The 72,089-nt window shown below is 38.3% G+C and overlaps 1 pseudogene; it reads left to right on the forward strand.

Moving 5' to 3' along the window:
- The first annotated feature begins 19,811 nt into the window (after positions 1–19,811).
- On the forward strand, positions 19,812–59,052 carry LOC128589711 (ribose-phosphate pyrophosphokinase 1-like; annotated as a pseudogene).
- Positions 59,053–72,089: the final 13,037 nt, after the last annotated feature.

The following is a 72,089-nucleotide window of genomic DNA, read 5'->3' on the forward strand; positions in this document are numbered from 1 at the left end:
AGACTTTTATTAAACGGCTTTTGAGAAAATTGTCAATTAATGGGGAAATGTTGTATAATTCCATGGCACTGTAAATTCCTCAGTTTGCCACGCTGACCCCATGAAGGAGGTCACACAGCCCTGGAGTAAATAGTCTTAGTCAGAGAAAGTCATACAAAAAGTAGAACTTAATTTTAAGAACACCTCCATCCCATAATTGTATAGCATTTTCCAATTTGAAGAGGACTTTTTTCAAGATGACCTTTCCCAGGCTTGCTCTTTGTCTTGCACGTGGCTCTTCTGTATATACGTATGTCCACACAACATGGTCCATTCTCTGGGACAAGTTCTCCTAATTCTATATTATTGACATGGAAACTGACGCTTAGTGACTCTAAGGGATTAATCCAAGATCTCATAGGCAGTAAGTAACAAAGTCAAGATTCAAACCAGCTTTTCTAAATAAGACCAGGGAATTCACTCACTGTTCTTCTTCACTCCATGTAAATAGAAAGAAAAGGCTCAGAGGAGGATCAGCCTATGGACAGGGAAAGCTTCCTAGATAAAGTGATGCCTGTGCACATGCATGTCATTGCATCTCCAGGTATGTGTCTTCCTACTAGTCAGTGATTATCTTTATAGTTTCAGCATGGTGCTTATTGTTTGTTGAGTGAATGGCCAAATGTATTGCATGAGTAAAGATATTATTTTTAGATATGCAGTCATCCTTCAGTATCCATGAGGGATTCCAGGACCACCCCTTCATACCAAAATTGGTGATACTCATTGTTAAAATTTCCATACTACCTTTGGAATCTACAGATTTAATGCAATCCCTATTAAAGCACCAATGTCATACTTAAAAGATCTTGAAAAAATATTACTTCATTTTATATGGAATCAGACAAAAAACCTTGAATAGCCAATACTTTTCTCAAAAATAGAAACAAATCAGGAGGTATCACATTACCAGACTTCAGGCTATACTATAAATCTATAGTGACCAAAACAGCATGATACTGGCACGAAAATAGAGAGGTAGATATATGGAACAGAATAGGGAATCAAGAGATGAATCCAGCCACTTATTGTCATTTGATCTTTCATAAGCCTATCAAAAACATTCATTGAGGGAAATATTCCATATTTAACAAATGGTGCTCAATGAACTGGCTAGCAACTATAGAAGACTGAAACTTGACCCTCACCTTTCACCACTAACAAAAATTGATTCTCACTGGATAAAAGATTTAAACTTAAGACATGAAACTATAAAAGTACTAGAAAAGATGGGCGGTGTCTGTGGCTCAAGGAGTAGGGTGCCGGTCCCATATGCCAGAGGTGGTGGGTTCAAACACAGCCCTGGCTAAAAAAAAAACCAAAAAAAAAAAAAAAAAAAAGTACTAGAAAAGAATGCAGAGAAAACACTTGAAGAAATTGGCCTGGGAAAATATTTTATGAGGAGGATATACCTCCCCCACTCCCCCCAGGCAATTGAAGCAACACCAAAAATATATTACTGGGATCTGATCAAACTAAAAAGCTTCTGCACAGCCAAGAGCACTGTAAGTAAAGCAAACAGCCTTCCTTCAGAATGGGAGAAAATTTTTGCAGGCTATGTTTCCAACAAAGGTCTGATAACTAGAATACATAGATAACTCACACTAATTAATAAGGAAAGAACAAATAACCCCATTTCTTTGTGGGCAAGAGACTTGAACAGAAACTTCTCTGAAGATAACAGATGAATGGCCAACAAACACATGAAAAAATGCTCATCATTTTTAATCATCAAAGAAATGCAAATCAAAACCAGTTTGAGATATCATCTAACTCCAGTGAGATTAGCCCTCATCACAAAATCCCAAAACCACAGATGTTGGTGTGGATGTAGAGAGAAGGGAACACTTCTATACTAATATCGCCTTTTTGGAAAGAAGTTTGGAGTATTCTGAAGGAACTAAAAGTAGACCTACCATTCGATCCCACAATTCCTCTACTAGGTGTCAGACATTTGCACCAGAATGCTTATTGCAGCCCAATTCATAATTGCCAAGTCATGGAAGCAGCCCAAATGCCCATCAACCCATGAATTGATTGACAAATTGTGGATATATTTATCATGCAATACTATGCAGCCATAAAAAAGGATGGAGACTTTACATCTTTTATGTTTACCTGGATGGAACTAAAGCATATTCTTTTTAGTAAAGTATCTCAAGAATTGAAAAAAAGTATCCAATGTACTCAATACTATTGTGAAACCAATATATAATCACCTGCACATCATACAAATGATAAAACACAACTATAGTCCAGAAAGAAGGAGGGAAGGAGTGGTAGAGGGGATGGGAGGGGGGAGGGATGGTATTTGGTGGGACCTCACCTATTATACACAATGCTATGGTACATTTCAAATTTATTAAGAGTAGAGTATAAATGTCTAACGACAACAAATAAGTAAATGAGATAATGGTTGCTAATCGGTTTGATGCAAACATTCCACATTGTATATCAAATCACCACACAGCACCCCACAAATGTACACAGTTATTTAATAAGAATAAATAAATAACATTAAAAAAAAAATTGGGGATGCTCAAGTCCCGTTTATAAAATGGCGTGGTATTTGCACATAATCCACGTACATCCTCCCTTATTCTTGAAATCATCCCTAGATTACTTGGAATGCCGAATACAATGTAAATGCTACATAAATAGTTGTTATACTATATTGTTTTTATGTATATTATTTTTATTGCTGTATTTTTATTTTTAATTAGTTTTTGTATATGTGTGTGTTTTTGATCTGTGGTTGGTTGAATCTGCAGATGTAGAACCCACATAAACAGAAAACCAACAGTATATTGACCTTTCCTTTGCAAGAGAATGCACTTTTAATTCCCAAACTCAAAATTCCAGACATTGACGCCAGGCTCGCCATTTGCAGGACACAGGACAATAGTAAAAATAGGAACTCACATATGACATGTTCAGTTGTTTTAAAAGTGGAGAATCAGCTAACAAGAGGTTAGATAAAATATGTTCTATCCTCCTACCTTGACAAATGTGTCTTCATAATGATAAAAAAATAAGCATATGAAAAGTTATAATTTTCATATATAGTAATTGAGGTCTCTCACCTTCTCTCCTTCATGAGTGGGATCTACTTCCAACTCTCTATGGAAGTGCTCTAAACTTTCTCTTTGTGAAAGAAAAAATATACATATAGCAATTGAAAGTAGACAAAATATCAAAAAGAATGAATTTAATATTTATCATGCATGTCTGTTGATAGGTCACTGACGTTTGGATGATAAAATAAAAGTATATATAATTCATCAATTATCACATATTTATTCTATAAAATTTTCCTTTCTGGCTTTAATTTCAGTAGAATTACGAATAATGTCTTTGTAATACAGATTTTCATATTATTTGCAATTTTTTGATAGTAACACCAAACCAGACAAACTTTCTTGAGTCATTGTTTTTAAGTAGATTTTTATTAATTTCAGTTTGAAGAAACTTCACTCTCCAGAAACAATAGGGATAGGAATTGTCAAATTAGTGATGCATGGTAAGATTTAGAAATAAACAAGATATACATATCTTGTTCAAACATTATAATGGCAATGTATGATAAATTGTTACTACAGAAAATATTACCAAATATTTTTAGTTTCACTGGGTGCATAGCTATCACAACTTTTTATCAGCTCTGAAAGCAATAATGTAGATCCGTTCAGTAATGAAAAGAATCAATATTCATTACATGCTTCATAAATTTTAAGCCTTGACCTATATGTATACGAATTTAAATAATATAAATTATTTAACATACAAAATTTCTACAGCTTTTTGCAAGAGTTTCAAATATTGTACTAGTTTATAAGTATCTCCAGAACTATGAATTGGAGCAAGAAGTGAAACAAGAAAACAGACACTCAATACTACTGGGATATTTCATAACTAGAATCTATTCCATTCGTGATAATTAAGAGGGAGAATTCAACAAGTCAAACATTTATATTTTTGCTTCCCTGTTTCCACTGCTTAAATTACACCCCAGATTCTAAGCAGAGTGAATCTCCAACATCAGCAGTAATTCAACCCGTACATTTTCATGCTATCTGAACAGCTGGCTTTTGTTTTGAGGCCATTGAACAGATTTGGAGGGTTTTGGATTTCTCTGAGGGCAGAATGATGTTAGTTATGTGAATAAATATTTATGGTTAACAAATGACAGAGGCACCCATGGGTTCTTTAGTAAATTTATTTTACATGTGATACACAGGGCCCTCTAAATCTGGGATGTGAACAGAGATTCCCCTTGCCTGAGCTAAGCGCTATACTCCTTGCAGAGAAATAACCCAAAAGAGATTAAATTCTTCAGGAAAGATTCTGCCAGCGCCCTTTTCCCTTAAGTTGTTTATCATCAATTATCCATGGTTGAGGAAAGGTAAGTAACGCAAAATAGTCCTGCTATTATTCAGCACATACACCCTTAAGCATTCATATAAGCATTTTATGTGCATTATCATATTTTATCCTTAAGCATTCATATAAGCATTTTATATACATTATCATATTTTATCCTGACTATAACCAATGACATAAACAATCTTATTATTCCCCTCTTATAAATGAGGAAACTGAGACACACTAAAGTTAAGTAACTTGCCTCCAGCCACAGAGTTGGAAATCAATGGAACCGGTAGGGCTAAAACTAGTCATGATCCTTTTATTTCACAACTTCTTCCTTCTTCGAGTCTGTCCTTTGATTTGCTTTTTGACTACTTGAAGATTTTCCAAAATAGTACACAAAGAGGAGCAGTAGAACAATGTGTTTAAACTGCTTGGGTTCTAATCCTGGCTGTACCACTTACCAACGGGGTGACCTTGGAAGAGACACTTCGCAAAGCAGAGAAAGTCACAGTACCAATCTCATAAGGTTGATGTGAGGAATAAATGAGTTCATAATGTAGAAAATTGTTAATACTAAGTGCTACCTCAATGTTTGCTTTTGCTATTATTGTTGTTGCTGCATGTGGATTATTTTCTGAGCTGCCTAATAAAGATGAAAATAGTGTCTTCCTCAGAGCTTTGATGAATAGCAGAGTTAAAATATGGAAGATACTTCCACATGCCTGACTCTGAGTAAATGTTGTGTTCACGAATTACATCATCATCATTATGCTGATCATTATTTTTTGTTGTTGGGGATTCATTGAGGGTACAAGAAACCAGGTTACACTGATCACATTTGTTAGGTATAAAGTCCCTCTTACAATTGTATCTTGCCCCCAAAAGGTGTGGCACATACCAGGACCCCACCCTCTCTCCCTCCTTCTCTCTCTCTGCTCTTCCTTTCCCCTACCCTTCCTTCCTTCTTTCTCTCTCTGCTCTCCCCTTCCCCCCCACCCCGTGTCGATTGTCATTAATTCTCCTCATATCAAAATTGAGTACGTAGGATTCATGCTTCTCCATTCTTGCGATGCTTTACTAAGAATAATGTCTTCCACTTCCATCCAGGTTAATACAAAGGTTGTAAATTCTCCATCTTTTTTAATGGATGAATAGTATTCCATGGTGTACATATACCACAGCTTGTTAATCCATTCCTGGGTTGGTGGGCATTTAGGCTGTTTCTACCTTTTGGCGATTGTAAATTGAGCAGCAATACAGTCTAGTACAAGTGTCCTTATGATAAAAGGATTTTTTTCCTTCTGGGTAGATGCCCAGTAATGGCATTGCAGGATCAAGTGGAAGGTGTAGCTTGAGTTCTTTGAGGTTTCTCCATACTTCCTTCCAAAAAAGGTGGTATTAGTTTGCAGTCCCACCAGCAGTGTAAAAATGTTCCTTTCTCTCCACATCCATGCCAGCATCTGCAGTTTTGAGATTTAGTAATGCAGGCCATTCTCACTGGTGTTAGATGGTATCTCAGGGTGGTTTTGATTTGCATTTCTCTAATAAATATGCACGATGAGCATTTTTTCATGTTTGTTAGCCTTTTGTCTGTCTTCTTTAGAGAAGGTTCTATTCATGTCTCTTGCCCATTGATATATGGGATTATGGTTTTTTTCATGTGGATTAATTTGAGTTCTCTATAGATCCTAGTTATCGAGCTTTTGTCTGATTCAAAATATGAAAATATCCTTTCCCATTTATAGGCTGTCTATTTGCTTTGTTTTTTGTCTACTTAGTTATACAAAAGCTTTTCAGTTTAATTAAGTCCTGTTTGTTTATTTTTGTTGTTGTTGCCATTGCCACGGCAGTCTTCTTCATGAAGTCTTTCCCTGGGCTGATATCTTCCATTGTTTTTCCTATGCTTTCTTTGAGAATTTTTTATTGTTTCATGCCTTAAATTTAAGTCCTTTATCCATCTTGAATCATTTTTTGTGAGTGGAGAAAGGTGTGGGTCCAGTTTCAGTCTTTTATATGTGGATATCCAGTTCTCCCAGCACCATTTATTGAATAGGGAGTCTTTCCCCAAAGATATGTTCTTGTTTGGTTTATTGAAGATTAGGTGCTTGTAAGATGTTAATTTCATTTCCTAGTTTTCTATTCGATTCCAAGTGTCTATGTCTCTATTTTTGTGCCAGTGCCATGTGGTCTTGACTTTACGGTACTATGGCTTTGTAGTACAGCCTAAAATCTGGTATGCTGATGCCCTGGGCTTTGTTTTTATTACTAAGAACTGCCTTAGCTATACAGGATTTTTTCTGGTTCCATAAAAAATGCAGAATCATTTTTTCCAAGTCTTGAAAGTACGGTGTTGGTATTTTAATAGGGATGGCATTGAATCAGTAGATGGCTTTGGGAAGTATAGACATTTTAACAATGTTGATTCTTCCCATCCATGAGTATGGTATGTTCTTCCATTTGTTAATATCCTCTGCTATTTTCTTTCTTAGGATTTCATAATTTTCTTTACAGAGGTCCTTCACCTCTTTTGTTAGGTATATTCCTGGGTATTTCATTTTCTTTGAAGTTATGGTGAAGGGAGTTTTGTCCTTAATTAGCCTCTCACCTTGGGTGTTATTGGCGTATACAAAGGCTACTGACTTGTGGACATTGATTTTATATCCTTTACTGTATTTTTTAATGACTTTCAAGAGTCTTGTGGTTGAGTCTTTAGGGTTCTCTAAGTATAAGATCATATCATCAGCAAAGAGGGAGAGTTTGACCTCCTCTGTTCCCATTTGGATGCCCTTTATTTTCTTGTCTTGTGTAACTGTATTGGCTAGAACCTCCAGCACTATGTTGAATAGTAATGGTGACAGAGGACAACCTTCTCTGATTCCAGTTCTAAGAGGAAAAGCTTTCAGTTTTACTCCATTCAGTAAAATATTAGCTGTGGGTTTGTCATAGATAACTTCAACTAGTTTAAGAAATGTGCCACCTATGCCTATACTCCTCAGTGTTCTAATTAGAAAAGGATGCTGGATTTCATTGAATGCTTTTTCTGCATCTATTGAGAGGATCATATGATCTTTGGGGTTTTTGTTTTTGTTTTGGCCAGGGCTGGGTTTGAACCTGCCACCTCTGGCATATGAGGTCAGCACCCTACTCCTTTGAGCCACAGGTGCTGCCCCATATGATATTTGTTTTTGCTTCTGTTGATACAGTGAATAATGTTTATGGACTTGCGTATGTTAAACCAGCCTTGTATCCCTGGGATGAAACCTACTTGATTGTGATGTATAGCTTTTTCAATGATAAGCTATAATCTATTGGTTAGGATTTTGTTGAGAATTTTTGCATCTATATTCATTAGTGAGATTGGTCTGAAATTCTCCTTTTTAGTTAGGTCTTTTCCCGGTTTTGGTATCAGGGTGATGTTTCCTTCATAGAAAGTGTTAGGGAAGATTCCTTCCTCCTCAATTTTTTAGAATAATTTCTGCAGTACGGGAATAACCTCTTCTTTGAAGGTTGATAGAATTCTGTTGTGAAGCAATCTGGACCCATCTGGACCAGGGCATTTTTTTGTTGGAAGCTTTTTTATTGTTTCTTTATTCTCAGTGCTTGAAATTTGGTCTGTTCAGGAGCTCTATTTCTTCCTGGCTAAGTCTAGGGAAAGCGTGTGATTCCAAATAATGATCCATTTCCTTCACATTGACAAATTTCTGGGCATAGAGTTTCTGGTAGTATTCAGAGATGATCCCTTATATTTCTGTGGAATCAGTTGTTATTTCCCCTTTATCACTTCCGATTGAGGTTACTAGAGATTTTACTTTTCTATTTCTAGTTAGTCTGGCCAAAGGTTCATCTATTTTATTTATTTTTTCAAAAAACCAACTCCTTGTTTCATTAATTTTTTGAATGATTCTTTTGTTTTTAATTTCATTTATCTCTGAGATAATTTTGGATATTTCTTTTCTTCTGCTGGGTTTAGGCTTAGATTGTTCTTCTTTTTCCAATTCCATAAGATGTTTTGTGAGGATGTGCTCTCTTTCTGTTTTTTGAATGTAGGCATCTAAAGCAATAAATTTTCCTCTCAGAACTGCTTTTGCAGTATCCCAGAGGTTTTGGTAGCTTGTGTCTTCATGGTTGTTATGCTCAAGGAAGTTAATGATTTCCTCTTTTATTTCTTCCTGAACCCAATTGTCATTCAACAGAAGGTTGTTTAATTTGCATGCCTTTGTGTGGGGTTGAATGTTTCCACATTTAGCTGTCTAAGAAGAGGTCTGAGAAGACACAAGGTAAAATTTCAATTCTTTTGATTCTGTTGAGGTTTGTTTTGTGTCCTAGGATATGATCAATTTTGGAGAATGTTCCATGGGGTGATGAGAAGAATGTATATTCTTTATCTTTGGGATGAAGTGTTCTATATACATCTATCAAGCACAGTTGTTCTAGGGTCTCATTTAAGTCCTTTATATATTTGTTTAATTTCTGTTCAGAGGATTTGTCCAGCTCTGTAAGCAGAGTGTTAAAGTCCCCTGTTATTATGGTGTTATAGGATATGTTGCTCAGATGGAGTAGGGTCTGTTTCAAGAATCTGGGAGCATTTAATTTGGGTACATAAATATTTAGAATTGAAACATCTTCTTGTTGTATTTTTCTCTTGACCAATATAAAGGGACCATCTTTGTCTTTTTTGAATTTAGTTGCTTTAAATCTACATGTGTCTGAAAATAAGATTGCAACCATTCTTTTCTTCTGAATCATTTGCCTGAAAAATTGTGTTCCAACCCTTAACTCAGAGTTTTGATTTGTCTTTTGAAGCTAGGTGGGTTTCCTGCAGACAGCAAATGGATGGCTTGTGTTTTTTAATCCAGTAAGCCAATCTATGCCTCTTCAGTGGGGAATTCATGCCATTAACATTTATTGAGATAATTGATAAGTGTGGTAGTGTTTTATTCTTTTTTTTTTTTTTTGTGAGAGTCTGTTGCTTAGTTTTATCTTTTGCATCATCATGGAAGTTAGGGTCTGTCCTTTAATTTCTGAGTTCCTTCTTTGCTGTTGATCCATTATGATGGTCAGTGTGTAGAACAGGTTGAAGTGTTTCCTGTAGAGCTGGATATCAGTAAATGATTTGATTTCTCTGTCAATTTTAAAGCTTAGCTTAGCAGGATATAGAATTCTGGGCTGGAAATTGTTCTGTTTAAGTAGATTAAAGGTAGATGACCATTGTCTTCTTGCTTAGAAAGTTTCATTAGAGAAGTCTGCAGTCACTCTGATGGATTTGCCCCTGTAGGTCAACTGGTGCTTACTCCTGGCAGCTTGAAGAATCTTTTCTTTTGTCTTGACTTTAGACAGGTTCATCACAATGTGTCTTGGAGAAACTCAGTTAGAGTTGAGGTGACCTGGGGTACAATATCCCTCTCCTTTCAGTATCTTTGGTGATATTTGGAAAATTTTCATTTATAATATTCTCTCATTTATAATATTCTCTAATATGGCTTCCATTCCTCTGGGGCATTCTTCTTCCCCTTTTGTGATACCTATAAATCATATGTTTGAACATTTTATAAAGTCCCATAATTCTGTTAGTGAACATCCTGCTTTCTCTCTCTTCTTTCTGCCTCTTTAACTATCTGAGTTATCTCAAGAGCTTTGTCCTCTACCTCTGAGATTCTTTCTTCTGCATGGTCTAATCTGTTGTTGATACTTTCTATTGCATCTTTAAGTTCCCTAATTGCCTGCTTCAGTTCCTTCAGCTCTGCTATATCCTTTCTATATTCTTCATATCGTTCATCTCTTATTTGATTCTGTTTTTTTATTTCCTTTTTGTTATTTTCCACTTTATCAACAGTTTCCTTCATTGTTTCCATCATTTCCTTCATTGTTTTCATCATCTGTATTCTAAATTCTCTTTCTGTCATTTCTAACATGTCTTTAGAGGTGGAATCTTTTGCAGTAGCTACCTCACTGTCCCTTGGGGCAGTTGCTCTGGACTGGTTTTTCATATTGCCAATATTTTTCTGCTGATTCTTCCTCATGAATGTTTTCTTTTATCTGTTTCCTTGCCCTAATTTTCCTTTCACTTCCTCTTGCTCTTTAAGTTACCGTGCCTCTGGACTAGGGTTTCAATGAGTCCTTAAAAACCCCCAATCTGGAGTTGCCAGGTTGGGTTGTTCCCTTGAGGTCAGCAGCTCTTTTCTACCTATTCAGACACAGTACCCCACCCAGTGTGCCAAAACTGGTCTCACTCTGTGCCCCTGAGGACCAAAGCTGTAAGGTGTCTCAGTGCCTGCCTTTAGGCTGCTCAGTCACTAGATTACTTGCCCAAGATCTCCTGCCAGATCCTTGCTCTGCAACCCTGAGGGTGGAGCTTGCTGGGACAGTTCTCCCACAATGGCTTCGCGTGGCCCACAGCCAAACACTATTAGCTATGTTCAGCTCAGCGGCTCGGTCTAGGACCCTAGACAATGCTTAAAGTCCTCCACACTCTTGCATAAGTTCTCCCAAGATAGTTCAACTGAGTGCCGAGTCCAAAAAAAAAAACTAAATAGCTCACAGGTAAGGCCTTTCTAATTTGCAATCTCACTACTGCTGTACTTACAGCTGCCAGCGGGATTAAACTGAACAAACACCACAACCACTTGCCAGTTCTTCACTGCTTTTGTCTTCCTCATGGGGTCCAGAAGTCTCTCACTGACAGCCTGTGTCCCCAAAGGGATGTTTGTGGGCAGATCCCACCAGCCAGGGATGCCTGGAGTCTTCTCTCCCCAGTCTCATCATGCCCAGTTGCAAGGAAGCTGTTACTCGGCCACCATCTTGCTCCTCCCCCATCATTATTTTTATTACTATTGAGAGTGGCATATTTTCTGAGCATCTGAAGACATTAAATATTTGTTTTCATTTATTTCACTCATGAATGAAAATTAGTGCTCTCTCTCTCTCTCTCTCTCTATATATATATATATATATGTCATGTCACCACTTTTTGTTCCTGGAAACTATGCACATCAGTGAGGCTCATCCTAGTTGTCTTTTCTTTGCCCTAGCATGCTGAGGCAAGAGGCACACTCCTAGAAATAGCAGGAGCTCTTGGATATTTTAAAACTATTTAAATCATGAGCAGAAGGAACAAATAAGGGGAGAGAAAGCAGAGAAAAGTTAAACATGAGAGAGAAAGAACTATGAAAAGCATTAGACCTTGGAAGAACTGTGAGGAACAGGATTTTAAGAGGTCATTAAGGAATTAATGGTGTCATTAAAGGGGTCAGGAAGGAAAAGGAGCATATCTTCGTTTGCAATATGAGCTAACAAACGAAGAGTTGTGAGAATACAGATAGTTTACAGATTTGTTGACAGGATTTGGGGTAATTTCTCTCTGGTAACCTCAATTTTCCCTTTAAAGCAGGAAGTAAAGCAATCATTCGTAGTGAGGGTGGACATGGTGAGATTGCATTTTGAAGAACAGAATAGAGGAAGTTTGAAAAGTTATAGTGAAGGGGAGAGGGCCTGTGACTTCACTGTGATTCAGCACACATGATGTGACCATGTGGTTTCCCTCAGCAGTGATCAGAAATGCTGTATGAGTGCAGGGAAGACAGGCAGCTGGGGTGGGGTTTTGCAAGGCTTTTGTGATGGGAGGAAATAGAACTTGGAAAATATTGACAAGACAGGATGAAGTGATAAACAGTAGGACTCAGTTGAGGAGGAAGAAGTCTGGGGAATTGGAAGGAAGGAAGTGGGGTGTGTCTAGAGCTATTGATGATATTAAAGAAGAGATAGGTGGGAGTAGCCTAACATGAAAGTCACGAGGCAGAGTAACTATGATCAGAAATTAGTCAACAGTACGGATTTGAATGGAAAACTTCTGAAGTTAGCAGTTCTCGGCTATGACAGCATCAGGGTGCTGCCCCTGGAGGAGAGACTGAAGAGGAACAGAAGCAAAGGTCCCTAGAGATGAGGAAATGAAGAAATTGAGAAGCCAGGCGAACTGGGTGGTGTATTAGTTTGCTGGGGCTCCCACAGTGCCACAGACATGGTGGCTTACACAGCAGAAATTTATTTCCTCATATTTCTGGAAGCTAGAACTTCAGAGGTGACAGTGTTAGCAGGGTTGATGTCCTCTGCAGCCTCTCCCCTCAGTTTGTATGTAGATGGCTGTATTCTTTCCATGCCTTTCACATGGTCTTTCTTCTGTGTGTGTCTGTGAACTAATCTCCCCTTATAATGTACTCACCAGTCACATTGTATTAGGGACAAACTCTAATAAACTCATTTAACCCAGTAATCTTTTTCTGAAGTGAGGATTCATACAGAAGGATTCAACTTGTGAATCTAAGGGAGAGGGAGGGGACACAATTCAGCACACAACAGATTGGTCATTTGTGAAGAGATGAAGGGCACCCAGAATGATGATAGAATGCTGGGCAGAGATGAAGAGGGTGACTGAGGTACCAAACTCTTCGTTGATTAAGGCAATTGACCCACTTCCTGTTGATTCATAGAGGCCATGTCTTCTTACATATTATTTAGGATTTTAATCCATTTTTCAATCCATTCATTTCATTGAATTTAAACGAACAGTTCTGGCAGTGTGTATGTGTGTGTCATGGACTATAACTTTATCTCATGCCCTCTTTATGTGCAGTGTGTCGGAGAACATAGCCATGGAGGGAGAGTGGGCTCTCCCTCAGTGCTGCAGCGTCATACATTTTTCAATCCTTTTCAATTCATTTTTTCAATCCATTTTCTTTTTGCAGTATTTTTTTCATAGACCCATAACCCATGTTAGTCTTTTGTTGTAGTATTAGTTTTTGTCTTTTCCTGACCCCATCCCTTTGGGTATTGGTGCAAGGCCCTCACGGACCATGCAGCTGGAGATCTGGCTGATGTGGTAAGTTGCTGGCTATGCCTCAGTATTTGACAGACATTCACCTGTGTGACCCTACAACACTGAGGGAGAGCCCACTCTCCCTCCCTGGCTACATTCTCTGACACACTGCACATAAAGAGGGCATGAGATAAAGTTATAGTCCATGACACACACATACACACTGCCAGAACTGTTGAGACTTTCCCATTTTTTTGTCCTCCTTTGCCATATAAGAATAATGTCAACCATTTACAGCACAAAGTATTGTACCAGGCATGTGCTTTATGCTCTATATTCATTATCTCACTCTTTACTAACAGCAGCCCCAGAGGAGGATATTATTATTATTGTTATTATTATTATTTTGGGGAACAGAGTCTCACTTTGTCACCTTCAGTAGAGTGTCATGGCATCATAGATCACAGCAACCTCCAGCTCTTGGGCTTAAGCGATTCTCTTGCCTCGGCTCCCAAGTAGCTGGGACTACAGGTGCCCACCACAACACCTGGCTATTTTTTGTTGCAGTTTGGCTGGGGTTGTGTTTGAACCTACCACCCTCAGTATATGGGGCCAGCACCCTACTCACTTAGCCAGGCACCATCCCCCAGAGGAGGTTATTGAGTAAAGAGAGGTTAATTAAACTCAGAGTCATCCTGCTGGCAATGGCAAGTCTGTTTAACTCTTATGTGCTATACTCAATTACAGTGCAATCTCCCCAAATGCAAGGACCTACCACCAATTCCATTCCCTGCCAGGGTGCTTATAAATTGATATAAAAGATGGGAGTGAAGGAAAATAGTATACCTCAAAAAGTACACCTTATTCTCTCCACTTTCCCCCCAGTTGTTCTAAATCCTGGATCAATTCCGCAATGATCAGTAGAGAAATATATGACCTTAGCTGGCCTGTTGTATTTCAGGGAGCAAAGTTCAGTTAAGCTAAGAATTGTTTTTTCTCAATCTACTTTTGATTTGTGGAAATGAGTAAAATCTTTTTAGGTCTTAGCAATAGATATTTTGTCAGTTTTAGTTTCTAACATGATGAATGTGAGATTTTGGCTTTTGTTAGTTTCGTAGTCATTTTATTGGGAGGTTGGGAGAAGGTGAATCAGTGTCTGCTAATTGCAGGCCATTTTATCATAGGATTTTCTCCTCTTGTGGTTTTTATACATACCTCTATTATACTTTCTACCATCTTAGAAAATCATTGGAATCATTGACAACTTGGTGTTTAAGTTGCTGAGCTAATGCTGGGAGAAACATTAATGCTAAGTCATAGTGAGAATCCACCAACCCATTTATTAAGTGTTTTTTTATTTTTATTTTTGTAGACACTTTGGGCTTTGGAGGTTGGAAGTAGAGGATTAAGGCAGAATACAATGGATAATTTCTTGCTACGAAAATTTGCCTTTGTAGCACATATTCTACTCTACTTGGGTTCAGATTCATAATTAAATTCACAAAAAACAAAACTCCAAAGTCATGAGACTTTACACAACTCCAAATTTACTCTGCTTTAAGAAGGAATCATGACATCATGACACGTAATGGACAGTCCATAAAATAAAAGTAGAGGTTTCACTTTCACAACTCCTAGGCATAGCTCCCAAAAGAAAATGGTCTTGGCAATAAATGGTTGTGGCAATAGGCGAAGCTGTCTGAGACACAGACCCTCTCAGTTCAAGGAAGCCAGATACCTCAGTTCATCTTCTGCTGCTATAACAGAAAACCACAGACTGGGCAAGTTACGAAGAATAGAAGTTTATTTGGTTCACAGTTCTAGAGAGTAGGAAGCCAAAGATTAAGGGGCTACATCTAGGGAGGGCCTTCTTGCTGCATTAGAACATGACAGAAGGCATGACATGGGGAGACAAGACAAGAGCTCAAAAAACAGAGAGAAATGGAGGACCAAACGCCCTAAATACTAACCCACTTCTGCAATAACGATATTCATCTATTCATGGAGGCAGAGCTCTTACAAACTAATCACCTCTTGAAGGTCTCACCCCTTAATACCATCACAACGCCAATTAATTTTCAATATTAGTTTAAAAGGGACATTCAAACCATAGCACCATTAGTCCTGGGGCACGTTAAGCTAACTAGCCATACAGCACCCTCAGGGGTTCAGGACTCACTCCATTCTCGGGTGTAGCTGCATGCCATCTATACTATCCTGTTTCCCCGAAAATAAGATGGTGTCTTATTTTAAGGTGTGCTCCCAAAGATGCGCTAGGTCTTATTTTCAGGGGACATCTTATCTTTCCTGTAAGTAGGTCTTATTTTCAGAGGATGTCTTATTTTCAGGAAAACAGGGTAGTTACTCATTACTTAATAAACAACCCAAACAGGTACCAGGCTTGGCATGCAATGGGAGTTGCATTTGTTTTAGCTCTGGTATAGAGAAACTCATACCGTTTGCTTAAGTTGTGTTGTAAGAAAGATAAGGCTAAGCCTCAGTGATTCTGAGGCAAAAAGTGCCAGAACCGAATGTAAACCCTTTCTTTTGAAGCCAACTACAAAAACAAGCTTCAGATACCCAAAAGTTCACTCAATTTTCCAAAAACACTAACATATCGTTTAAAAAAACAGGAATTTCAATTCCTAAAATTCTGTTTTCCTTTTCTGCAAAAATTAAATAAATATATAAATATTGCTGTCCAACCCAAAACACTGTTTTGTTTTACCTAGTATTCTATCAAATGCACTTCTAAAAATGTAGTAATCAGAGTAATGTTTGAGGAAATCTAAGACACATTGCTCACTTCTGCTGTTTTGATGATATGATACAAAGAAAGATATTGCCCATGAAGTGGATACTTTTATTTCCATAAGCATGTACTATACCACATATGTGAGTATGTATAATATACATTATACTGTTTACTCTATAAAGTATATAATGACTTTCTTTTTTATTGTCTTATCCCCAACCATCTGTCATGGTTATTTATCCTGAAAAAAATAATTAAAACTGTATGTGCATATATAAATAAATAAGTCTGTAATCTACATTTCTTTTAATTCTTCAGGAAAACTTTATCCTGCCTTTAAAATCCTTAGTATTTTGACACATTTCACTACTAAAATAAAACTGTTTTAATTTAAGCTAAGAAAACTAATTGGTATCAGATACTAAAAGTTCTTGTAAGCTGTTGAAAGTGTTAGTTCTGGGAATAGCATTTTTATATTTTTCGTATTGATTTGCCTTTGAGACAAACTGCAACAAGAAAGCAGGTGATAAGCCTTTGTTAATGCCTCTGAGAGAAAATGCTATAGCTACAGACTATTGTTGATAAACAGATTTTGAATTAATTAGTTCTACATAATTATGTGAGCCATCAAGTCTCTAAAACCATATGCAATCGGTCTTATATTGCTGTATATATAAAGAAGAAAAGGAAAAATTTGTTCTAAAATTTACCTCTCTTAGAGTATAGGTTTAATTTTTTAAAAGCAAAACCTGAAATTTTTAAATGGCACATGTTCAAGACATATTAAATATTTATTTTTAGATTTATAAAATACGATAAGAGATTTGCTTTTTATAATTGTTACCATTAGTGACAGAACTGTGACTCACAGTGTGCTGCTATTCCTGCCTCATACTTCATGGAAATTGTATTTTGTTACCCAAAAATGCTAAAGTGAGCATCTTCAGAAAAATAGCATAACACTAAAACAGCAGAGTTTTCAATAAGATGTATTTAGGAATTTGCCCACATGTTTATAATAACAAAAAAAAAAATTAAAGGAAAGCAGAAAAATGCTTTAAAAGACAGTTAAAAACTGTAAATATTTCTGAGAGACTTAGAAGAAGCCTTAATGAATAAAGAACTACACAGGGATACCCCATAAGAAGACTGAATATTGCAAAGATGTTAATTGTTTTCCAGTCAACATATATGTTTAATATAACTTAATCAAAAGTTCAATTAGATTTTTTTGAATTTTGGCCAATTTAAAAAAAATATCTAGAAGAAAAAGCAGGAGGATAAGAAAATTATTCAAAAGAAAGTTCATGGGTAGCAACTTGCCCTATTAGAAACTGGCATATATGATAAAACTACAGTAATTTTCAAAAAGTGATACTAACTAATGTACAAATAGGCACAAAGATCAATGAAATGGAACAGATGGCTCAAAGACAGACCAGTATAAATCAAAATTTACCCTAAGGACATAATCTAAGCTTGACACTCAGAAATATTTGTTTTAATACTTCCTGATAATAAAAATCTTAAGAAACCCATGAAATAGTCAACCAAAGAGAGTGAGCGGGTAAACAATGTTGGTACATCTATTATTAAAATGTAAAAAAACAACAGATATTGGTGCAGTTGTGGTAAAAAAAAAAAAAAGGGGGGAGTGGGGGAACTGTTATACACTAGGGAGTGTAAACTTTTACAACTGCTGTGAAAAGCAGTATGGAGTTTCTTCAAAGAACTAAAAGTAGACCTGCCAACAATTGCAACTACTAGATATCTACCCACAGGCAAATAAATCATTTTAAGAAGTCAAAAGACACCTGCACCAGAAGGTTTATCGCAGCACAATTCATAACTGCAAATATATGGAATCAACCTAAGTGCCCATCAACCAATGAATGGGTAAAGAAAATGTGACACATATTTGCCACGGACATCTCCTCAGCCATAAAAAGGAATGAAATAATGTCTTTTGCAGCCACTTGGATGAGACCAGAGAACATTATCCTAAGTGAAATATCTCAGGAATAAAAAAACAGCTACACATGTTCTCACTTAGAAGAGGAGCTAAACAAATAAAGAGCTGTAATGGACATTGGAAACTAAGAGAGGGGAAGAGAGGGAGGAGAGTGAGGGATAAAAATTTACCTACAGAATACAATGTACACTCTTCTGGGGATGAGTACACTGAAAGCCCTGACTTTAGCATGATACGCTTTATCTATGTAACAGAAACACCTATACCCCCTAAATATTTTTTAAATAAATAAATTAAAACTCCCTGAAAAAAAAAAAACAATGGTACATCTATCTAGGTGATGGGGTATGATACTCATATAACCATTTAAAAGCAGAATTTTAAAAACTATTAATAATTACATGGAAAATGTTCATGAAAAATATATGATTCAAAACTACATATTTTTATATCTTTATATTTTTATGTACTTTTTTAAAGATTTAGAGGAACTACATCAAAGTATTGTTATTAGTATAAATATTTATTTTTTACTTTTGTATGACATTTTACTTTTTTTACATTTGTATGTTACATTTCACTTTATATTTTACATTTGTTTATACTTTTCAATTTTCCTAGAATTGTTGGCATCAAAGAAACTTTACATCTACCTATATATCAATAATGGAAAAATACACATAAAAAATTTTAAAGCTGATTTATTTTATTTTTATAGTTAAGTTGTTGGCCATTCAACTCTGTTGATACTCATCTCAGCAACTTAAAATGCAAAGTCAGATTTCTCTGTTGCCTCAACTTTTAAAAATCAAATGTCATATTTTCTTTTGGGCATGGTATGAGCCAACAAACAATCCAACAAGATCATATAAGTAAGATGTATATAATGTAAGGTAATAACAATTTGCTGTTCCAGATGTAACTGTTGTACAATTATATCAAGCCTGGTATTGTACTTCTCAGTAGAACAGAGCCTACTTTTACAAGGATAATAATTCTCAGTAGAATAAGGCCTATTTATATCACATCTTTGAATCATTTCATAGATATTTGGCTGCAATTAACAGCAATCCCCAACTCAAATATATTTGAATAATAAGGAATTAATTATCCCACATAAGAAGTCTGAAGCTTGGGTGGGCTCCAAGCCGTAAGATCAATGGCTCAATTATGCCAAAAGGGGCCTGAGTCCTTTCCACTTCTCCACTCAGGCATTGTTAATTTGTCAGCTTTATTCCCAGGCTGGTTCCCTTCAAGGGAACAGGAAGGCTACAGTGGTTTTAGTCATAAAAATGTCAAAAGAAATAAAATGAATCATCTCTTCCTGTGTCTCTTTTTAGAAGCAAGGAAACCTTTCACAGTAGCTCCCATCAGACAGCTCCTCAAACCTCTCTAGCCAGAACTGGGTCATGTGGCTATTTTTAAACCAATTGCTGAGGAGGGGAAGGGAATTAACACAATTGTCACAGACAAATTGAACTTGGCGGGTGCCTTCCCCTGAAACACTTGGGTAGATATGTGCACACAATCTGATTCTGTCAACAGGAACGGGCAGGGGCGGGAGTGGAGTGAAACATGTGAAGCAAATGTTGGGTAGCTGGTCCTTTCTGTCTCAATCCTCCATGTTGTTAATGACCTGAGAAGAAGGATTCTTTTTAAAAACAGTAACAGATAGTGTGATACATGCTCACGACATAACACAGTAGTGGACAGGACTAAAATTCTTTCCTCCAGAAGCTGACAGTTTTAAAAGAGAAGGCCCGTAAGTGAACATTCCCAAGATGGGAGCATTTCACCCTCCTGCCAGGGAAGCTCCTTGAATGAGGCATTTAACCCACCTTGATTCCCAAAGGAGAAAACATTAACAAATGGAATCTAGGAGTCAGTCCTGTGGCAACTGGGAAGATGGCGTATCTGGGGAATTGGCAAGCCTGGAGCCTGAAGATGCAAGCAGGACAGAGATCATAATGGGCATTGAAACCCATTCTGAGGAGCTTATGTTGGCAATGGCGTTCCAAGAAAGGATTATAAATGAGGAGTAACATAACCTGCTTTCCTTTTCAGAGCATCCACTCTACCTGCAGAACCAAGAATGGATTGGAGTGAGTCAAGCCTAAATTTAGAGAGAACACTTAATGTACGTACATGCTTTTACAAATACCACAAATTAGAGTGAGAGTCAGATCTGTGACTTAGAACTGAGTTGTATGTGGGTACCATAGACAGAGCTGAATTTGGGACATCTAAGTGGATAAGTGTAGTAAATAGAACTGTTTGATAAGGCTTCTTCTGGTTGTTACCAACATTATTAAATCACTATTAAATATCCTCATGAAAATTTCAGTAAATTGTATGAGCAATTGCCAGATTATCCAAGCATATTTTTTTCTTTCTAGCTCTGACATGATTTGAGTGATACGATGAGAAAAAGTCATAGCAAATGTTTTACATGCTGACAATTTAAACTAATAGATATTTTTAGATGTTGTGTAAGAAAAGAGCTCTGGGCTAAAAATGATGCTGACATTTAAAGGCTCTCTGTAAACTTCAGAAATGTGTAGTCTTAGGCACCGAGGCTAGTAGTTTGGCAATAATGCTTAGCATCTAAACTTAATGCTTTTCTAACCTTGCTTTCTGTCATGACCTCAGACATCCCCACCCCTAGACACTTTTAAGATACTTACATTTCTGTAGTAGGCCCCAGGCGCCCCACTCACATCGGGCTCAGGCCCGACCATCTATCCTTCAAACAAGGCTCTTTGTCCCTCTACTGTCTCTCCCACGGAGCAGAAAGTTTAGCTCATGAGTTCCATTTGAGACAAATGTTTGCTATCAGAAGAACATGGATATAAATCCTTTTGACAATCCTTCCAAAATTGATTTTCAATAATATGTTTGTTTTGCATGTTTATGTAGTGTTATATTAAGCTTCATGGTAAAAACTTGGAAAGTAAAGTATAAAGTTGAAAATGATGCTACCACTCAGACGTTAACGATAGTTAACATTTTCCTATCTTTAAAGTCTTCTGACTGTATACAATATAAATATGTTGTTTTCTTACATATTCAGAATTAAATCCTACATACTATTTTATAAACCTGATATTTTGACTGCTATTTATCATGACCTTCTTTCAAGATCCTTAAATAGCCTTCAAGAACGTGATTCTTAATGGCTGAACTATATTCCATCATATTATACATATATGATAGAAATGGCATTTTACCAAGCAATCCCACTTCCTGTGACCCTTTAGGCAATTCCTAGTTTTGTATAATATAAAAAAAAAAATCCTGGATGAACATCCTTGAGCCTTCATGACTATCTCTTACCATTCCCTTAGAAAAACTTTCGAAAGTTGAATTATGGGAGCAAAGGGTATGAACATTTTTAAAGCTTTTGATGCATGTTATTGAATGCATATTGCTGACAAGTCTATACTTCTATATACTCCCACCATTAAATAATTTATAATATGATCAAATTCAGTATAAATGACTTGAAATACTCTCTCAGAAATACTATTAATGTAAGTCTTCTTTAATAGTTTCAGAGCTCGCAGTCAGCTTTCCTAAACTGTGAGATTGACCAGTTGAGGTCCTTCCTTTTATTTTGAAACTTCAACTACCTCAAAGGAGGAAAAAGCCTTGGATTTGTTAGTAGAGAACCAGAGTCGAGTCTTAGTTCTTTTCCAAACTCACAGTATTGGCGATTGGCAACTGAACTTAAACCTGCCCTTGGTTTTCTCTATCCGAATAACAAGACTTTTCTAAAGATCTCTATAGTCCCTTTGGCTAAACAGAACAATAACAACAAAAATTTTACAAAAAGTCTAATGGTCTCAGTAAATAATGTTGTAAAATCTGATTGAGGAATATGTTGTGGTGTTCTTTTCAAAGTGTTTCTTTTTTTATAAGCTAACATACTTCTCAGGCAAACAGATTCTGAGGCTTAGACAGGGCTGGCACTGGAGGCAGTAGAATGGTCTGCCATCTATGTGATCAGATATGGATAGACCCCAAACCTCCACCCTGCCTGGTTTATTCCATCATTACAGCTTTAATTGTCACATCTTGGATGCTAATAATTCTTAGAGAAAAGTCAATCACAACCTTCCAGAGATCAGTCCTCTACTGGGCGTAGGAATACTGGGTTCATATAAACTAGTCTGGAGTGAGGACCAACAATATAAAAATACAAGAATCCCTTGGGAATCATCCCAAAACAAGTCCATCAATATTCAAAGAGATTTGACAGTATAACCATTAGTCATGGTTGATTCTATTTCTTTCCTTGATTCTATTTCTTTCCTTTTTTCTTCACCATCACCTGGGACAACCAAAAGTACTTGTTAGCTGTTTTTCTTCCTGCCAGATTTTCAAAGCCTTTAGTTGTCCCCACTTAAATCATAAGAGGCAAAGTATCTGTTAAGCAGAATATCTCAGCTATGTTTGGTTGACAAATCTTGTACAAAACATATTTTTCTTCTGAGGAAAGAAAGTCTTAACAACACACACACAAGATTCAACAAAAGCCCAAATTATCTTACATATAATAGGGCAACATAGATACCTTTGGTTCCCAAAAACCTCTGCTTTGTCCACTATTTACTAAGGATAAGCAAGCAGGTATGCAATCCCCAAGTGTCTCATGACTTCCATGCCAAAACATAGTACAACAGCAAGGGTGTGAGGTGAATTGCAACATTTTTACCTAAATACTCAATGTACCTTACAGGCAGTGTTTCTCAGACATAGCTGTTCATTGGAATCACCTGGAGAGCTTTTAAAACTCCCAAAGCCTACACTGCTTATCTAAACAATTCAATCAGTATTTCTAAGAGTAGGAATCAGACATCAGTATTTCTTAAGGCTGTCTAGGAGATTCCAATATGCAGCCAAAGTTGAGACTCACTAATATAAGATTTAACGCAGATAATTATATTTGGGCTTATTGTACTTATTTGACTAACAGAGCCAGAAACTATAAGAACAATTAATGAAATGATTGCTCCAGGGAGACCCAGCTCTTTTGGCTCTTACCTTCTTCATAGGCTATCAGCTATACTGTTCATCACAACCTAACCTGAATCCTCAATATGCTGCTGGAGAGTCCTGAGGTTCTCCCAGGACTCCACCTACTGCCAAACCACTTAGCTCCAAATTCCAAGAGGGCTTCTTTCTGAGATGCAGAAGTCAGCCAAAATGGATGGATGTAAATTGATGTGAATCTTCTGAGTCCTTTTGGTTCTATAAAGCCTTTAAGCAAAGTCTAGATAGGGCGTGGCAGCATCAAGGGACAACTGGGGAATTGGAGAGGAATAAGGGATAATCTCCAGACTTCCTCAATCTTCATCTCCTCTCTGCCCTCCCCCCATTCCTTGAGATATCTAATCAACATTTTTCTTAATCTTACGTATCTTAGGTAATTAATATTTTTCTAATTTTACATATCTTAGGTAAGGTGCCATAAAAACTCTGCTTCTAACACAGTGCTAAAACATTCTCTTGGCATAAAAGCAAGTACCCAATCTAACCTCCCCCACTTGGTCACCTACACTTTCTCCTTAGGTGTACAAAGGTGCCACAATATGAAAAACAAAGTATTTGAATTATCCTGTTAGGATATTTTTGTGACTAATTTATAAAAATTCACTATGATTTCTGCACAATTGGCCTCTAAATTCAAGCCAGAATTTTTTTAAATGGCGTTAAGTTGTTTTTTAACTTTGAATGATTGCAGTTACACCAACATATTTAGGAAGTAGTTCGATGCTGTTTGTGTGCTTCAGTTGTGATGAACATATTGACTACAATGATAGTCAAGTAAACTTTCCATATGTAATTTCAGACAACGAACTCCAAAATGTAACCATATATAACCCCCCTTTTTACTGAGTTAGAACAAAGCAGGTAGCTAACAATCTTGTTTTAGTCCTGTCTATCTCAGACGAGAAGAATCTTAGCAAAAATCTGTTCTGCTTAAAGAACAACTTCAGTTTTCCCAGAGTCACTAAACCCAGATTTGTAATATGGACTTGACAGCTTTGTATTTCTGTCAGGCTTTGATGTGCCCCAGCTTTGTTTACAGGCTGAAGTTGCTGCAATTGGGCCTCCTTACATCATCCCTTGATTCTGTACATGGTGCATAGGCTGAATCACCCAGCAGTCTAAGGCCTGGTTAGTCCTATTCCTGACAATTTACCTACTAAACTTGTATGTTAAATTTCATTATCTCAGGACTGCATGTGCTTCCACGATTATGACTTCATAAAATTACAACTCAGTTCAGATCTCAACATCATGGAAAGAGGTTTGCAGGGTTTGTTTACAAGTAAGGATGCCATATGCTCCTCTAAGAAAAATATGCTAATTACCAAGGAAGGACTAGGATAAGAAAACAAGAAATTGCTGCAGACCTACTAAGCAAGCAGGCAAAGTCCTTTCCATGAACTGGGAATAAACGTGGTAAATCTATCCCCTGGTGTTCTTATGTTCAGCTGAATTTACAGAAAAGACTAAAGAGCAAGAAAAGGCCATTTTCTCAAAATTGTGCATTATTTATGTAGATTAACATATATTTTAGGTTCAAACTACCTCAAACCTTGTTTTGGCCTTTATAAGTTTCTAAAACATGATATTAAATTTTAATAGCTGAGTACAGTAACAACCTGAACTGAGTAATTACAACTGGCCAAAAAAAGTGAGTTTTTCTGCTTTACTTTATGCTCCTTGAACTAATTGCTAAACTTTCCAAGGTTTCAGCTTCACACCAGCACTTGTTGCTGAAAGGAAATTTAAATTCAGTCAATCATTTGTCTTCAAAACAACTGCTAATGTTTGAATTCAATTCTTCAGGATTTTTTCTTTCTTCCAGCTGGTTTGTGATTATGCCTGAAGCTTTGTTCAAGAAAAGAAAAAACTGAAAATAAACCATATAGCTTTTTCCCCTTTACCATGTTGGCAGGAAATGCTAGCACAGTAAGTGACGTTTCAAAGCAGACTTTGTATACCAAGACAACTTCCTCCATGCTGCACACACTACCCAAGGCTCTCCGCTCTTCACACACAGGAATCCACATGGAATCTCCTCAAAAAGAAAACTCAGGCAGTATGTTTAGTTACCCACTGATAACTTGGTATCCCCACAAAAGGATATATACTAGCAGTCTGTAACAAGGGACATCCCTCAACAATGTTGTAAAGTATTCAAATAGACAAGCAGATTTTGTCTCCCTGCTACCCATTAGCAAATGTCCCCTTACTGAGGCAAAAAACTCTGGGTATGCTCTATTTCTAGTCACTTTAGCATAATATTATAAGAACTCCAAAGGCACAAACACTTAACACTTAGCCATAGGGTTCCCCAGGAGACATAGAGTTCTCTCAATCTCCTGAGGTCTCAATAATTTATCTACCAAGGAGTCAGGAAGGTACACAACTTGGAACCACATCAACCCAAATTCAAAACGTAGCAGCTATGTAGCACAGATAAGTTTAGCCTCAGTTTCTCTATCTCCAAAATAGAGATGATCTCTTGCAGCAGCATGATTATTTGGGGGATATTTTCTCACCACTTATTTTCTTTTGCCCAAAAGGAGGCTAGAACACCCACCAAGCTCTCTCTCTCTCCAACAAGATGGCTAGTGTTGGAAGGAACGAATAATGTCTTCATATTCGCAAATTCAACATGAACACATGGGTTCTACTGCACTGAAGTTTTTGGTAGGCTCAGTGACACAGAAAGAAATAAAACATAGAATTAGGTAACTGTGACTTGGTTTTATATGGGAATAGAATAGAGATTTAAGGTCTATCATAAGGCCATCCCTCAATGCTCTCTCAAATAAGGGTGGGGAATGACAGCTCTGGACTATTTTGACTTGTGGAATGTTTACTCTGCCCAGACTACAAGATCACCAAACTGTAGACACACATCTGTTTTCTGGCTACATAATAAAACAAAACAAAAGTGACCTTAAGCAAGTTCAATTTACCATTCTCCAAAATCCCCAAATCTGACTGGATTTTGTGGTGAGGGGCCACTGTCCGTGAAACTCTGTCCCAGTAGACAAAAGAGCAGCTCTATAATTGTTCCTTTTATTGATACAAAATGCCATAGAAATGGGTCCAAAAGAGGTTGGATACCCACTGGACTGCACATTGTACTTACATGTGCTATTTACCACTGTATTCTCTATGCATACTGCAGTGTCTGGCACATAGTAGATATTCAATATTTTTTAATGAACTCTATAATTAAATGAACAGACTGTCATATCTTAGTCTGTTCAGGATGCTACAACAAAATACCATGAACTGCATGCCTTATAAACAAAAAATATTTATTTATCACAGTTCTAAAGGCTGAGAAGTCCACCTTTTATCAGGGCACTGATCCCATTGTGAGGGCTCCACTCTCATGCCCTAATTACCTTCTAAAGGTCTCACCTCTTAATACTATCATTTGGGGATTAGGTTCCAACATATGAATATTATAGGAACAAAAACATTCAGATCACAGCACATGAGTTTCTCTCTCTAGTCTCGAGTAGTGTGGGTAATGATAGCATTGAAAGAAGAGTATAAGGAGAGGATAACGGACATCCTTGGTTCCACATTGCTTTTTCCAGTTTGAATATCTAATGCCTCAAATGTGATGTCCAGTTTCTTGTAAAATAAAATATACGCCTATGCTATGGCCCAACAATTCCACTCCTAGGGATTTATCCAAGAGAAATGAAAATACAGGTCACAGAAAAGCTTGTGCAAGAAAGTTCATAGCTGTTTTGTGCAAAATTTTTTCATAGTATTTTTTTAAATAGCTGAAAAATAGAAAAAAGTCAAATGTTCATCAATAGATGAATGGATAAATATGTGAAGGAATACTACACAGCCAATAAAAAGGAACATACATACCTCTGTTATGTGCAACACATTGTCTTAAACTTCATATAAACCAAATCAGACAATGTATATTCTGGCTTCTTTTGCTCGACATAATAATTTTAAAGTCTATTTTCAATGGTTCACAACAGCTTATTGCACACATCTCTTCCCAATTCATGTTCAGTGGTATCACATTAGTAGTTTGAAATTGTCCATGGTGAAAATTGGCAAATGCTACACAAACCTGAGCTTTACTTTTTTAGAGAACCTGAAATACTCATATTTTATTTTAATTTTTTGTAAGTTAAAAAGGAAAAGATACAGAAGTCCTGAAATCTTTCTGCCAGTTAATCTCCTAATGTTTGTGTAACCAAGTAATTTCTACAGAGCCTAGTCTAGAACCCAGTAGCACTCCTTCAGTGCTTTTTGCATAATGGACTTCTTAGTCTCTGAAAACTCTTAACTCACTGAGCTGCCCATTCAGGACAAGTACCTGGTTTGACACCACTATTCTGCTAACGATCTAAAGGTATAGATGCCTCAGGCTCTGGCTCTTAAACTTGTGGGAGCAGAGTTTGTGTTTTACCACTAGAAGTGGAAATTTCTTAGTGATAAAATAAATCACCAACCCCACTGCTTTACCTTATCTGCTTTTACTTTGATCTCTTCTCACTTTGGTCTACAAACCCCTGATTCCATAAACTCAACCTGGACCCAAACTCTAGACCCCCAGACTTAATGTTTACCCTGGCTGTGTGTTCTTGAACTTGACCCACACCAGGCAACCACCTGTGGAAAGAGCTTTCTTTTTCCTTGAATAATTCATCTAAGTCAAATAATAAGCCACAGTACAACTTCTTACACTATTGCTCTGAAACAAAAAAAAACTTCCACCCGTATGATTCCTCTGGCATTAATGTTGTTAATAGTTAAATATTAATTAGCAGCTTACAGAATACTTTCATACATTATCTCCTTTAGCCCTCATAGTAACCCTGAGAAATAAGCATTATTATTATTCTCCCTTAACAGATGAGGAAACTAAGACTGAAAAAGGTTAGGTCCTGGAATCAATCAACTAGTGGAAGGTGCACCTACCAGAGAGGCACTCAACCACGTTCCTTCCACTTACCACGTAGCTGATCCTGAAGAATGCAGAATCACCCCAGCTTTGTGAATAACATACAATGGTTTTAATCTTACAAACGATGCACAGTAACCTTCAATCGTGACCCTGAAGCATCTCCAAGCTTCAAGACACCTAAATAATTAAGATCATTTGATGACAGGCAATATACATTGCTGTGACTGTTCCCAAATTTTATTAAAATGAGATTGAGGAGAAGGGGAGATTCTTTGTTACTTCATTTTAGTTTTGCTCTTTTTATTATGAAATAATGTATATTTATCATGAATGTTGTAGATTCTGTACTTTAGGTATCCTTTCTGTGTATCCTTGTAGGAAGTGTATTTGCATAAACAGGAAGATATGGAAGAAGTCTGTGTTATATCACTGGCCAAGCCTTTCTACGTACACCTGCTGGACTGGTCCTTGTTTATTCTGTGTCCCTCTGGAAATCAAAGACCCTGCACTACATTTCGAGGAGAGGGGGAAACCACATGAGGCAAGCAGATGGAGCTGCACAAAGTGTCAGGTCACAGCTAGGGATCACTTCAATTGAACAATCCATAAGCCATAAGCAGGCAACTTTTCATGTAAGATCCCCACCAGATCAAAAATATAGAAATAATCACACAGCCTCTCCGCATAAGCTATGGGTGGTGTTCTCTAGATGGCAGCAGTCTACACTGGCTGGGCTCCCACGGACTCCCCCCTGTGACTGGCACTACCCAGCTGTCCCAATGATGACTCTGCTACTCTTCATATGATTCCTGCAAGTCCAGCCACCTCACCTTGGGTCCTGCGATCCATTTCAAGTACTTTCCTGCCCAGTCTTCTCTTCCCTTTACCGTCTCAGGTGACCATCAGCAGCTCATGTACATTGCCTAGTTTCCTACAGGGTTATTCATCTTTTTCTTATTGATTTGTAAATATTTTTTGTGTATTAAACTAGCTATTTGCCACATTTATTGAAGTTAATTTTCTAAGTATTTTTCTTACCTTTTTAAAAATCATGTGATTTCTTATACAGAAATTTTACATTCTTACTAGTCAAATATAGACTCTTTCTTCATGATTTCTAGATTTTGTATCATGCTTAGGAAAGCCTTCTCTGCTCCAAGATTCTTTTAAATGCTCATAATTTTGTTGACTATTCTCTACAATGTCATTTTTTATCTTCAATATGTGATTAGTCTGCAATTTATTTCACCTATGGAGTAAGTTGGTGATGTAACTTTGTATTTTCTTTTTTATTTATTTATTTATTTTTAATTGTTGGAGATTCATTGAGGGTACAATAAGCCAGGTTACACTGATTGCAATTGTTAGGTAAAGTCCTTCTTGCAATCATGTCTTGCCCCCATATAGTGTGACACACACCAAGGCCCCATCCCCGTCCCTCCTTCCCTCTTTCTGTTTCCCCCCCATAACCATAATTGTCATTAATTGTCCTCATATCAAAATTGAGTACATAGGATTCATGCTTCTCCATTCTTGTGATGCTTTACTAAGAATAATATCTTCCACGTCCATCCAGGTTAATACGAAGGATGTAAAGTCTCCATTTTTTTTAATGGCTGAATAGTATTCCATGGTATACATATACCACAGCTTGTTAATCCATTCCTGGGTTGGTGGGCATTTAGGCTGTTTCCACATTTTGGCAATTGTAAATTGAGCTGCAATAAACAGTCTACTACAAGTGTCCTTATGATAAAAGGATTTCTTTCCTTCTGGGTTGATGCCCAGTAATGGGATTGCAGGATCAAATGGGAGGTCTAGCTTGAGTGCTTTGAGGTTTCTCCATACTTCCTTCCAGAAAGGTTGTACTAGTTTGCAGTCCCACCAGCAGTGTCAAAGTGTTCCCTTCTCTCCATATCCACGCCAGCATCTGCAGTTTTGAGATTTTGTGATGTGGGCCATTCTCACTGGGGTTAGATGATATCTCAGGGTTGTTTTGATTTGCATTTCTCTAATATATAGAGACGATGAACATTTTTTCATGTGTTTGTTAGCCATTCGTCTGTCACCTTTAGAGAAAATTCTATTCATGTCTCTTCCCATTGATATATGGGATTGTTGGCTTTTTTCATGTGGATTAATTTGAGTTCTCTATAGATCCTAGTTATCAAGCTTTTGTCTGATTGAAAATATGCAAATATCCTTTCCCATTGTGTAGATTGTCTCTTTCCTTTGGTTATTGTCTCCTTAGCTGTACAGAAGCTTTTCAGTTTAATGAAGTCCCATTTGTTTATTTTTGTTGTTGTTGCAATTGCCATGGCAGTCTTCTTCATGAAGTCTTTCCCCAGACCAATATCTTCCAGTGTTTTTCCTATGCTTTCTTGGAGGATTTTTATTGTTTCATGCCTTAAATTTAAGTCCTTTATCCATCTTGAATCAATTTTTGTGAGTGGGGAAAGGTGTGGGTCCAGTTTCAGTCTTTTACATGTAGACATCCAGTTCTCCCAACACCATTTATTGAATAGGGAGTCTTTCCCCCAGGGTATGTTCTTGTTTGGTTTATCAAAGATTAGGTGGTTGTAAAATGTTAGTTTCATTTCTTGCTTTTCAATTCGATTCCAAGTGTCTATGTCTCTGTTTTTGTGCCAGTACCATGCTGTCTTGAGCACTATGGCTTTGTAGTACAGACTAAAATCTGGTATGCTGATGCCCCCAGCTTTATTTTTGTTACAGAGAACTGCCTTAGCTATACGGGGTTTTTTCCGGTTCCATACAAAATGCAGAATCATTTTTTCCAAATCTTGAAAGTACGATGTTGGTATTTTGATAGGAATGGCATTGAATAGGTAGATTGCTTTGGGAAGTATAGACATTTTAACAATGTTGATTCTTCCCATCCATGAGCATGGTATGTTCTTCCATTTGTTAATATCCTCTGCTATTTCCTTTCTGAGGATTTCATAGTTTTCTTTATAGAGGTCCTTCACCTCCTTTGTTAGGTATATTCCCAGGTATTTCATTTTCTTTGAAACTATGGTGAAGGGAGTTGTGTCCTTAATTAGCTTCTCATCCTGACTGTTATTGGTGTACACAAAGGCTACTGACTTGTGGACATTGATTTTACATCCTGAAACATTACTGTATTTTTTCATGACTTCTAGGAGTCTTGTGGTTGTCTTTGGGGTTCTCTAAGTATAAGATCATGTCGTCAGCAAAGAGGGAGAGTTTGACCTCCTCTGCTCCCATTTGGATTCCCTTTATTTCCTTGTCTTGCCTAATTGTATTGGCTAGAACTTCCAGCACTACGTTGAATAGTAAAGGTGACAGAGGACAACCTTGTCTGGTTCCAGTTCTAAGAGGAAAAGCTTTGAGTTTTACTCCATTCAGTAAAATATTGGCTGTGGGTTTGTCATAGATAGCTTCAATCAGTTTTAGAAATGTGCCACCTATGCCTATACTCTTCAGTGTTCTAATTAGAAAAGGATGCTGGATTTTATCAAATGCTTTTTCTGCATCTATTGAGAGGATCATGTGATCTTTATTTTTGCCTCTGTTAATATGGTGAATAACGTTTATAGACTTGCGTATGTTAAACCAGACTTGCATCCCTGGGATGAAGCCTACTTGATCATGATGAATGACTTTTTTGATGATAAGCTGTAATCTATTGGCTAGGATTTTCTTGAGAATTTTTGCATCTATATTCATGAGTGAGATTGGTCTGAAATTCTCCTTTTTGTTTGGGTCTTTCCCTGGTTTTGGTATCAGGGTGATGTTTGCTTCATAGAATGTGTTGGGGAAGATTCCTTCTTCCTCAATTTTTTGGAATAATTTCTGCAGTACAGGAATAAGCTCTTCCTTGAAGGTTTGATAGAATTCTGGAGTGAAGCCATCTGGACCAGGGCACTTTTTGGTTAGAAGCTTTTTTATTGTTTCTTTGATCTCAGTGCTTGAAATTGGTCTGTTCAGGAGCTCTATTTCTTCCTGGCTGAGTCTAGGGAGAGGGTGTGATTCCAAATATTGATCCATTTCTTTCACATTGTCAAATTTCTAGGCATAGAGTTTCTGGTAGTATTCAGAGATGATCTCTTGTATCTCTGTGGGATCAGTTGTTATTTCCCCTTTATCATTTCTGATTGAGGTTACTAGAGATTTTACTTTTCTATTCCTCGTTAGTCTGGCCAATGGTTTATCTATTTTAATTACTTTTTTCAAAAAACCAACTCCTTGTTTCATTAATTTTCCGAATGATTCTTTTGTTTTCAATTTCATTGATCTCTGATTTGATTTTGTTTTATTTTATTTATTTTTTTTTTTTTGGCTGGGGCTGGGTTTGAACCCGTCACCTCCAGCATATGGGACCGGCGCCCTACTCCTTGAGCCACAGGCGCCGCCCAGATCTCTGATTTGATTTTGGATATTTCTTTTCTTCTACTGAGTTTAGGCTTAGATTGTTCTTCTTTTTCCAATTCCACAAGATCTCTTGTGAGATTCTTGATGTGCTCTTTCTGTTTTTCGCATGTAGGCATCTAAAGCGATGAATTTTCCTCTCAAAACTGCTTTTGCAGTATCCCACAGGTTTTGGTAGCTTGTGTCTTCATTGTTGTTATGCTCAAGGAAGTTAATGATTTCCTGTTTTATTTCTTCCTGCACCTATCTGTTATTCAACAGAAGATTGTTTAATTTCCATGCCTTTGGGTGGGGTCGAGCATTTTTGTTAGAGTTGAGTTCCACCTTTAGTGCCTTATGGTCAGAGAAGATACAAGGTAAAATTTCAATTCTTTTGATTCTGTTGATATTTGTTTTGTGTCCCAGGATATGATCAGTTTTGGAGAATGTTCCATGGGGTGATGAGAAGAATTTATATTCTTTATCATGGGATGGAGTGTTCTATATGCGTCTATCAAGCACAGTTGTTCTAGGGTCTCATTTAAATCTCTTATATCCTTGTTTAATTTCTGTTTAGAGGATCTGTCCAGCTCTGTAAGAGGAGTGTTAAGGTCCCCTGTTATTATGGTATTATCAGATATCATATTGCTCAGACTGAGTAAGGTCTGTTTCAAGAATCTGGGAGCATTTAAATTGGGTGCATAGATATTTAGAATTGAAATGTCTTCTTGTTGTATTTTTCCCTTGACCAATATAAAGTGACCATCTTTGTCTTTTTTGACTTTAGTTGCTTTAAATCCACATGTATCTGAAAATAAGATTGCAACTCCTCTTTTCTTCTGAATTCCATTTGCCTGAAAAATTGTCTTCCAACCCTTGACTCGGAGCTTTAATTTGTCTTTTGAAGACAGGTGTGTTTCTTGCAGACAGCAAATGGATGGCTTGTGTTTTTTAATCCAGTCAACCAATCTATGTCTCTTCAGTGGGGAATTCAAGCCATTAACATTGATTGAGATAATTGATAAGTGTGGTAGTATTCTATTCGTCGTCTTTTGTGAGAGTCCATTGCTTAGTTTTATCTTTTGCATCAGTATGGAGGTTAGGTTCTGTCCTTTCATTTCTGAGTCCTTACTTTGCTCCTGATCCATTGTGGTGGTCAGTGTGCAGAACAGGTTGAAGTATTTCCTGTAGAGCTGGTCTTGTTGTGGCGAATTTCCTCAATGTTTGTATATCCATAAATGATTTGATTTCTCCGTCAATTTTGAAACTTAGGTTAGCAGGGTACAGAATTCTGGGCTGGAAATTGTTCTGTTTAAGTAGATTAAAGGTAGATGACCATTGTCTTCTTGCTTGGAAAGTTTCATTAGAGAAGTCTGCGGTCACTCTGATGGATTTGCCCCTGTAGGTCAACTGGCACTTACTCCTGGCAGCTTGCAGAATCTTTTCTTTGTCTTGACTTTGGACAGGTTCATCACAATGTGTCTTGGAGAAGCTCGGTTAGAGTTGAGGCGACCTGGGGTCCGATAGCCCTCTGAAAGCAGTGTGTCAGAATCTTTGGTGATATTTGGGAAATTTTCTTTTATAATATTCTCTAGTATGGCTTCCATTCCTCTGGGGCATTCTTCTTCCCCTTCTGGAATTCCTATAACTCGTATGTTGGAACGCTTCATAAAGTCCCATAATTCTGACAGTGAACGTTCTGCTTTCTCTCTCTTCTTTTCTGCCTCTTTTACTATCTGAGTTATCTCAAGAACTTTGTCTTCTACCTCTGAAATTCCTTCTTCTGCATGGTCTAACCTGTTGCTGATACTTTCCATTGCATCTTTAAGTTCCCTAATTGACTGTTTCAGTTCCTTCAGCTCTGCTATATCCTTTTTATATTCTTCATATCGTTCATCTCTGATTTGATTCTGTTTTTGGATTTCCTTTTGGTTATTTTCCACTTTATTAGCAGTTTCCTTCATTGTTTCCATCATTTCTTTCATTGTTTTCAACATGTGTATTCTAAATTCCCTTTCTGTCATTCCTAACATTTCTTTATAGGTGGAATCCTCTGCAGTAGCTACCTCATGGTCCCTTGGCGGGGTTGTTCTGGAATGGTTCTTCATGTTGCCTGGAGTCTTCTGCTGATTCTTCCTCATGAGTGATTTCTTTTATCTGTTTCCTTGCCCTAATTTTCCTTTCACTTCCTCTTTCTCTGTAAGTTCTTGTGCCTGTGGACTAAGGGTTACAGGACCAGAAGGATGAGAAGGTTGAAGAGCAAAAAAGGGATGAAAGAAAGAAGGACCAAGTGATAAGAAAAAAAAGAAAAATAGAGGAAGGAGAGGGAGTGGGTAAAAGGAATATTGACAAAAAGAAGAGAGGCACAGAAAGAGGAAGACAGAGCAATATAGGTGTACAGTAGGGTACTTTGATACAACCTTAAAAAAAAACCACCTTCCGGAGGTGCCCAGTTGGGTGGTTCCCTTGAGGTCAGCAGCTCTTTGCTAACCTGATCAGACACAGTACCCCATCTTTACCAAGTAGAGAGGAAAGACAAAAATGATATAAATCAAACCAAAACAAGCAAACAGAAAACTTTACGGGATAAAATTGGGTGGAAAATCAAATAATAGCGGTAGAAACACTAACAAAAATGAAGTTCTAATTGAAATAGGCAGCAATGGGAAATTATAATTAAACTAGAAAAAGTGAGAAAGAAAAAGGATCTGTATGGAAAAGGTTGAACTTAAAAAACAAAACAACAATCAACAACATCAAAATAAACAAAAAAAACAACCAAACCAAAAAAAAAAAAAAAACCACACAACCAAAAACAAAGCAGTATGTATATGTTATTGAATATTGTCTGGGCAACATGTGGTCTTCTGGGGTATGAGATGTTAATCACAGTTCTGATATGACTGAAGGCTGCTAGTTTCTCAAACCCCAGCAGGTAAACACCTTAAATCTCTCTTCAGCCCACTTAAAAGGCACTTTGAACTTGTTCAATTGCTGAGCAGAAGCTTTCCCAGGGAAGTCCTTGTCACTGGAATCACTGCTGAAGTGACTATCCACTTACCCTGTGTGCCAAAACTGGTCTCCCTCTGCCCCCGAGGGTTAGGGCTGCAAGGCAGCTCAGACCCCACCCTTAGGCTACTTGGTTGCAGGTTACCAGCTCCCACCCAATTCTAACTCTGCAACCCTGAGGGCGGAGCTTGCCGGGGCAGATCGCTCACAATGGCTGCCTGTGACCCAGAGCCAAACACTATTAGCTCCGTCTGGCTCAGCGGCTCAGACTGGGGCCCTAGACAAAAGCCAAAGTTCTCTGCACTCCCACTCAGGCTCTCCCCAAGGTAGTTCAGCTGAGTGCCAAGTCCAAAGATACCAAAACAGTTCACAGGTAAGGCCTTTCCAGTTTGCAGTCTCGCTGCTACTGAACTTACAGTTGTGGGCGGGTTTAGATGGATTGAACACACACGACCACTTGCTGGTTTTCCACCATTTTATTCCTCCTCCTGGGGTCCAGAAGTCTCTCGCTGACTCCCTGTATCCTCTCAGGGATGATGATAGGCAGATCCCACCAGCCAGAGATGCTTGGAGTCCTATCTCCCCAGACTCATGGTGCCCAGATGCAAGGAAGCTGTTACTCGGCTGCCATCTTGCTCCGCCTCCTCGTAACTTTGTATTTTCTAAATGGCTAGGCAGAGTCCCAACATCTTTGCTGAATAATAAATGTCAACATACTAAATTTCTTATATATTTACATCCATTTCTGGACTCTCATTTTTATTTCATCATTCTGTTTCAATTTTTTTTTTTCTTTTTTTTTTTTTGAGACAGACTCAAACTGTCACCCTGGGTAGAGTGCCATGGCATCATTATAGCTCACAGAACTCCTGGGCTCAAGTGATCCTTCTCCCTCAGTTTTTCTATTTTAAGTAGAGATGAGGTCTCACTCTTGTTCAAGCTGGTCTCAAACTCCTGAGTTCAAGCAGTCCACCCACTTCAGCCTCCCAGAGTGCTAAGATTACACCACCCAGCCACCACACCTGGCCCTGTTTCAGAATTTTGAAGTTGCTATAACCCTACAACAAAATCTATTTTTTAGTACACTTGTTCTCCACTCTAGATCCCAACCTCCATTAATACTATTCTGTTTCAAAATTTGCCTGGCTCTTTCCCAACTTCCACCCCAAGATAAACTTTACTGTCATTTTGCATAATGTTTGACTGCAGGAATGCAGCAAAGAATGGAATACGAGAGGCTAGTACCTGCTAGCAAGGTAACACATTGACGATTGACCTAGACCACAGACTCTAATTTGTTTTCTTTATTTTTATAGTTTCTGTAGAACAGCAGTGCTGGCACTTGAAATTGAACCTGGTTGCTTATTCACTGTCCAAGCATGTGATACAATTGCTCCTTCAATTGTTAGCAAGTAGGGAGAACATATTAAAATCAGCCTTTACCTGAGCTATATGCAGCAGGGAAATCTAAGTATGCTGCTATTGCCACTGGGGGTAGCACATGTGGATGTGAGAAGCAACATGTATTGATGGTCGCTTGGGCATATCTTTGCAATTGTGAATTGAGCTGCTATGAATATTTTCATTCAGGTGTCTTTTTTGATAAAATGTTGTTTTCCCTTTGGGAAAATACTCAGTAGTGGGATTGCTGGATCAAATGGAATTCTTATAATAAAAATTAAAAATAACTAAAATGCCCAATAAATGAGGGTTTATCCATATGATAATCATATAATTATTAAAGATCATGTGTTCAAAGAATATTTATTGATATAGGAATATGTATAAAACTAATGTATTTATTAAAATATTTACAGAACATTTATAAAGTTGTAGAGTATTTATGAAAATATTAATACGTAAATGCAAATTTCTTCTTGGTCCCATCAACTTGTTTGGAGGAAGGCCACTAAATCCAAGGGATTGCTAGCTCTTAACTTCCAACTTAAAATTCTTAGTCTTTGTTTTGCCTGAGTATCCCTTTGGAAGTCCTCAAAGGCCTCACAGTTTCTCCAATATGAAGAATGTAATCAGAGCTCAGATTAGGGTGGGTGTATATGCCATTTCCTAATTAGGCTGGAATTCTTCTACTTCCTATCAGACGCTATGAATGAGAAGGAAAAAGAGGAATATGTCCATGGCAATCACCTTATAGAAAATGAGCAGAAATTGCACATGTGACTTCTGTTCATGTCTCATTGGTGAGAACTTTGTCACATGGTCACAGCCTCAAAGGAATCTGGGAAATATAATTTTTAGCTGTATTACCAGGTGTCCAGAAAGAAAAGCAGAAGGAATTTGGGGGACAGCCAGTAGTCTGCCACATTGTATCTATACAGATTAAAAATAAATGCAGGAAGGAAATACCACACATCCAAATGTTCATAGTAGAGTCTCTAAGTTAGTAGGGTTTGAAAAAAGTTTTTGTCTTTACACTTTCTTAATTGCCTAAACTTTGTGCAATGGATGTCTATTTCCTTCATAAAAAGATTTAAAACATAATTAATTTTTAAAAGACTAGAAATATTCTAAAATACTAACAGCAGTCGTTTTTGAAAAGTAATACTGCGTGTAATTTTTTTCTTTTTACTTTCCTATGTTTTCTGAATTTTTTATGCTGTATTTGAAATTTTAGAAAGTAGTTCACCAAATGTCTTAGTTCTTGCAGGGGCAGGTAGAAATATTGTCATAGCCTATATTTGGGCTTTACACATGGTCAAAATTACCAGGTACTTCTGTCAGAGCCCTCTGTTTTCTTTATTTTAAAATAGAAAGTAAGCCTGTTTATATATGACTTTTTCAGCAAGATGATGAACAACATAAAATTCTTCAACCTGCCCCACCCCATAAAGCAACCATTTTAGTAACTCATCTGTTCAATTTTGGAGTGGAAACTATATTCAACTGCTAACTAGTTCTCTTAGCAAATTACAAGCCTCCCTATCTACTTAAAAGTTTCTCACCTTCTTGCTCAGCTATCCTCTTGGAACATGGCTGTCCCTTCTCCCATCTTCACAATTAATCTATATTAAGCAAGGTTTATCCCTTTAAAGTGAACCTATCCCCACTCATCCACCCTGGTTTCAACTGATGGAAGCTCCAGCTATTATCTTTCATGGCATATTTACATTTCAATTGGGACATTTTTGAATACCTGAAGAAATCAATTCTGAATGGTTAAACAATAGAAAATAAAAGAGTGAGAAATTAAGATTTCTTGGGAAAAATAGGACTCTTCCAGTAACATTTTAAAACTACCATAAAGGTGTAAAGGAAAATAAAAAATTTAGGGCCACTCCCCAACTCTTTATGTAAAAAAGGTCAGGCCTAAATGCTGAGTCATGCAACACCCCCTTCCAAATGAATAGCTATTACTGAAAGTATACATTAGCTGGATCCCTATGGAAAGGTAAAAAGCCTCAGTCATCTACATGGACTCCACCACAGATCTTAAGGAAATTCCCAGCTGCCCCCGCCAATCAAGGATATTCAAATTGTAACTTTAGAGCTGCAGGTTAAGTCTAGCTTCTAAAACTAAAGTCTGTTCAATTCCACACTATTGATGTAGATTACAAGTTTATCTTCCCAGGTATGGAACAGAGAAAAGACAAGATCAATCATTCCTCCACCTACCCAGGGATATCTACATAACTGATTCTTCCTTTACTCCCTTTTTCTCTTCAAACATTTACTTTATCTTTTGTGAAATGTAGATTTCCTGAGTGCTAATAACCAAAAACGTAACCAGTTGCCTCACTACACACCCTGCCTTTTTCCTTTGTCTTCTGTATATCATCTCCCCTTAAATAATGAATTGCCAAACATCTCTTCTGACGACACAGGTCACAAATGTTACTATGGTTTATGCTTTTCCTGGGCATGTCCTTAAATGCAGACTTAATAAATGTCCACTGATTGAGATCTTTGCCTCAGTCACTTATTTTGGGTTGTCAAAGGTAACACTTCACTCATAAGAATAACTGTGTTGAGATCTCTGACCTCAGCCGCCTGCAGCTCCAGCATCTCAGAAGCTCCACTTGAGGGGGAGAAGAGGACTTGAAACCACCATCTCACAGATGCCACCCTGATTTCCAAAGCATAGGCTTCTCTGGGCTCCCTTAGCCAGTTCCTGGGAGAGGCCAATGCTGCTGGAATATGGGCCATCCTTAAAACTGGCCAGGGTTGAAACCCATTTCCAGACAGAGGGAATCAATTTCACCCGATCAAGTCAGGAACACCAGCAGAACTGCTGGACACAGTTATTGTGCCAGCAGCAGGTGAAACAATGTAGTGGTCACCAGAATAAACTTGGTACTTTGACCAGGCAGAACATTCTTCCACACTCCAGAGATGAGCCTTTCAGCTCTCCAGGCTCCTGTGGCATTTGTTCCTGGGCTAAAGCAATCCTCCTGCTTCAGCCTACAGGGTAGCTGGGATTCCAGCCAGCAATGCCCCAGAAGGCTTCCCTGTCCAACTGGGTTCTAGAGTGATGATTATGACGAACAGAGCAGTGGCCAACCTTTGATGGATGTGTAGGGAGAATGAGAAGAACATGCTTCAATCATCCAAGTACTAACCAGGCCTAAACCTACTTATTTTCTGAGATGAGAAGCAATTGGGAGCATTTAGGGTGGTTTGGCCGTTAGAACGCCTTTCTCTGCCTGACTAAACATGCTGTCCTGTAAGACTGAGGTCAACAGCTGGTAGGAACAAGATGGCGGCCGAGTAACAGCTTCCCTGCAACTGGGCACAGGGAGTCTGGGGAGATAAGACTCCAGGAATCTCTGGCTGGTGGGATCTGCCTATAATCATCCCTTTGAGGATACGAGGAGTCAGCAAGGAACTTCTGGACCCCAAGAGGAGGAAAAAAACAGTGGAAACTGGCAAGTGGTTGCATGTATTCTATCAACCTAATCCTGCCGGCAGCCGTAAGTATAAGCAACAGTGAGACTGCAAACCAGAAGGCCTCACCTGTGAACTGTTTCGGTGTTTTTGGACTTGACACTCAGTTGAACTGCCTTGGGGAGAGCTTGAGCAGGAGTTGGAGAACTTTGGGCATTGTCAAGGGCCCCAGACTGAGTCGCTGAGCAGGATGGAGCTAATAGTGTTTGGCTGTGGGCCACAGGGAGCCATTGTGAGACAACTTCCCCCAGCAAGCTCCGCCCGCAGGGTTGCAGAGCAAGGATCGGGTGGGAACTAGTAACCTAGTAACTGAGCAGCCTAAAGGCAGGGACTGAGCTACCTTACAGCCTTAACCCTCAGTGGCAGAGTGAGACCAGTTTTGGCACACTGGAGCCTCGGGTTGTTGCCCTGGGCACAGTGCTGTGGTGTCACAGTTCATAACAACCTTAAACTCCTGGGCGTGGCACCGCCCAGACCTCCATAGGAGCTGAGCTATGACCCACGACCTGTGCCTGCCAGGCCTCCACATATCATGACCAGGAACTGTGGGAGCCACGCAACCCTGCATCCTCCCTCCTGTACCCTCCCTACCTCCACACCAGCCCGCTTATCTGGCCAGGGACTCTGGTAGCCACATGCCCTCCGGAGCCCTCCCTGCCTCTGTGCAGAGCCCTTCCCCTGGCCAGATATTGCTGGAGCCTTGGGCTTTCTGTGCCAAAGGCACTGGGTGCCAGGCACTGCCAGAACTGTGCACACCACGTCCTGCCCTGTTGCTGGATCCGGGTGTGTCACACTCCGAAGCTGCTTCCACAACCAGAACTCCCTGGCTGGGGCAGCCCCAGAGGAACTTCACAGGGTCACTCCCTACAAAGATCCAGCAACAATAGAGTGATCGTGCTGGGGTCTAATCTTGAAGAGACACCACCCCAACTCAGGATGGCCAGAGGCAATGGCGAAAAACAATCATGGGGTGAAATCAACAGAAAAACTCTAGCAATATGAACAATCAGAGTAGATCAACTCTCCCAAGGAACAATGGGGCAGACACAGCACAAGATCCCATGTACAAACAAATAGCTGAGATGTAAAAAATCAAATTCAGAATCTGGATAGCAAATAAGATCGAATTAGAATTCCAAGCAGTAACCCAAAAGATATCTCAAGAATTCAGTGAATTCAAAAACCAAATGACCAAAGATTTTGACACATTGACACAAGAAGTTGCAGCCCTCAAAGATCTGAAAAATACAGTAGAACCCTCAGTAACAGAATGGAGAAAGCAGAAGAAATGATTTCTGACATTGAAGACAAAGCTTTCAAACACTCCCAAACTCTCAAAGAAGAAGAAAAATGGAGGTCAAAAACAGATTACTCTCTCCGAGAGCTCTGGGATAATTCAAAGAAAATCAATATTCGTCTTATAGGGATCCCTGAAAGCAATGAAGTGGCTTCACAAGGCACAGAGTCTCTTCTCCATGAGATTATGAAGGAGAACTTTCCAGACATGCCAAGAGATTCTGAAATTCAGATAGCAGACAGTTTCGGAACTCCAGCATGACTCAACCCAAATAAGACATCCCCCAGACACATCATAATCAATTTCCCTAAGGTTAATATGAAGGAGAAAATTCTGAAAGCTGCCAGACGAAAGAAAACAATTACCCACAAGGGCAAGAATATTTGAATAACTGCAAATCTCTATGCTGAAACCTTTCAAGCTAGAAGAGGATGGTCATAAACTTTTAATCTCCTAAAACAAAATAACTTTCAACCCAGGATCCTGTACCCAGCTAAACTGAATTTCATTTATGACAGAGAAATTAAATACTTAATGACATTCACATGTTGAAGAAATTTGCCATAACTAAACAAGCTCTCTAGAATATTCTCAGACCTATCCTCCATAAAGACCAGTGCATCCTCCACCACAAAACTAAACCCACCCAGAAAATTGTGATCAAATTCCAACTTCCACAGTCACAAAAGGATTAAAAATGTCCACCAGAGTCTTGAAAGGCTTATCAATATTCCAAATTAATGTGAAGGGTTTAAATTGTCCTCTAAAGAGGCACAGGTTGGCTGACTGGATACAAAAACTCAAGCCAGATATCTGCTGCATACAAGAATCTCATCTTACATTAAAAGACAAATATAGACTCAAGGTGAAGGGATGGTCACCTATATTCAGGCAAATGGAAAGCAGAAAAAAGCAGGTGTTGCAATCCTATTTGCAGATGCAATAGTCTTTAAAACAACCGAAATAAGGAAGAATAAGAATGTACACTTCATATTTGTTAAAGGTAATACTCAATATGATGAGATTTCAATTTTAATATTTATGCACCCAACCAGAACACATCTCAATTTGTAAGAGAAACTCTAACAGACATGAGCAACTTGATTTCCTCCAGTTCCATGGTAGTTGGAGATTTTAACACCCCTTTAGCAGTGCTGGATAGATCCTCCAAAAAGAAGCTAAGCAAAGAAATTTTAGATTTAAACTTACCCATTCAACATCAGGACTTAACAGACATCCACAGAACATTTCATCCCAACAAAACTGAAAACACATTCTTCTCATCAGCCCATGGAACATACTCCAAAATCGACCACATCCTTGGCCACAAATCTAACCTCAGCAAATTTTAAAAAAAATAGAAATTATTCCTTGCACCTTCTCAGACCATCATGGAATAAAAGTTGAACTCAATAACAACAGGAACCTGCACACCCATACAAGAACATGGAAGCTAAACAACCTTATGTTGAAGGATAGATGGGTTATACACGAGATTAAGAAGGAAATCACCAAATTTTTGGAACAAAACAACAACCAAGACACGAATTACCAGAACCTCTGGGATACTGCAAAGGCAGTCCTAAGAGGGAAATTTATAGCACTGCAAGCCTTCCTCAAGAAAACGGAAAGAGAGGAAGTTAATAACTTAATGGGACATCTCAAGCAACTGAAGAAGGAAGAACACTCCAATCCCAAACCCAGCAGAAGAAAAGAAATAACCAAAATCAGAGCAGAATTAAATGAAATTGAAAACAAAAGAATTATACAACAGATCAATAAATCCAAAAGTTGGTTTTTTGAAAAGATCAATAAAATTGATAAACCTTTGGCCAACCTAACCAGGAAAAAAAGAGTAAAATCTCTAATTTCATCAATCAGAAATGGTAATGATGAAATAACAACAGACCCCTCAGAAATTCAAAAAATTCTTAACAAATACTACAAGAAACTCTACTCTCAGAAATTTGAAAATCTGAAAGAAATCGACCACTATCTGGAAGTATGCCACCTACCAAGACTAAGCCTGAATGAAGTGGAAATGTTGAACAGGCCTATATCAAGTTCTGAAATAGCATCAATTATATAAAATCTCCTTAAAAAGAAAATCCCAGGACCAGATTGGCTTTTTACATCAGAATTCTATCAAACTTTTAAAGAAGAACTAATACCTATATTACTAAACCTCTTCCAAAATATAGAAAAAGAATAAATATTACCCAACACATTCTATGAAGCAAACATCACCTTGATCCCCAAACCAGGGAAAGACCCAACAAGAAAAGAAAATTATAGACCAATATCACTAATGAATATTGATGCTAAAATACTCAATAAGATCCTAACAAACAAAATCCAACAACACATCAAAAAAATTATACACCACAACCAAGTGGGATTTATCCCAGAGTCTCAAGACTGGTTCAATATATGTAAATCTATAAATGTAATTCAGCACAAAAACAAACTAAAAAATAAGGACCATATGATTCTTTCAATTAATGCAGAAAAAGCTTTTGATAATATCCAGCATCCCTTCATGATCAGAACACTTAATAAAATTGGTATAGAAGGGACATTTCTTAAACTAATAGAGGCCATCTACAGCAAACCCACAGCCAATATCATATTCAATGGAGTTAAATTGGAATCATTTCCACTCAGATCAGGAACCAGACAAGGCTGCCCATTGTCTCCATTGCTTTTTAACATTGTAATGGAAGTTTTAGCCACCACAATTAGGGAAGAAAAGGCCATCAAGGGTATCCATATAGGGTCAGAAGACATCAAACTTTCGCTCTTCGCAGATGATATGATAGTATACCTGGAAAACACTAGGGACTCTACTACAAAACTCCTAGAAGTGATCAAGGAATACAGCAATGTCTCAGACTACAAAATCAACACCCATAAATCTGTAGCCTTTATATATACCAACAATAACCAAGCCAAAAAAACAGTCAAGGACTCTATTCCTTTCACAATAGCACCAAAGAAGATGAAATATTTGGGAGTATACCTAACAAAGGACATGAAAGATCTCTAGAAAGAGAACTATGAAACTCTAAGAAAAGAAATAGCTGAAGATGTTAACAAATGGAAAAACATACCATGCTCATGGCTGAGAAGAATCATAGTTAAAATGTCTATACTACCCAAAGCAATATATAATTTTAATGAAATTCCTATTAAAGCTCCATTGTCATATTCTAAAGATCTTGAAAAATATAATACTTCATTTTATAAGGAATCAGAAAAAAAGTCAAATAGCCAAAACGTTACTCAGCAATAAAAACACAGCAGGAGGAATCACACTACCGGACCTGAGACTGTACTATAAATTGATAGTGATCAAAATAGCATGATATTGGCACAAAAACAGAGAAGTAGATGTTGGAACAGATTAGAGAACCAAGAGATGAATCCAGCTACTTTACTGTTATTTGATCTTTGGCAAGCCAATCAAAAACATTCAGTGGGGAAAAGATTTCCTATTTAACAAATGGTGCTAGGTGAACTGACTGGCAACCTGTAGAAGATTGAAACTGGACCCACACCTTTTACCATAAACTAAGATAGACTCTCACTGGATAAAAGATTTAAACTTAAGACATGAAACTATAAAAATACTAGAAGAGAGTGCAGGGAAAACTCTTGAAGGAATCGGCCTGGGTGAATATTTTATGAGGAGGACTCCCCAGTATCAAAAATACCCTACTGGGACCTGATCAAACTAAAAAGCTTCTGCACAGCCAAGAACATAGTAAGTAAAGCAAGCAGATGGCCCTCAGAATGGGAGAAAATATTTGCAGGTTATACCTCCGATAAAGGTCTAATAACCAGAATCCACAGAGAACTCAAACATATTAGCAAGAAAAGAACAAGTGATCCCATCTCAGGGTGGGCAAGGGACTTGAAGAGAAACTTCTCTAAAGAAGACAGACACACGATCTACAAACACGTGAAAAAAAGCTCATCATCCTTAATTATCAGAGAAATGCAAATCAAAACTACTTTGAGATATCACCTAACCCCAGTAAGAGTAGCCCACATAGCAAAATCCCAAAACCAGAGATGTTGGCGTGGATGTGGAGAAAAGGGCACACTTCTACACTGCTGGTGGGAATGCACACTAATATGTTCCTTCCAGAAGGATGTTTCAAGAATACTTAGAGACCTAAAAATAGACCTGCCATTCGATCCTATAATTCCTTTACTAGGTTTATACCCAGAAGACCAAAAGTCACAATATAACAAAGACATGTACCAGAATGTTTATTGCAGCCCAATTCATAATTGCTAAGTCATGGAAGAAGCCCAAGTGCCCATCAACCCATGAATAGACTAGTAAATTGTGGTACATGTATACCATGGAATATTATGCAGCCTTAAAGAAAGATGGAGACTTTACCTCTTTCATGTTTACATGGATAGAGCTGGAACATATTCTTCTTAGCAAAGTATCTCAGGAATGGAAGAAAAAGTATCCAATGTACACAGCCCTACTATGAAGCTAAATTATAGCTTTCACATGAAGGCTATAACCCAACTATAGCACAAGACTATGAGGAAAGGGACAAGGAAGAGGAAGTGGGGGGGAGGTTAGGGTGGAGGAGGTAACGGTGGTAATGGGTGGGGTCACACCTATGGTGCATCTTAGAATGGTTACAGGCAAAACTTACTAAAGGCAGAATACAAATGTCTACATACAATAACTAAGAAAATGCCACGAAGGCTACGTTGAACAGTTTGATGAAAATATTTCAGATTGTATATGAAACCAGCACATTGGACCCCTTGATTGCACTAATGTACACAGCTACGATTTAACAATAAACAAAAAAAAAGAATAACTGTGTTGAGAAGCATGCACAACAGAGAGAAATCAATTAAAATAAATTTTTTAAAAAGTAGGCTCTAATACTATGGAACTGTTACAAAATTCTAAAATACTTTTCCTATCTTTCCACTTTCTTTCCTGTCCTTTCATATGTCTTTCTATTTCTAGAATACTTAGTACCTTAACATGTCACCGAATACAAATATTAAATAGCATTGTAAAAATAGTATTTATAAGCACAAAACTCTATCTTCACTTTTTCTAGGACTAGCAATGTGGCTTAGTTCATACTGTGGCATATTGCCCTGTGATTCCCACCGAATGATTTAATAGAAATTAGGGTGTTTATTTATTTAAGCACATTTATCAAAATCACGCTGAATAAGGGATACTAACATCTGGATGACTGGTGTACACCTTCATGAGAAACAGCCCAGATTAACTTTTCTCACTGACCTCAACATGATGATTCAATGAAGAGGAAGGAAATGAGAAAAGAGAGTGACAGAAAGGAATACAGGTCTGTTTCACTTCTGATCTTACATCAAGGCTTCAAAATGTCTTCTTTCTTTCTCACATACCATCAAATCTTTCCAAAACCTTTAAGACTGCTTTACTTTCAGTACATTATTTTCTTGTTCAACTGTTCTCCTGACACTACAGTTCCTCTAGACTTCACAATGTTCTGATTGCTTAATCATGTCCTGGCACAGTCCTTGTTTCCTTCAATTTTCCTTCTTTCTCCCATGAGAAAAACAAAGTACAGTATTCCTGCAAGCTTTCCTGTGTGTCTCATCGTGAAGAATGAGACAAACATTTAGCTAGGTCTTACAACATTTGCCAGTCAAATTATTCTGGGAGTTTATATTTATAACTGCTATATTATTAGTTTATGTGTTTATTTATTTTTATTTTTTTGAGACAGGGTCTCACTCTGTCACCCTAGGTAGAATGCCAAGGCATCATAGCTCATTTACAACATAAAGAGAAAACTTCTATTTATATTCTTACTTCCACCTTCTGTTTTCCTGGCCTGGAGTATCATTTATGAAATATAGTAGATGACTGAGACATAGGCAGACAATTTGCTTACTTAAAGAAAAGAAAAAGGAGGAGAAGGACACTTTCCTGAAACATCCAATAACTCGGCAAGATTGTCATAGCTTTTTATAATTCTGAACTCTGTATAATCCCAGATCAGAGACCTTTTTGACATTCTGAATTAGTAATTATTATAATGCTTGTATCCACACCAGTAAACCTGCTTTATAATACCAGTCTAAGTAAGGCCAGACAGTTTCCAGCTACTCAGGAGGCTAAGGTGGGGGGATCACTTGAGGCTAGGAGTTTGAAGCTGCAATGTGCCCTGATTCTACCAGTGAATAACCACTGAACTCCAGCCTGGGCAACATAACTAAGACTCTGCCTCTTAAAAAAAAAAGAACATGTTGATCTAGGTAACTGTGCTACTTAAAGTCATCATTGTCTAGATAGTATTTAAAGAAGAGCTTTTGTTGCAGTCTATTTTTAGCTTAAGCTGACATAATAGGGCACTGCCAACCTTTGAATGAACTAGTAAGCTTTTCTTCTATAAATGGATCTTCCAGAAGAGACTACCATATGCAGAAGGAAGTATTTGATAGCTATGAGACACATTTCTTTATTTTAGTAGTGTCCACTTCCATTGTCTACAGAAAAGAAGAACTATCTCTACAGGTTCCAAGACTGCAAAATGGCAGAGAACTAAGCTGTGAAACAAGACAAGTCATTTAAGCGGTACACTCCTTTCTAAAATAAGAAAACATCATTGCTATTTGTTGTGTAAGGGGAAGGCAAAGCATTCTTTATGTAATTTTGTAAATCAGTCAAATGATAATAAATTGTTAAGCAGGCCTGAGAGGAGGGTTTTTTGTTGTTGTTGTTATTGTTGTTGTTATTACTGTTGTTTTTGTTAATGAGCTCTATGAAATCATGAATACAGAACATGTAGAGAGAATTTCATTGCTACTGCCATCTGGAAGGCAAACTAGGAAGGTCAAAGCCATCTAAGGCCCGGAGAAATGTAGATTAGCCAATAGGATGAGTAACTGCTCCTTTTTCAAAAGCTGTTGATTTTCTTAACAACTTAGCAATTCTAGACTTTTTGTTGGATGCTTTATTAATCATTGTTTATAGCACAAACAATAAAAAAAAAACTAAATATGTAGATGGTTTTGAACAGCGAATTTCAAAGGGAAATGGCAAATTTTTAAAATAAATCTAAACAAGGAATATAAATGGGATAATTTATTTTGACATCCAAAAGCCATTCCACATCACAAAATAACATAAAATTCACATTCACTTTCATTTAATAAATGCTGCCCAGATTTGCATGGCCCTAATACAATAAGATTAAGAATATTCTATCATTGTTTATCCTTTGTGATCAGTTGTTTACCCCATGTTAAATAAATATTGTGGGAAGAATAGATGGGAACAGGCTTCAAAACTATTCCTTGGATGCTCATCAACAGAAACACAGAGAGACAGCAGAGCTCAGAACTTGGACAGATAAAATCCAACAGGAAAACCAAAAGAAAACTGACTAGAATTTTAAATCTTCGACAATGAATAGAGTCGTGGGATTACTGGTATAAATGCAAACCTGATGCTGCAGAAAATAACTTTGGATTTTTGTTTCCAAAATATAAATATATCAACTTGTCTTTCCAAGGAGATCCTTAATGATACATGTGCCAGGGTAATGTATGCATGTATATATATAATGTGTGTATTTTATATATAGTCTTTTTTTGAAAAAAAAAAAAAAAAAGCAAGAGAAAAAAAGCATAAAGAACATATAACATATGGCATTCCCTATCGCCTCAGCTGGTGTTTGCCATTTCCTGCTTGTAACTCTCTTAATTTTACATCTTCTCCTCAATTTCAATATACTAGACATTTCAATCAGATTTGCAAGTTGGCCTTCTCATTTCTTCATTGCTGCCCCTACTCCTATTAATCTTTTCAGTTATATGACTAGGCCTATTTGATTTAAAGAAGAGTTAATAATTGCAATGCCTAGGGTGTCTTCATGGATAATCAATAATGTGCTCATTGTGATGTGGCTCTCTGGGTAAGCTACCCTCAGATGCAAGATGCAGTGAAATAAAAAACTATTCTATTAGCTTAATCAAGTTTTAGAGGATTGATGTATGTGATGTTAGTGAAAGTAAAAAATCAGTGAGTGATACCAAGGTAGCCTATGAAAACAAAAAAACAAACCTTACTTTGAGTTGCTATAGCATCGCCCCTCAAAGTTGGACCTGTTTTCCTAACTTCCAGCCCTGGCCAAAGCCAGGCTACATGATGAAGCACTCTCTTTAAGACAGTCAAAAAAGTGGAGCTGGAACATATTCTTCTTAGTAAAGTATCTCAAGAATGGAAGAAAAAGTATCCAATGTACTCAGCCCTACTATGAAACTAATTTATGGCTTTCACATGAAAGCTATAACCCAGTTATAATCCAAGAATGGGGGAAGGCGGAAAGGGAGGGCAGGGAGGAGGGAGGTGGACGGAGGGAGGGTGATTGGTGGGATTACACCTGTGGTGCATTTTACAAGGGTATATGTGAAATTTAGTAAATGTAGAATGTAAATGTCTTAACACAATAACTAAGAAAATGCCAGGAAGGCTATGTTAACCAGTGTGATGAAAATGTGTCAAACGGTCTATAAAACCAGTGTATGTTGCCCCATGATTGCATTAATGTACACAGCTGTAATTTATTAAAAAAAAAAGAAAGAAAGAAAGTCAAGAAAGCAAAAGTGGTCATTAACCCTAAGGCAAATAGGTTGGACACCTCCCCAAAGCAACTAACTAGGATTCAGAGTTTTAGGATCCTATCCTTGCCTGGCAAAACTTGCCTCACCAATTGCAAAGCCAAGTGAAGGGGGGGAAAAAGAGTGAATGCTCCTCCATGGATTCTAACATAAATGCCTAGTTCTCAGTTGTTGGAAATGTTAGCAACTCAGGGCAATCTCCCATTACAAGCATCTCACTGCTGTCCTAAGAATGTTGTCATTCTGAGAGCTCTTGTAGTTTACTCTAGCACCTCTAGACACCCTAAGGAATTTTCCTGGTAAATGCAAAGAGTAACCTACCCAAAACACATTCTTTCACACTCTAGCAGCAATGCCTAAGATTCAGTAATATCAGTTACAGAACTAATGTGACCAGGCAGGGATGAATGTTGACACCTCAGATGTTAAGGTATGCCTGAGGGATCCTGAGATAATTTCCTAAAAGTACATGCATCTGCAGGATACATCTCCTTTTCTCTGTTTCACTAATTAAGGTCGTTAGTCAAGAGCTGGGACTTCACATTATCCTAAATTTCCTAGTACGTGTATTTGCAAACTCACGGCCGGCCGGAACCTTCTTTGTTTGCCTTCTCACGGATTGTCTAATGGTGAGTGTTTCTACATTCTTCTCCCTATGAGAATAAACAGGCTTCAATGGAATGCTTAAAGATACTACTACAGAAACGTATAAAATTGAGAAGAGGAAGATAAAAGAGAAAAAGATACACTCGCAGGGGACTTTGATCTAGTCCTTACCTTACCCTTAAACCAGTGGTTCTCAACCTTCCCAATGCCACAACCCTTTAATACAGTTCTGTGGGTTGCGACCCACAGGTTGAAAACTGCTGCCTTAAACCAACAATCTAAAATGAAAAATCATAGAAGAAATTTTCCATTTCACAGCCGTGAAAACTACTAGCACCTATTGCTAATCCATATTTTCATGTTTCAGGTGGAATAGACATACTTCATCAGTTATAGAAATTAAAACTCTCTGTTGCTCACATTGAGTTCAAATTTTTTAAAAATGTACTCATAAAAAAAGAGCAGTCATTACCTTATGTCAATGTAAAATCAATTTCTCTATAAAAGAAAATCAACAAATTCAAAATTGAAACATCTCAGAATCTCACGTGGATCAGAGTTCCAAAACTGGTAGTTGTAGTTAGGACTAGATGCGTCAGAAGGAAATTTTAAATCAAGAGAATCTTCAAATCTGTAAAAAATCATGTCTAAATAATGCTGAATACAAGAATTTGCATTAACAAATGAAACAAGCACAAGGATAAAAATTACTTAGCTAAGGAAGGCCCAAACTTAGCATGTCTTCACACAAAATTTAACATTTCCAGTCCTTGCCCTACGTCTTTTTTCTAGCCTAGAAAATTAATAGGAAACTCAGGCCTAAGGCAGTTAGGCACCACAATCTGTAAATCACCCAGAAAATGATTGAGAGTGTAGTATCAAAAGACTGACAAGAAGGAAACTCTCATGATGAGAATTTACAGCATTCAAGAAAAAAAGCAGTGAAGCCAGATGTCAAAATATGTATTTAGTGACTCATAAAATTTCATTGCCCCAAAGTGAAAAAAATGAATACCACAGTTAGGCAACATTTTCAGCAGATGCCCCTAAAATATTTCTAACTTTAAAATACTTTTTCAGATCTTCTTGAGTACTTCCTATTCCTTTATATTCTTCTTATTTTATTGACATTTTCTTACCACCATCCTAGAGGATTAGGAGTAGATACAGCAGTAGAAGAAATTGAGACAAGCTGAAATGTCAAGTTCACTGTACCCTGCTTACCCTCTTCTAACTTAAACTTGCTCCAAATGAGTACAATCAGATGGGGAAAACTGAGAGATAAAAGGAGAGAAGGAAATGGATCCATTTTAATAATATTCCTCTCCTCTGTCTTTGTGAAAGGTAATCTACAAGGTACTCCTCTTACATTTAATGTCTTAACATAATTCTTAAAAACCTCAAAAAGAAAATAGCACTGATATTTCCACACTGGAAACCTGAAGAAAAACTCCAGATATAAGAAGAATGTTCTCAGGCGGCACCCGTGGCTCAGTGAGTAGGGTGCCGGCCCCATATACCAAGGGTGGAGGGTTCGAACCCAGTCCTGGCCAAACTGCAACAACAACAAAAAAACAATTAGCCAGGCATTGTGGCAGGTGCCTATAGTCCCAGCTACTTGGGAAGCTGAGGCAAGAGAATTGCTTAAGCCCAAGATCTGGAGGTTGCTGTGAGCTGTGACACTACAGCACTCTACCAAAGGTGATAAAGTGAGACTTTGTCTCTAAAAAAAAAAAAAAGAAGAAGAAGAAGAATGTTCCCCTTTGCTCCCAACCTCCCCAGAAGACTTTATCCTCTTCATAAAAGTAAAGACCAAGGGGACAGTGCCTGTGGCTCAAAGGAGTAGGGCGCCAGCCCCAGATACCAGAGGTGGTGGGTTCAAATCTGGCCCAGGCCAAAAACTGCAAAAAAAAAAGTAAAGACCAAGACCAAATTTATTCACAGATATGTTTTATTAACCAGAGTGCCTGTCAGAGTTTTCCTCTCCAATTTGCCACAATCCCCACCCGTACCCTCCTGTATTTCACAAGCTGTGTAAAATGGCTTTTTTAAACTTACCTATTAGTTCCTGTATTCCTTTCAGATTTTGACCCCTGCAAGGGAAGATTTATCGTCTTCCACTTGAATAAACTCTGAATTGGCAGAGGCCTTAGCGTCCATCTCTAAACAATCGTCCATTAGATCATTAGCTTCTCTACTACATTTCTGCTAGCTTTTTGCACATCAGCAACACCAGAAGAACATCTTAAAAGACAAATGCTTGAGCCCCATCTGTAACCCACTGAATAAAAATACCCACAGGGGAATGTGTATTAAGCATCTATTCAGGTGAATATGATGAACAGCTAGAGTTATAAACTATTTAATCATGAAGAAGTCACGGGTTTTTGGATAACAATGTAAGAAAGTTCTTTCCTCAGGCAAATCTTACTGCTCAGACTAAAGAGGGAGAAGTTACCTGCCTCTCAGCCCTGGGGTGGTTTGACAGAATATCAGAGAACCTTGTCAAAACTTGGAGGGATTTGTTATAGAAACCAGTCTTCACTTCTTCCCCTTCCTTCCATATGTTTCATTCCCTGCTGGCTCTATTCTGAGAAAATTTCCCGTCTATGTGTCCATGTGAAAGCTACAGCTACCTATTCAGGTGTTGCAGCTGTCATCAACAATATCCTGGTGATGGCATGAAATAGATTTTGCTACAGAAACTATGAAAAGAAAGTCAGTGTGCAGAAATGACACTCTATGAAATGATGAGGTACAACATCTGGCTCGGAAGTGAGTCAGACAGGTGCCATTAATGAGACAAGCAGGAAGCTCCTTTATTAAACAGCAAAGCTAAATTTCTAGGCTATTTTGGACTTTCTCTATACAGGCCTATTAATTCAGTCAAAATATCAGTACAGTAAATTTAACCAGATGTTTGGCTGAATTAGCTGAAATGGCTGGTTATTATAATATGGCAAGTTTCATCCATGTAATTGCCCACAGACATTTCATAGCTGTAGGTCAAAAAAAAAAAAAAATTATCAAGTCAAAATAGTACAACTCCTGTTTACACCTTTGAAAGCACTGGCTCACAAATAATCTCATGAAACTTTAAATAAAATCCTTTTGTCAGGTTATAATAAACCCACAAGATAGATGAAAAAACAGACACTCCTGTCACACGACTTGCCCAAATTTACTAAAAGTCAGAGCCTGCACAGATCCAAAATTCTTCAAATCTAAGGCCAAGGATCAAGCTCTGAGAGTCTTCAGGTTTTCAGGCTACAAGAGGAAACTTAAAAAAACAAAAACAGGGTGGCGCCTGTGGCTCAGTCAGTAAGGCGCCGGCCCCATATACCGAGGGTGGCAGGTTCAAACCCGGCCCCGGCCAAACTGCAACCAAAAAATAGCCGGGCGTTGTGGCGGGCGCCTGTAGTCCCAGCTACTTGGGAGGCTGAGGCAAGAGAATCGCCTAAGCCCAGGAGTTGGAGGTTGCTGTGAGCTGTGTGAGGCCATGGCACTCTACCGAGGGCCATAAAGTGAGACTCTGTCTCTACAAAAAAAAAAAAAAAAAAACAAATCAAAAACAATCAACACAAATCTAACCATGATAACACATGTGACTGAACAGGAAGGAATGCAGGAAAGAAAGAAAATATGACAAACACCTAGCCCTGGCTGCCAAGACTAGAAACTTGCTAGTTTTCAAACTGAATCCTGAGGTACTGCTAGTACATAAACATCTGCAAATGATTCCCAGGCCCATCAGGAACTAGCTGTCAAAGTCACAGATGGAGGGCAGAGAACAGAAGAATGAAACCACCTTATGGCTGTGCCGTGCTTTACACAGCTACACAGAGGAGACACATTTTCCTGCTACATAAATACTGGCTAAGGAATATTGAGGCACAGGAATATTTTGGGAAAGAACATATGAAGTGTAGCTAAAAGGCCTTTCAGTACCTCAGGTACCACAATGCTTCCTGATAGGGGGTGGAACTGAGGTCCAAAACAAGATACTCAATTGCATAAACAGATAACTTTGAAAACACAGTACATAGTTCATCATTTGATTATTCAGTTCAGCATCCAATGAGAAAGAATGTCTCTTAAATATAAAGAAGATCTTAATGCCCTATATAATTTAACCCCTAGATCATCAGTCTGAGATAAGAAACAATTGACAGTGAAAATAAGAGTGCCCTCTCCATTAAAATGGAGGAGGATGAAATTAGATGTGACATGATTCCTCTTCCTACACAATTACTTGCTATTCAGGACATTTTATTAAAACTGTGCTATGGGCTGGACCCAGTGGTTCAGGCCTAGAATCCTAGCACTCTAGGAAGCCTAGCACAGGGAGTTTGAGACAACCCTGAGCAAGATTAAGAATAAAAACTAGAAATATATTTCTCTCCTAAAAATAGATAATATAAGCCAAGTGTTGTGGCAGGTGCCTGTAGTCCCAGCTACTCTCAGGAGGCTGAGGCAGGAGGATCACTTGAACTCAGGAGATTGAGGTTGTTAACACCATAGCACTCTAGCCTGGAAAACAGAATGACACTCTATCTCAAAAAACAAACAACAAAAAACCTCAGCTGTGGAATTATTGGCAGATGATAAATCCCTTTTAGGTATGACCATATAACTTCATTTCTTATTAGTTTTTGAATTTTATCAGTTTTCAGTGTTGATTTTAAGGATGGAGAACTTGCTCAAAATATTATATATTCCTATATTAATATTTATTAATAGGATATATACACACATATGTATATACATATCTCGCAGCTTTAGGAAAAGCTAATTTAGTTGTTTACTATATATTCTAGCTTAAGAAAAAGGCAATGTAATAAAATGCAAATTAAGAAAACAAATGAATAAACAAAATGTAACATATATATATACCATGGAATAGTACTCAGCCTTAAATGAAAGGAAATCCTGTCACACACTACAACACAAATAAACCTGAGGACATTATGTTAAGTGAAATGAGTCACAAAAAGGCAAATATTTAGGATTCCACTTATATGCAATGTCTAGAGTAGTCAAATACGTGGAAACAGAATGTATAATGGCAGTTTCCAGGGAATGGAGGGAGAGAGGAAAGTGAAGTGATTGTTTAGTAAGTACAGAGTTTTCTATTTGCAAAATACAAAAATTCTGGAGATCTATTTCACAACAATGTGAATATACATAATACCTACTGCACTGTATGGTTAAAAATTAATTAACTAATTAATTAATGAGAGAGAAGAGCAAGAGATCAGATCAAATGCACTCTCTTCTCCCTTATCTTCTTAGGCCTAAACTTCAGGTGGACTAACTTTGGGTGGTAGAGACACCCAAACTGGTTGAGGAGAGCAGGATCGCAGGGCAGGAGTCTTTCTCCTAGTCAGGCTATAAGCCTCTCAGAGAAACCCCATGTGGTTCCTATCCATCATGGCACTTGAGCAATAAAGAAGTAACTAAATGAGGTACCTAACCAGATGGACCCAAATCCCCAGGGCCAGCATTTGACTAAAGTGGTCACAGAAGATAATTCAGGGTGCTGGCTGTCAAGTTCATGAAAGGTTCACCAAGGGCATGGGAGAGGTGACTGTCCAGCAAAGGACCATAAAGCAACTGGTAAGCCAGGGATCACAGCCAGATCCCAGATTTGTCTTACTGCCACTCTTTGCCAAGTTAGCAAAGAAGAACATTGTTCCCTCATAGTTCCTGGGACCAAGGGCACTTTAGGAGCTCCTTCAGCAAGAATCCACAGTACAGCACAAGGGCAGACATCACCCTCCCATTGCCAGAAGGATAATTGGCTTCTCCTCTCACCCAGATGCCACCTTCAGAAGGAGAGGGAAAGGAAAACACTTAAAGGGAAAGGTTTTGCCATGCCTAAAGTTCATACAATTTACAGAGTCCTCTTTGGGAAAAAGTATACTAAATTACATATAATTTATTATAAATGGAAAATTGCTAGGACCCCTCTCAGGCCTTGAAAGGGTCCCAGGAAAGTAAGGGACCCAAAGTATAAGCATCACATAAATTTATCTCTGGGAAGAGACTCTGAAAAACTGAGTAATTACTTAAAAGAGACCATTTTAAACCTACAGAGGTGAAGGTATGTGTCACTGGCATAGCCTGTGCCTTTTGTCATCAGTGGGAATGAGGTCTCCAAAGTACAATGAAGTTGACTGCAGCAAGTAAAGTGAAAATCAGAGTCTTAGTGTGTAAATTCTTACCACCTGCTACATTTTCCATGTTAAGAGATCTAAATGTCACTTTGGAAATTGCTCAAAAAGGAACAAGCTGCTAGAAGTCAGATTTTAGTTTTATTACTCTATCAGTTTAACCTGATACATGCACTTAATGATGAGGGAGGTAAACCACTGGAAAATAACAAATGTGAAGATGATTAAGGTCACTAAATATCTAGCTTCCCCTGAAGATTTTTCAATTTTGTGGAATTGCTGTACACACACACACACACACTGAACTAGAGTAGTCAAATACCTACTCAATAGTGGTGGGTTCTCAGAGGGAACACAAGATACTTTCTTTTCCAACCATACAGTAGTTGTGTGAGGATAAATTTTTTTTAAATATACACTTCAATCAAAAAAAAATTTCATGAAAGATTGAAATCTCTTGAAGCCAGATATTAAAGAGATTTGCAAAAATGTGAAACAATGCCACTTTGCTCACAAATTTTTTTGCTTTAAAAAATAATTAGGGGCAGCGCCTATGGCTCAGTGAGTGGGGCGCTGGCCCCATATACCGAAGGTGGTGGGTTCAAACCCAGCCCCGGCCAAACTGCAATAAAAAATAATTACTGGATAATTTAGAGCCCTGCTCAGGGGTGGGGGTGGGAGGAATGTAAGATGTGGGGGTAGCAGTGCAAATAGGTATTGAGTCTGTTAGTTCGGTCTCCGCTGCAACAGTGATCGCTTAGCAAAGAGTTTCAAGGGTAGTTGGCTAAGATGCCCGAATATCAAAATCTTCAGTGGCAGTTCCTATCAGATTTATCCCAGAAAATTGCTGACCTCTTGGGCCTGGAGCTAGGCAACGTGGTGACTAAGAAATTCAACAACCATGGCTTGGCTCCACTAGCTCAGGGGTTAGGGCACCGGCCACATACACCGGGGCTGGTGGGTTCGAACCTGGCCCGGGCCAGCTAAACAACAATGACAACTACAACAAAAATATAGCTGGGCGTTGTGGTGGGCACCTGTAGTCCCAGCTACTTGGGAGGCTGAGGAAAGAGAACCGCTTAAGGCCAAGAGTTGGAGGTTGCTGTGAGCTATGAAGCCACAGCACTCTACTGAGGGTGACATAGTGGAGGTTTCTGTGAACTGTGAAGCCACAGCACTCTACTGAGGGTGACATAGTGAGACTCTGTCTGGAAAAAAAAGAAAGAAATTTAGCAACCAGACCTGTATGGAAACTGGTGAAAGTGTATGTGGAGAGGATTTCTACATTGTTCAGAATGGTTGTGGTGAAATCAATGACAATTTGATGGAGCTTTTGATCATGATTAATGCCTATAAGATTGCTTTAGCCAGCCGGGTTACTGCAGTCATCCCATGATTTCCTTATGCCCAGCAGGATAACAAGGGTAAGAGCCGGGCTCCAATTTCAGCAAAAATTTTTGCAAATATGCTGTCTGTAGCAAGCACAGATCACATTATCACCATGGACCCACGTGCTTCTCAAATCCAGGGCTTTTTTGATATCCCAGTTGACACTCTGTATAAAGAACCAGCTGCCCTGAAGTGGATAAAGGAGAATATCTCTGAGTGGAGGGACTGCACTTTTGTTTCACCTGATTCTGGTGAAGCTAAGAGAGTGACCTCCATCACCAACCATTTGAATATAGACTTTGCCTTGATTCACAAGGGATGGAAGAAGGCTTATGAAGTGGACCACATGGTACTAGTGGGAGGTGTGAAGCATCAGGTGGCCATCCTTGTTGAGGACATGGCTGACACTTGTAGCACAATCTGCCATGCAGCTAACAAACTTCTCCTACCTGGAGCTACTAGAGTTCATGCTATCTTGACTCATGGAATATTTTCTGGTCCAGCAATTTCCTGTATCAACAATTTCCCATATCAACAATGCGTGCTTTGAAGCAGTAGTAGTCACCAATACCATACCTCAGAAGGACAAGAGGAAGCATCGCTCCAAAACACAGGTGATCAACATCTCCATGATCCTTGCAGAAGCCATCAGAAAAACTCACAATGGGGAATCTGTTTCATACCTATTCAGCCATGTCCCTTTATAACATAATAACTTTTGAAGCATTTTAAAAGCAAAGTCAACCCTATTCCCCCCAAATAAAACATAATTATTTTATATATATAAATGTATACTATATAAATTTATTAGTGTGCTGCTTATGTTAACAATAACAAACACATCACACATGACTTTTTAATAAATTAATAAATATGTTTACATTTTTCTAATTTCTAATAAATATGTTTACATTTTTCTAATTTCTAATACACACAACCCACGTAATTCAAGGTTCTTCAAGGATCCCCAATAATTGTTAAGAGGGTAAAGGTTTCCTGAGACCAGAAGGTTTGAGAACTGTGGGTCTATGAGAACCAAAGTGTGTGTTACAAAGCAGACTTTATTCCAGAGGAATCAGTAATAAAATACTATTCCACTTTTACAGCATAGGGGACCCAGTTGAGATTAAAGAACAAATATATCACAGATATCATATTAACAATGGCTTTAGGCTTCAACTGCAAAGTCACTCAAGTCTTTCCTGACCATCTTGTTCAAAGAATCCTTCTCCAGTGTATCTCTGACACTGTCTCTCTCTGCTCCCCCGCCCCCACTCTCTCCTTGCCTCATTTCCTTTAGAGCACTTTTTAAAAATCTTGTTATCATCTTTATTTTTTTTTGTTTTCTATGTGTTTGTTTTCTGTAGTTCCCACTTTTTTCTTGCTTATCATGTCTCTTCCCCTGAACATCAGTTCCATGCAGACAAGGACCTACGATGTCTTGTTAAATGTTCTGTCTCTAGCACCCAGACAAAATTCCCACACACAGTAAGAGCTTAATAATATTGATTGATTGAATGAACTGACTAAATCTATGAAACACTTGCTTTCCTAGCTATAAAAATGAACATAATCTAGAAGTCTAGAAAATATTTAAAAATGTGATATTTGCTCTTCCTTTATAACATGCCAAACATTTCTTGACTATCCAACGAGCCACTTGAAAATCTTTCCTGCAAGATTTTCTTGTGGAGCACCATGGACTTACCCTCAGCCAAGTCTATCTGGACCTCAAACTAGGAAACATTTCCACTAGTGGAAGATGACACACAACTGCAGACCCCAAGGAAAGCTACTAGAGTGTATCTAACACCAATAGAACCTGGTAACATTACTAGTCTCTGACCAGATTTGCTGCTGCTTTTTGACTTAATTTGTTCTCATATCATAGCTCAGCCTCGGATTGACCAGGATATCAAAAAGTTCCACATCTACATATATAATATATATAGATAGTATACACACACAGTATATATGTGTGTATACACAAACATACACACACATGTACATACGTTTTCTGTAGTTTCATGCATCTGGAGCTGATGCTACTTGATAAATAACTATTTCCACCAAAAAGATAAGTATGTACTAGACAAAAGGCTTTAAGTGTTTTTACTCAGGCAAAGGACATTTATCATATTCTGCATTTACAAAGAACACATATTATATATACAACTAGCATTCCCTTAAACAGAGGATCCAATCTTTGTCCACAAGTAGTTTAGGGACAGTGTTATTTATGTCATTAAATTCTATCTGGGACTATGTCTGCATAGATCTAAACAGGGTAACTGCTACAAAGATGTGCTATAGTTATGCCAGTTAGTATACATCCTTTAACGGAGCTGGCTAACAATACGACCTTGCTTAAATCACTGAACTCTGTCATGGCGTTTCTATTTATAAAATATAGGTAATAATACCTGTCCTGGCAACTAGCCCTAAAAGGATGTTGTAAAGATAGAGAATAGTGATGGCAAAGCTCTCTGTTTAGAAGGTGCTATTTAAGGCTCAGCGCCAGGGCCACAGTGGTTATGGCACCTGCCACATGCACCGAGGCTGGCAGGTTCCAGCCCAGGCCAGCTACACAAGACTGACAACTGCAACAAAAAAATCGCAGGACCTTGTGGCGGGCGCCTATAGTCCCAGGCTGAGGAGGCTGAGGCAAGAGAATTGTGTAAGCCCAAGAGTTTGAGGTTGCTGTGAGCTGTGACTCCACAGCACTCTACCAAGGGTGAGACTCTGTCTCAAAATAAAAAAAGAAGAAGGTGCTATTTAAATCTCAAGTACTATTATTAGGGCTTTCTGCAATTTCTCAGCTAATGGATTATGTGACACATGGGGACTAGAAGACATTTGATATTATTGATAGTTCCCTTGTATTTTTTTTCTTACTTCTCCTATTTATTCTTTATTAAAATTCTATCTCTGATCTACCTAAAAAGAAAAAAAGGAAAGCTTCTGTGTTTCTGAATTTGCCAAGATCGCCTACCTAGACAGCTTAAAATGTACTACTTCTATGTATGTGTAAACTTGTTTGAGGTCTTAGGATTTGAAGCTATCTAGTAGATGATTTGTGAGTTACTCCTCTTTAAAAAAAAAAAAATGTTCCTTTTTGGTGTTTGATGTTTATGAAATAAAATAGGAAAGAAAATAATTTAAAATTCCCACCTACACTAAAAATGCTTGCCTGGGAGACTAACATGAACATTACAGGTTACACTAGCAGAGTAGCATTAACTATTGACCATTTACACTTGGTTGGATGAAGGAGCGAGATCAGGAAGGTTCAGTAATGGAGGTACTTGCCACCAGGAGACAGAGATTAGGCAGGTGGAAGTGTTACAGTGGGGATAGGAAAGGTTTTTTAAAAGCCTGCTTCATAGCCCTAACACAATGACGGCCTCCTCCACCACCAGCTTGCTCTCTGCTTAAAATCTCTTGTGGCTAAACCAATTCCATTTTGCATGTGACTTAGTCTTTTCCCTTTTGACACAAGTTATTTCAACACTGAATGGCAGGATGGAGCTTAATGCTGAAAAATAGACCTAAGATTTGAGAGGAAAATTCCTAGCAAGATACTTTATCTGGCCCCAATCTTTAACCCCATCACCTACAGGGTGCTGCTACTTGTGAAGCAACTACCCAATAAGCAGGCTGCTGCTGGGCAGAACAGGAGAGAAAGGAACAGGTTGTCCCTGTTTTTTGCTGCTTGGTGTTGTTCCCAAATAAATAGATGCTAATTGAGAGGAAGTGTAGCTTCATATTTTGTGACACCTTGGGTATATGCTAGGAAGTCTCAGGAGAGCTACCTTAAATTAAAGTTAATGTTAAACTCTGTTTAATTAGCATTGCCATAGCGGATTTTACTTTCCCCTGTCAGGGGAAGAATGTGCTAAGTTACAATCTTCCTGTTGCAAAACACTAAATTATATCATGGGGGTGAAGAAGTGATTTGAGAACTGAATGACTTGCTGGCAAGGGAGAATCAGACAGGATGGCACTTTGCTGATTAAGAGGAGTGATTTGCTAACCAAATGGCAGAATACAGAATGGAACAATGGAGAGAAACCTTAGAATGACATCATTACTTTGGAAACTATTATAAATTGATGGGGGTTGGGGAACCTATAAGCAACTCACAGCAAAACATGAGTCAGTCACTCCTGGACATTCTGTGATAAAAAGCATTAAGAATGCTTCAAGCTAAAACCCTTGAATTTCATATAATTCATCTGTCTCTGATGGAAGTGTAAAAGAATAACAGAGATGGAAATAGCTCCTACTTTTGGCAGGTATCACCAATTAATCTCCCTTAATCTCATGCTCTGACACTTGCTTTTGCTTTGCTTTGTTTCCATTTACACATAAAACTCTGCAGCCTTTATTCCTTAGATCAAGTTCCTTCCTTGGGTGCCAGAGCAAGAGGTGGCATGCTTGCTGCCAATCTGTTGCTGACTTCATCTGCAGTGAACCAGGAAGCACAACATTAGCTGTTTCTGGAAAGGTCACCACACAATAATTTCTGGCCATTGCATAAAATACAAGCAAGCTGGAGGAGTTTTAACAGGTTAACAACAACCAGTTGACCAGAGAAACAAATTCAAGCTGTGGTTATCCCACAAATGGTTTGCTAAATGAACTGTCCTGCTCACAGTCTCAGGAGAAAAATTCTGAGGTTAATCAGTCTTCGGCTACCTAGCTCTGCCAAAGGGAACTATTGTCATCTCAGAATAAAGAAATGATTATTCGGCTCTCTGACGCAAGTCAAAACACACTTGCATCTCCTGCTCACAAGGAGTCTGCATAAAATGGGTACTGAGCTGGGAGAACAGGTGTGTTTGTGCTTGGAGAAAGCAGCTAGGGATATGAAAATGACTTAGCAGCTGGTGAAAAAGAAGATTGAAGTTGTGCCAGGCAGAGGGTGTTTTTTCCCTAATTATGCAAAAGCCTTCATTTCATTGATCATGTTGTTCTCTTCTTTCTCCATCTAAATAACATGAAATCTATGTAACAACTCTTTTGGGAAAGACATTACCAGGAATGCTTATTAATGGAATGAAGGTTAAGAAATAGTCTTTAGTGGAAAACCTTGCTGTTTTCTCAGGGTTTGTGAACCATAGTAAATTTAATTAGAGAAAGAAAAGATGTATTAAAATGAAATATAGTCGTTCAACCTGGAAAAAACTGTCAATAAAAAGAGTAACCTCTGAAAACAAGACCCAGGAAACCTTAAAGGCTCTTTTGATATTTGCACTGTGATTCAACTGTTGGCATTCATTCATTGTCTCATTCGATAAAAATTTATCAAGCATGTATTTTCTGCCAGGCACTGAGCTTCACTTTTAGAAAACAAGGATGAAAAATGCAATTTATGCCTTCTTCAGTGGCTCACAATCTAGGGGTGAAAAAAAATGTTTTCACCCTAGCCCAGCTAAAATGTGGTTGGGGTAGCTGCTTAGATAGAACTTTATTCTAACTGTAAAGATTAGTCTGTCCTTGGGTGGTGCCAGTGGCTCAGTGGGTAGGGCACCAGCCCCATATACCCCATATACCCAGGTTCAAACCCGGCCCTGGCCAAACTGCAACAGAAAAATAGCCAGGTGTTGTGGCAAGCACCTGTAGTTCCAGCTACTGGGGAGGCTGAGGCAAGAGAATTACCTAAGCCCACAAGTTGGAGGTTGCTGTGAGCTGTGATGTCACCACACTCTACCAAGGGTGATAAAGTGAGACTCTGTCTCTAAAAAGAAAGAAAGGAAGGAAGGAAGGAAGGAAGGAAGGAAGGAAGATTAGTTTGTCCTTTCATTTCAGGTGCAAATTCAATTTTTAAAAGTTGAATCCTAGTTGAATTCTTCTGGTGACTGGTGAGAAACTTGCTAAATAATTTTAATTAAGGATGAGAACCTTGTTCATCCATATATGACCACATGACCCACAGGTCTATGTCTCTCCCTTGGGCTGCTCTGTGATCCCATAGTGGTCCTACATGAATGTGTAACCCAGATTTGCCCATCTTTTCCAAACCCAAATGAAATAAAAGAAAATAACAAAACCAGAAAACCTCTGACATTCACACAGAAAAGAACAACTGCTTTAAAAATGTGTTTGTGACATCACTGTCCTTTGCATCGGTTCTCTTTCATTTGAGGAAGCAACATGTGCCAAGCGACCAAGGAGTGGAGGGTACCTCCTGACTCTACAGCTTGTGGTTGTGAACCAACATTACACATCTCTTCAGACTGCCAGAAACTGTATCGGCAGTCCTCAGAGCTGGAAACAGCAGTCACAGAATGAGGTTCCATATCTCTCTGTGTCACTTACAAAATGTCAATCATTGTGTGGTCTCAGATACATTGACTTGCTCAGTGTTTGGTAACATTGCAATGACAATGTGTTTTAAATATATGCTGGAAGGACAATTTAAATACTTGACAGCAGTGAGAGTCAAGACAGACCATATTTTCTTTTCTGAATCTAGTATGCAAGAGAATCTGCACACACTGCCAGTGTTTCATTGTCATTTACATAGGCTTCAATTGTAAAAGCATTGGTTAAGCAGGCATTTTGCTGGTTGATTTTACCTTGAGAGCCTAATACAGGGTGAAAGGGTTACAGCTGAAGAAAACAAAGAGTGCTAGAGCTTGAGGGACCAACCTAAAGGTTTCTTATTCATTTTACTCACCCTCTGCATCACCTTTCTCCTTAAACTTCATTCTTACCCTCAGGCTACTGTCCTGGAACTTGCATCCTTTAAAATGATCCATGCAACACTCTAAAAATGGCCTGCCATTTTTATTAGAGGAAATGATCCAAGAGGAATATAAAAAAGGAAAAGACATGAAACACAGCATGACAGGATAATTTATTGAAATATTTAATGTGCTTTCTTCTCAAATTATTTTCCCTCTTCAGACGCTTTTCAGAAAAAGAGTCAAACCCTTTGTACTCCTTTGCTCCACGATATGTTTCCTTCCTGCCCTTTTTTCCCAGAAATTATGAGCTCTTGAAGGTGTATGTTTATGAGGATGATGAGAAACAAGTTGGCCTGACACACAGAGAGGTTTCCTCTTATCTAGAGAGTGAGGAGCCTGAGACCTGCATCCCTTCCGACGGATAACGGAGGGAGATGTCTATGGCCAATGTCATCACAAAAGAAGCAGGGTGGGTGGAGGGTTGCTTCAGGAGGACCACACTAGCTTAGACAAACAATATTTTTTAAGTAAACATATTGTTCCTAGATGAAGAATGCTGCTTCTGTGTTAACCAGTCTGGACTCTTCAGAGATGCAGCCAAGAAATCAGCTGAACCAGTTGCCAACCTCTAAAGACAAAGACAAAACAGCCGGCAATCTTGGTTTGCCTCACAAAGCTGGCTCCCCTGGGTCCTACCTCTAAACACCCCTTAACTTCTTTTATTACTTTGTGTGTCCCTAGGTCCTCTCCTTATTCGAACTGCAATCCAGTTCATTCAAATCACCATTTGCAACTTAACCCAACAATATGTCACCCAAGTCTTCCTTCTGAAAGAGGCTTGCTCAAAACAACACCAAAGTCTTTCTAACCCAAATAACTCCCCCATACCCCTAAACGTGTTCACACCACCATCCAGCAGGAAGCAGTTTTGAGAGATTTCTGTGCCCCTGTTCCCTAAAATAAAAGTGAGGATTTGTGGAAAAGGAATTCTCATAACCCTCACAGGAGTGCAGCCATTTTAGAAAACAAGCAAACCCCTACCCAGATTCCTGAAGTGCCTCAAGGCCAGAGTTCCTCAAAATACCCTACCCATATCCTAGCAGGTACTAGAGATATGCCCATAATCCTGACCCCTCTCCCCACTGGAGATGAGCCCTGGGGCAGTAGGCCACTCCAGTCCCTTCCTCCTTCCAACTATACTTATAAGCTAATAAAAGTGGGAGCTGAGCTGGCACATGATCAGTGTCCATTCTGCTTTTCCCCTCTATTAAAGTCTTTCTCTGCCCCTGGACAAAGTAAATAAATAAATAAACAAAGGTAAACATACTGGACCATACTGGCTCTGCTCTGATTTTCTAGACAAAATTTAGACCTCCGAAAGGAAGAAAAAGAAAAACAACAGGACAAAGATTAGATTTCCTGCCAGCTCAGTAACTTATAGAAAATAAAGTAATATGTCATTTCTTATTCACACAAGTTTGTGATTCCAAATATAAAAAAAAGTAGATTAACCACATTTGTTAGCAATTTCTCTGCTTGAAAAAGGTCTATTTTTCTCCCAGGGAATGTGTGGCTGCTTTTCTTTCTTTCTTGGCTGCACTTTGTAGGGCAGCGTTGACTTCTAGCATCTGTTATTGAGTCTTGATTCTATTTCACAATTTTTAGTTGAGCACCAAAAACTGTGAAGACTATGAGATTGTTACCCCATTGATTAGCTAGCCTGACACTGTTTTATGGATGCTGGCTGATGAATCAAGACTCTTGGGTCAAGGACAAAAGCCTTTATTACTAGTGGCACAGAAAGTAAAATGAGTAGCATATTTTGCGTCAGTTCCTCCCTGTCTGAAAGTCCCACAAAGGCAACATAGATGGGCTCAGAAAGATTCCTACACATGCATTGGGTTGCATTTCAAAAAAGTGGCCCTCAGCTTAGGGAATCTGAATCTTTTTTACTGGACAGCAAAAATACATGGCCTTTGCTACAGAAAGAGACACTATCTCTATTTTCAAAGGCATTTTGCTGTACTAACTTAATTGAAAAAGCATTCCAGGACAAAGGATAGTTCACATCTCTGCTCCTAAGATGGCAGAAATGTGGGAGATCCATGGAAAATTGTTCTCAGCAGTGCTAAGCCCGCTGTAACACTTATAAAGCTAAAGAAGCATGGCTTCAATCCTCCAGGAATTCAGTAAAAGAGATCAATTAGCTGATGTGGAACTACAAGCAAAGAACCCTACTTTGCAGTGCTTCTCTTTCTGTGATTATAAAACAGAAATGATATCTGCCCACTCACTGCTTATTTTGAGAATAAAGGGAAAAGAACAGTCTGACAAATGCCTTGATTTTCATGATGGACACTCCAAAATAGAAAAACACTATATAAAAACATACTGGGTTCTAAACACACGTTTATTATCTGATGCTGAAAGACTTGGGGCAGAACCCCCCACTCTGCCCGGAGCTCTGACCACCCCAATCAACCGCAAGAGACGTCGCTTGATGCAAAAACGCAAGAGGATTTTTATTCCTGCATGCCGGGGCTTGACCCACAACTCTTTTAGAAGCCGAGGAGTCAAGCCCCGCACAGCAGTTTTTACAAGCTTATAAAGGCAAAAACTACAAAGTAGGCGGGAATAGCAGACATGGCAGGGGCTCTAATCATAAAGTAAGAGGGAATAGACATAGCTGGGGCTCTAACCAGATAAGAAGAACTCTGGTTCATTATTCAACTGTCTTAAGATAAGATCAACAGTCAAATATTTGTCTTTAACAATAAACATTCGCTTTAGCTCGGGGAGCTATCTTCTGGAACAGTTACAAAAGGTCACATTCCTATGGTAGGGAGTGAGAGGTGGTCACATTCCTATGGTAGGGAGTGAGAGGTGGTCACATTCTCATGGTAATATTTTCTTTCAATGCCATTGGGACAAGTGTAATAAACACAGAGATATTTTATTCTGATAAGGTGAAAATATCGATTTCTTTTTGTAAATGCTGAACACGAGCTTAAGCCATTAGTTTCATCAAACTAGAAAGCTGACTAGATATGATTAAACACTTGTTCTTCTTGAAATCACTGTTTAGATTTCTTAAGAAATTAATAGGCTTGCTGTCCCCTCATCATAAAACCTTGTCACTGGAAAAGAGTACTAATCTGTGATCCTTGAGTCCTTCTTACAATATCTTCTGCAGATCCCTCATCATCTCAAAAGCTGACAAGCCATCCACCTTTCTGTCTTCCAGCTCAGAAGAAGGAGCCCTCCTCTTCATTTTCTCAGTCTTAACTTCCTCTTTGCTATCTGGTAAGTTCTGGCATAAAGTCAAACTTATCTTCTTTTAAAGGCAGAAGAATCATTAGATTATACAAGCTGCCTTTAAAAGTTTACCTAAATTCAAGCAGAAATCCTCCAGCATTCTATGTTAATTCCACTAGTAATTGTGCTCAAAGATATCCTAAAATTTGCCTCAGACAGTATCTATCAACCTGTGTTCTTTAACACCCTCATGAGAATGCCTAGACCCACACCCTAGACCTAACTCATCAGAACAACTGAGGATAGACTCCAGAAATATGCATTATAACAAGCACCACAGGTGATTCTGAAAGGCACTAAGGTTTGAGAATTTCTCTGAAATAATTACCAGAATTTCAATGTTTATGTTTATCTTATAAATTGGATACTAAAAGACTCAAGCATAGGCCATTCATTGAAAGATAAAGAAAGCAAGAGGCAAAAACATTTTTAAATGAAACAGGATGACTTCTAAAGACCAAACATATCTTAATAATAAACATAAATAGCCTGACTTCCTTTACTAAAAGGCAAAAAGTCTAAAAGAATTAAATATCCAACAAAAATAAAGTACAATCAACTCAAAGTAATATTTTGCAGTTGTATAATCGTTATGAAACCTATAAAGTAATATAAAACTATGCATGAGAAAAAAACAAAAATGTAATAATTCCCAGGAGATCTTACTTTTTTTTTTTTTTATTGTTGGGGATTCATTGAGGGTACAATAAGCCAGGTTACACTGATTGCAATTGTTAGGTAAAGTCCCTCTTGCAATCATGTCTTGCCCCCATAAAGTGTGACACACACCAAGGCCCCACCCCCTCCCTCCATCCCTCTTTCTGCTTTTCCTCCCCCTCATAACCTTAATTGTCATTAATTGTCCTCATATCAAAATTGAGTACATAGGATTCATGCTTCTCCATTCTTAAGATGCTTTACTAAGAATAATGTCTTCCACTTCCAAGATCTTACTTTTAACAAGAGCCTGGCACCTCCTCCCCCTTCTCTCCTTTGTCACTGGGTGAATGTGACGTTTTCTCCCCTTCACTTTCCTCCCTGAACCCCTCACCAGAAATGGATGTTGACGCCATGCTTCTTGTAGTGCCTGAAAACTGTGAACAGAATAAATCTCTTTTCTTTATAAATGATGCAGGGTCAGGTATTTCTTTATAGAATTACAAAGCAAGAGAATAAGTGAAGATGACTGATTTTATTTACGCTGATTTCTACTACAGCCTGGATTTCACTTTAATACACCATAATCTTTTCATTTCCCTTCACCTTTCCACTAAACTCAGCCACTTTTCATTAAGACTTTTAAACTCACTTCTTAGACTAGAAATAATATGCTCTCTCTCTTCTCCTTTCTCCCCTAATGGCTTCAGAAGATACATTTTCTATCTGTAGAAACCCACAGGTCATCTGGCCAAATTTAGAATTCATAATAAGTTTTGCTATGCAAAAGCCACTGATTGACCCACCAGAATTGGACATATTTGGTTTTTATCAAGTTGTTCTTCAAGAGGGAATTTTGTCCATCTACTTACAAGTTGTAAACAGATGACATAAAGAATGTCAAGATTAAATACTCTTCTTAAACCAACTGTTTATTTCATAAGCAGCCTGCTCCTGTGTCACAGACACCAGAAAATGTCCAGGAGGCACACTACACAAAAGCTCAGATGAGAGGTTAAAAGGTAGCTAACATCAATCCAGAGCTCTGCTCACCACATCCATCCTTCTGTTGATGTAAAGTCTGGAAGGGAGTGTACATTCCCTTGTTAAGAGAAGAAATCTGCACTATGATTGTCTCTTTTGAAAACTCCTTGATTACATTATTTTTCACACACACTCCCCCCAAAAATGCTTCTATATACCAGATAACCTATGAATACAGAATGGTTCCCATTTTTAGCGCTTTCTTGACTGCACTAAGGAAACAAAAAAGTTGCGTCAGATTCTGCCAAGACCACTACTAGTGCTCAATTTCTTCAGTGCACAGAAACTCCTGAACAGCATGTGGCGTGTATTTCCCTGACTTAAAGAGAATGATCTTCAACTCTAGCATCTGTCCTATCCAAGCACAGTTCCAGGGAAGATAATAACGCTGGTGTCTCTGGAAATGGCAAAGCCCCTTCAGGATGTGGAGTAAAAGATGTGAGCTGGCACTATGTAGCTATAATAAGTCTTCCTTCTGAGCTTTACTATCAGAGCTAATACACAATACCTAGGACAGTTGTGTATGTAATGAATATAAATATTATCACCATCTTGTTTCTCTCATGTAACCTCTGAGTGAAGAAGAAATCTGTCAAACCCTAAATTAGACATGGGAAGAACCTAAAGCATTGTACCATGTAATTTTCACATTAATTACAAAACCGTATTTTCCACTTAGCTAATCCTTACCCAGATTGATTTTCACACCATGCTTAGTATTGAACCCATAACTTGTGACCGTCACGTGCTCATAAAGCTGTCCCAAGCAACCACAAGAGTGTTTCTATCACTGAACCCATATTACAATGGTTCCCAATTCCTTAATCAATGATAATTTTTATAAAATTGCCCCATTTTTAGCACCCTCTTTAGTTCAGACCCAGCAAAACTACAGCTTAAATTTTATTTATTCAATATTTAGTGTCCATTTTGGGCAGTTTCCATCAAAAATATTTTCCTCTGAGCTCAGCCTTAGGGACTCAAGCAATCTTAAATACATCAAATTACATAGAAGAGGAAGCCCAGGACTAAATCTTTGAGAATGGTCTGTTTTATTCAATCCTATCTATAATTCTGAAATACAGAGGGTCTCAGGAATCCATGTTAACTACTAAAGCTTGAATTTATCTCTGAATTAGAGTGTAGTAGCTCTGGCGGTGAAAAGATTTCTTTCTTATGGCTGACACTTCCACAACAAAAGACAATTAACAGGAGAAAATCATACAAATGTATTTAATAAAAGTGTTATGTGACACCAGAGCCTTTGGAAATAAAGATGGAATGACCCAGGGAACACTGTATTTTTACTGACAGTCATGCAGAAATAAGACTGGAGAACAGTCTTATGATCTAATGGTAAGAAACTGGGGGGAACTCAGCATGGCCTATTTGTTCAGATTCTTCATGGCCTGTGTGACATTCTTCCCCTTCAGGTATGTAACAAGACACTAGACACCAGTCATGTTAGAGTCTTATGATCTACTGTCATGGGGTGTAGGTCTGAGAAATATTTTATGGCCAGCTCAGAGGTCAGAAAGGCAGTATTAAGTCATACAATGACCTTATTGTTTTGGCTGTTTTCTCAGTTTCTATGTTACTGTAATGTGAAATATCATTTTCTGAGCCCCAACAGATCCTACAATTCTAATCCAGGTCCACCTAAGTATAACCCCTATCAAGTATCAAATGCCATGCTGCTCTTCGAATCCTCTCGCACACCTCCAGACCTGGGCCAACATGACTCTCCACCTGCACTTGCAAACACGGCAGGCTAGGACCAGTAGCTGAGAAAGTCTGAGAGTACAGCAGGCATTTGCCTCTTTGGATCCATGGGGAGGAGGAGCATGTCACAGGATGGGAATAGTCAAAGAAGTACCAGAAAGAGTAGGATGGGAGATGAGAAGTGAGAGGAGGCAGAGACCAAGGCCCCCTGCTGTGAAATAAGACACAGCTGTACACATCTACCTAGGATGTGCTTCATATGCAACTCGTGTTCATTCTTAAAGAAATAATTGGCAGCCATCTGATGTGTGTAA

Source organism: Nycticebus coucang, chromosome 7 (assembly GCF_027406575.1).
Source record: "Nycticebus coucang isolate mNycCou1 chromosome 7, mNycCou1.pri, whole genome shotgun sequence".
In the NCBI taxonomy this organism is placed as follows: domain Eukaryota; kingdom Metazoa; phylum Chordata; class Mammalia; order Primates; family Lorisidae; genus Nycticebus; species Nycticebus coucang.